The sequence below is a fragment of the Hemicordylus capensis genome, chromosome 2 (assembly GCF_027244095.1).
Source record: "Hemicordylus capensis ecotype Gifberg chromosome 2, rHemCap1.1.pri, whole genome shotgun sequence".
Taxonomy (NCBI): Eukaryota; Metazoa; Chordata; class Lepidosauria; order Squamata; family Cordylidae; genus Hemicordylus; species Hemicordylus capensis.
This window is the reverse complement of record NC_069658.1, coordinates 328512739-328571028: the sequence shown is the minus strand read 5'-3', so window position 1 is coordinate 328571028 and position 58290 is coordinate 328512739. Positions and strand designations below refer to the sequence as shown.

Genomic DNA, 58290 nt, shown 5'->3' with positions numbered 1-58290 from the left:
AGAAATATAGCACTGCCCAAGTGCTCTTTTCTCTTTCTAAAAGTTTCCTTAGTCAGGTTTCACTATTCTTAGAATCTGGGCACCAAATTTGATCTGTGGCTATGAAGGATGTTTCATTACCCACACGTCTGTTGTGAACTGCAGCTGGCACTCACTGTTTCAAAGCTTGACAAGTGGGGCTGTCAACAAAACTGAGAATGAACTTGAATTGTGTAGGGAGCCAAAAGCTGTTGTGTTAAATGAAATCTGAGCTGCCAATAAAGGGGGGCCCACCCCCTCCATCTCTGACTCATGGAAGTCTCATTGATATTATGACAAAAACTACACATAGCCTTAAAATGATTTGAATTTTTTTTAGAGTCTAATCATGTGGTTACTTCAGGGTTGTGATTTGGAACATAAGTGTATCTTGGTTCATCATGGACCCTTAGCTTGAAGTTAACACACTACTTTCCACTTTGTTCAACAATGTTGTATGAGGGAGTATGTTAAAAGAGGGTTGCATCTAACACATACAGTGAGGGAAATAAGTATTTGATCCCCTGCTGATTTTGTCCGTTTGCCCTCTGACACAGAAATGACCAGGCTATAATTGGAATGGTAGGTTTATTGTAGCTGTGAGAGACAGAATAACAACAAACAAAACTTCAAAAGCCCAGTGCCCAAAAGTCAGAGATAGATTTGCATTGTAGTGAGGGAAATAAGTATTCGATCCCCTATCAACCAGCAAGATTTCAGGCTCCCAGGTGTCTTTTCACTATATGCAGGTAACGAGCTGAGATGAGGAACACCCTCTGTAAGGGAGTGCTCCTAATCCTAGCTTGTTACAGTACTGGTATAAAAGACACCTGTCCATAGAAGCAAGCAGTCACTCAGCTTCCAAACTCACCACCATGCCCAAGACCAAAGAGCTGTCGAAGGATGTCAGGGACAAGGTTGTAGACCTGCACAAGGCTGGACTGGGCTACAAGACTATCGCCAAGCAGCTTGGTGAGAAGGTGACTACAGTTGGCAAGATAACTCGCACATGGAAGAAACACAAAATAACTGCCAATCTCCCTCGGTCTGGGGCTCCATGCAAGATCTCACCTCGTGGAGTTGCAATGATCATGAGAACGGTGACAAAGCAGCCCAGAACTACACGGGGGGAACTTGTCAATGATCTCAGGGCAGCTGGAACCATAGTCACCAAGAAAACAATTGGTAACACACTACGCCGTGAAGGACTGAAATCTTGCAGTGCCTGCAAGGTCCCCCTGCTCAAGGCAGCACATGTACAGGCCCGTCTGCAGTTTGCCAATGCACATCTGAATGATCCAGAGGAGAACTGGGCGAAATTGTTGTGGTCAGATGAGACCAAAATCGAGCTCTTTGGCATCAACTCAACTTGCCATGTGTGGAGGAGGAGGAATGCAGCCTATGAGCCCAAGAACACCATCCCTACCGTCAAACATGGAGGTGGACACATTATGCTTTGGGGGTGTTTTTCTGCTAAGGGGCCAGGACACCTTCATCGCATCGAAGGGACGATGGACAGGACCATGTACCGTCAGATCTTGGGTGAGCACCTCCTTCCCTCAGCCAGGGCATTGAGAATGGGTCATGGATGGGTATTCCAGCATGACAATGACCCAAAACACACAGCCAAGGCAACAAAGGAGTGGCTCAAGAAGAAGCACATGAAGGTCCTGGAGTGGCCCAGCCAGTCTCCAGACCTTAATCCCATAGAAAATCTGTGGAGGGAGCTGAAGGTTCGGGTTGCCAAACATCAGCCTCGAAACCTTTCTGACTTGGAGAGGATCTGCAAAGAGGAGTGGGACAACATCCCTCCTGGGTTGTGTGCAAACCTGGTGGCCACCTACAAGAAATGTCTGACCTCTGTGATTGCCAACAAGGGTTTTGCCACCAAGTACTAAGACATCTTTTGTGAAGGGATCGAATACTTATTTCCCTCACTACAATGCAAATCCATCGCTGACTTTTGGGCACTGGGCTTTTGAGGGTTTGTTTGTTATTATTCTGTCTCTCACAGCTACAATAAACCTACCATTCCAATTATAGCCTGGTCATTTCTGTGTCAGAGGGCAAACGGACAAAATCAGCAGGGGATCAAATACTTATTTCCCTCACTGTACACCTTCAGTAATGTTTCCACTACAGCTGCAAAACAAAATGAAAACTATAATATTCATGGGAAAGATCTAAGCACATGCTTAACTCTTCTATTGAAATCAATGAGTTAGTAATGCTTCATAAACTCTAGACTCCAAGCCCTTTTGGGACAGGGAACAATTTTCTTTTTCCTTTTGCTATGTAAGCTTATCTGAGAATTTTTGTTGAAATACTATATATGTTGAAGGTAATGTGAGCTGAGTGGCTAATATTCATAGTAAAGGGACTTTGCTCATGTTCACTAAACCTCATGGAAAATGCACACTTAGCCCTGGGATGAGAATGAGGTTGTACAAAATCTCCAAGAGCTTGGGGACTGTGCATATGTTGACAGATTTCTGTATGCTACCTACTGCCCCATCAATATGCACACCTTGCAACATACTTCCCTCAGACGAGGGCCTCAGTTTGTATCTCTAATTGCTGAATGTAGGCCACTGACATTCTGTGTAAGTTTATTTCTGTTTTGTACACTGGGGCTTTCTGTATGTAGTACAGGTGGGCTTTGATTGGCAGCTCTTCCACCTGTCCATTTACATCCAGAGGCGTGCTCTGTCTGCATGTACAGAAGCTCCCTTTGGAATAAGGCAACTGGCTATGTGCATAGAAAGCAACTGATGTCAGACAACATGAATTCATTATGCAATCAATATGAGAACACTTCTAAATGGAAAACTTACTTTTCAAATCAGGAAAAGAACTGATATATAATCACCCTTAAATCCATTAGGAAACACTTAACAAACACAGGTAAGTTACTACATGAGGACAGGAAGAGACCTGGTTGTGTTATGTTTTGCAAGAGCTCAGCTCATTTTTCCCTGCTCAATTTTGTTTTTTCTTCTAGCCAGGTTTTCTGGGTGGCAACAGTGCCTACATCCACTCTGAAATGTTGAAAACATTCTGTTGACTGGAGACAGTTCCGATCTGTGGTGTGTGCAGTGTCAGGATCTTGAGGTGATAGAATAGACCAAGTGTAAAATGTAAAGCCAGTACATCAGGGAACTCTGTCAGCATGTGCATGTTCCTTGATGCCTCTTGGAGGTGTTTTGTATTGACTGGATCATGTGCCAAATTCCATCAAAATACTACTACAGCAACTTACAGGTGAAACTTGAAAAATTAGAATATCGTGCAAAAGTTCATTAATTTCAGTAATGCAAATTAAAAGGTGAAACTGATATATGAGATAGACGCATTACATGCAAAGCAAGATAAGTCAAGCCTTAATTTGTTATAATTGTGATGATCATGGCGTACAGCTCATGAGAACTCCAAATCCACAATCCCAGAAAATTAGAATATTACATGGAACCAAGAAGACAAGGATTGAAGAATAGAACAGTATCGGACCTCTGAAAAGTATAAGCATGCATATGTATTCAGTACTTGGTTTGGGCCCCTTTTGCAGCAATTACTGCCTCAATGCGGCGTGGCATGGATGCTATCAGCCTGTGGCACTGCTGAGGTGTTATGGAAGACCAGGATGCTTCAATAGCAGCCTTCAGCTCTTCTGCATTGTTTGGTCTCATGTGTCTCATCCTTCTCTTGGCAATGCCCCATAGATTCTCTATGGGGTTCAGGTCAGGCGAGTTTGCTGGCCAATCAAGCACAGTAATTCCATGGTCATTGAACCAGGTTTTGGTACTTTTGGCAGTGTGGGCAGGTGCCAAGTCCTGCTGGAAAATGAAGTCAGCATCCCCATACAGCTCGTCTGCGGAAGGAAGCATGAAGTGCTCCAAAATCTCCTGATAGATGGCTGCGTTGACCCTGGACTTAATGAAGCACAGTGGACCAACACCAGCAGATGACATGGCTCCCCAAATCAACACAGACTGTAGAAACTTCACACTGGACTTCAAGCATCTTGCACTGTGTGCCTCTCCATTCTTTCTCCAGACTCTGGGTCCTTGGTTTCCAAATGAGATGCAAAAGTTGCTCTCATCAGAAAAGAGGTCTTTGGACCACTGAGCAACAGACCAGTTCTTTTTTTCTTGAGCCCAGGTAAGACGCTTCTGACGTTTGTTGTTCAGGAGCGGCTTGACAAGAGGAATACGACATTTGAAGCACATGTCCAGGATCCGTCTGTGTGTGGTGGCTCTTGATGCACTAACTGCAGCCTTAGTCCACTCCTTGTGAGTCCCCAACACTTTTGAATGGCCTTTTCCTGACAATTCTCTCCAGGCTGCGGTCATCCCTGCTGCTTGTGCACCTTTTTCTTCCACACTTTCCCCTTCCACATAACTTTCTATTAATGTGCTTTGGTACAGTACTTTCGGAACATCCAACTTCTTTTGCAATTACCTTTTGAGGCTTTCCCTCCTTATGAGTACCCAGAATGTTGGGGGGCAATATGCTAAATCATTGTAAACCGCTTAGAGAGCTCCGGCTATAGAGCGGTATATAAATGTAAGTGCTATTGCTATTGCTATTGCTATTATGGAGGGTGTCAATGATGGTTTTCTGCACAACTGTCAAGTCAGCAGTCTTTCCCATGATTGTGATTCCTAATGAACCAGACTGAGAGACCATTTAAAGGCTCAGGATCCCTTTGCAGGTGTTATGGATTGATTAGCTGATTGGAGTGGGACACCTGGAGCCTAGACTGTTGAACCTTTTCACAATATTCAAATTTTCTGGGATTGTGGATTTGGGGTTCTCATGAGCTGTACGCCATGATCATCACAATTATAACAAATTAAGGCTTGACTTATCTCGCTTTGCATGTAATGCGTCTATCTCATATATCAGTTTCACCTTTTAATTTGCATTACTGAAATTAATGAACTTTTGCACGATATTCTAATTTTTCAAGTTTCACCTGTATATACTGCTTTTCAACAAAAGTTTCCGAAGTAGTTTATACAGAGTGTGCATCATGACCAGGGAATGTATACAATTTCTTTTCATGCGAGGATTGTGTACATACTCTTTGCAAGACTTGGTGAAAATGCACACATGCAGTTATCCATTTTAGCTGTTCAACCACATTACCCTTGGCATATCCATATTAATAACAATATCCCTGCTACCCCTGCTAACTTGGCAAAGAGGCACCTTTTAATGTGGTGATTCTCTTTATTTAGCAGGGGGAGAGTAACAGGCCCCATTCACCCACAGCATAGTATCTCCAGTGACTGTTGCTGGTGTCTATCTTATGTTTCTCTTTAGATTGTGAGCCCTTTGGGGACAGGGAGCCATCTTATTTATTTGTTATTTCTCTGTGTAAACCGCCCTGAGCCATTTTTGGAAGGGCGGTATAGAAATCGAATGAATAAATGAATGAATAAATATTGCCATTAAGGCGAGCATTAAAATTTCCACTCATGGTACGTAGCATTGGGAACAGGCCTGACAATTACTAGAAATGGAGTACAAGGAGTGGACAACTGTATAACACAGAAGTTAATGTATGCCAATGTAACCTTCCAGTTTAGTAGCCTACTGGATTAGGCAGCACTTGCCCTTCATTCTGTGTATTAAAGAAATGAACACAAAACAAGGTGAGTTCTGTCCATATATGGGCTCAACTTGCAGACAATTAGATAAAGCAAAAATTAAGTCATTTTCATGCCCAGTGTAGAATCATCATTTTCTATGGGCAATACTAAAGAATACCCAGGGAGGATTGAAAGCTTCAGATGTGAACGTAGGACCCTGGGATGCCCCACTAATGAGGCAAGGTGAGGCATCTAGATCAGGGATTCTCAACCTTGGGTCCCTATGTTATTGGACTTCAACTCCCATAATCCCTAGGCCCAATAGTATTTGGTTGGGGATTATGGGACTTCAACTCCCATAATCAATAGCTGGGGACCCAAGGTTGAGAACCTCTGTCCTAGAGTAACAGATTGGTAATGGTAGATTAGCAGTCTCTAGCTCCCTCACCCTGACTGGACCTGCCACTGCCCCCATCCAACATTTTTATTTTCATTTTTTTTGGTGGAGAACCAGTTGTCACCCTTCCTCCTTCTTTCCATGTCCTGATTTCTGCCTGTTCAAAAAATTGAGTGCAGGCAAGTTTGAGGGACATTGATGAAATACTTCCAATTGGTCCAGCTTCCCTACTTTCTTCTTTTTGAACAGGTAGAGAACAAGATGTGGCCAGAAAGAGGAGCAGGAGTGGTGGTTCTTGCCCCTCTGGAAAGGGGGCTGCTAATCTTTTCATAGATTTGCAAGGGCTCTTTGTAAGAAGGGGAGTTGCTGTCAACTTTCCCTCCTTGGGTTTGGACTGGGAACTCCTGTTCCAACCCTTGCAAAGCTTTAAGGAAAAAAGGCAGCTTAGTGACTGCTTCATGTTGTCATGCTCCCCTTGCAAAATGTGGCTAAGGTAGAGAGAAGAGGCTGTCTATAAAGAGCCTCCTATCTTCAAACCCCACCCCCTTTTAAAAATGCTTCAGGGCAAAAAGGCTGCATTTTTTGTCTTAGGTGCCCAAATATCTTGAGCTGCTTCTGCCTAAATTTGTGGCTTTCCTTATATTTATGAAACATATACATTATATATGCCAAAATACACCAAATAAAGATTTCTAGTATAGGAGCCTACTGGATTAGGTTGCACTTTTAGGCTATTCCAAAGCCATATCCTGAGGTGTGTGTCACTGTTCTCTCTAAGATGTGCACGCTCTCACAAGTTTTCTGATGTCTGCTCAGTTAATTTTAGATCCCGCTCAGGTTGAATTAGGAAGGCCCCACTCTGAATGCATGTGCACTCACAGTGCCTTGATACTGCCATCCAGAACAAAACTCATTCTGCATAGAGATGAAAAAAATTAGAGGGACCACTGGTGTACATGTGTATAAACACCCCCCCCCCTCACCCATTTAATCCCCATGAACTCTTTATTAAAGTAAAGTACTGTTGAGTTGGTGTCGACTCCTGGTGACCTCAGAGCCCTGTGCTTTTCTTTGGTAGAATACATGAGGGATTTTCCATTGCCATCTCCCGTGCAGTATGAGATGATGCCTTTCAGCATCTTCCTATATCACTGCTACTTTATATAGGCGTTTCTCATAGTGTGGGAAACTTAACCAGTGGAGATTTGAACCAGCAACCTTTTGCTTGTTAGTCACGCATTTCCCCACTGTGCCATTAGGTGAATTCTTTATAAAGGTAAAGTGTGACTCCTGGTGCCCAGAGCCCTGTGGTTTTCTTTGGTGGAACACAGAAGGGGTTTACCATTGCCTCCTTCCACACAGTATGAGATGATGCCTTTCAGCATCTTCCTATATCTCTGCTGCCTGATATAGTGCCAGTGGGGATTTGAACTGGCAACCTTCTGCTTGTTAGTCATACAGTTCCCTGCTGTGCCAGTAGTTATTTCCTAGGTAGACCACTGGGTGGCACTAACACCTCAATTTAAAAGGCCATGTATAATTCCATTTCCACTTTTCCTAGATTTTGTACTTCATTGAACTAGCTAAGTTTCATGTGTCTCCCAACTGGATGATGAAGAGAAAGCCGAGCTTTTCCTGATTTAGGACCTTATTATAACTCTTTCATGGAACCTTGGAGAACCCCTCCTCATGAGACTGTGGTTTAGTCCATAGTGGGCATAAAATGAAAAAGAATAAACAGTGAATGCTATTCTAGATCTATAAACAGAGACTCAAAACTATTATACAGATTAAAATATGGACTCTACAAGCAAGAGGTGTATGGAAAATTGGTGCCAAAAAGTATTTGGAGGTTGGCCCTAGGAAAACATCAACTCTGGGCACAAGCAGTGAGAAGTAAATTTAGTGAGAGAATTATAGAAGGGATTGAAAATAAAATTAGGGCCATAGTTCCTTTATGTTAGCTACATTCAGAATTCTGTGTATAATTCTAGTAGTTTAATCTCAAAAAGGGTATTAGAACTGGAAAAGGCAGCCAATGGTAATGTTGCTTGCAGAAGTCCCAATGGCTGTTTTCTTCTTCCCAGGAATATTCATCTCAAGCAGATTGGCTTCATGATTATTCTATGTGATGCATCATGAAGTCAGAGTGTAGTAAACAAAATGGTGACTGCCAGGACATCCAGCTGTGCTATTGCTGCAGGCTTTGCGCCCCCCCCCCCATAAAATTGTGGGGAGGGAAGAGAGAATCTTGTACATTGCCCTCTATAAACGCACGCACGCACGCACGCACGCTAGTGGTGTGTCAGAGGTACTGAAGCCTGCATACCTAGCCAGTGGAGGACAGGTAACTGTAGGGAATTCTTAGGCACTTCATCACCAGAAACCAAAGCTGTTTTATTGCTGTCTCCCTCTGAACTTTCCAGTAGTACTTTTCCCAACCAGGCCAGTGAAGTTGTTCAAGAGATATTGTGTCTCACTCATAGGATACACACAGCACTATAAAGACAGATAAATTCTAAGGCACTCTGTTTTGGAAACCAATTTGTGTCAGAATACTTGACAGTATTGAGTACAAAGTAGCTTGAAGCAAAGCAATGCATCAGCTTGGCCTTTATATTTAAACTTGGCTTTCATATTTACTTTAACTACTAAAAGCCACATGAAGTACTTATTGTGTAATTTATCCAGTTTTGATAAGGGTATTCCCTTATCAAAACTGGATAAATTACACATTAAGTACTTCATGCGGCTTTTAGTAGTTAGAGTAAATATGAAAGCCAAGTTTAAATATCAGTTTCATCTCTTTGACCTCCCTATAGTCACAATGATCCAGTTCCAAACACTGCAGGCAAGTGCCTGTGTAAACAATATTCATGCTTTCCTCTCCCAAACTATGATTTTTCTCAGCTCTGTAAAAATTGGTTTTTGCAATATCTTAAGCTTTGAGGCCAAATGGAAGTTGACAGATTCCCCTTAGGAGAGATGAGTCAATACCAAGAAAAACATGCAAGTTGGGGGGAAAACAGTAATGAAGTTTTATTGGAAGTGAAAACTGGGCCTGCTCTTGACTCAGTAATTTCATTGCAATAGAAAATGCCCCTGGTCATTGACTTGAGAAACAGCAGCATATCTTGAGTATCCCATTTTGCTCATGATAATTTTATCTCAATTCACCTTTATGCTACAATGCCTCCTTATTGCCAAACAGCATTGGAAAAAAGTGGATGTGTTCAGAACAGAAGCAACATACACAGATTTATTTATTTGTGGTGTTCAAATTTGTATACCACCTCCAACTTCCATCTCTGGGCAGATTTTTCTCCCCAATATTCTTGTTTTAAGTACCAGACCCTATTGAGATGGACATGCATGAGCAACAAGGTGAGGATAAGGCCCTTTGCCAAAGCAACCTTTTGACTGCAGCCATGAGCTATAGGAGGAAGTTTCCTACAGCTATCCTTGAGCAAACATTCCAAACTGTCAAGTGTTGTTCTACAAATTAAATGGCTTTAGCACTAAAAATAAAACAAGTCTCAAGATGTCAGCTTTTTTAATGTTACCACAAGTATCAAGTATTTCTCTTTGAATATGTGTAAACGTGCACACTTCAAGGCAGTACAATGCCTTTTGGAAGCATTGAGCGCATCCCTGCTCTGCTCAGACCCCATGTCTCAGGACTGGCCCACCTGTTGGAGCAGTGTTCTAATTTTTTCCGTGTGTGTGTGTGTAATGAATTTTGTTCTGGGTGGCAGCATTTAGGCAGTGCGCGCACACATGCATTCAGAGTGGGGGCATTCCTGATTCAACTTGAGCAGGAACTCAAATTAACTGAGTGGATATCCAAAAATGTGTCTGTGCACACCTTAGAGGGAACACTGCACTCCACCTCCCCTGCTTATAGGAGATCCAAGGTAATGGAAAGGAAAGAGTTCTGTCCTGTTTATTATCCCTCTACTCTACTGAAGAGGATTGGGAACATGAGGACAATGATGTACAAGCTGGAGCTTAACCTGTATTTATTTCACAAAAGTGATCAGCTGGGTTCTTTGCCTTCAAAGAATATATTAACTGCAGATGAAGCTGGACTAGATGTCCATGTTCGTTATCTTGTTTCCAACTCCCCTCCACACAAATAATAAAATGGTGACCAGGTCATCCTATTTCAGACACAGCCTTTTAATTAGTTGCCTGCCTACCTAGCTTTCAGTCTGGCTATCCAGCTGGATCTCGATTTGCAATGTACAAGCCACTCCATTTAGAACTCAAAAAAGGATAACTGAAGCCTTCTGTTTAGAGCTCTCTGCAAGACGCCTAAGCCAGGGTCTCACTGTGAGCTTCAAAAGGGAACCCATCTTGTTCATGCCTACTTGGCAGGTGTGGGGAGAGGAGACACAGAGTTTGGTGCCCCTAGTTTTCTAGCACCACCTACTGTTCCATGTTGGGAAAGAGAGCTGGTCTTGTGGAAGCAAGCATGACCTGTCCCCTTTGCTAAGCAGGGTCTATCCTGGTTGGATATGAATGGGAGACTACATGTGTGAGCACTTTTAAGACATTCCCCTCGGGATGGAGCTGCTTTGGGAAGAGCACCTGAGGCTCCAAGTTCCCTCCTTGGGACCAATGGTTTGACTCAGCATATGGTAGCTTCCTATGACTATAGTTTCTTCTCTTCTCTGAGACCTAAGTCCTACAATTTTTGTGCTTATTTAGTGCCTGGTCATGGTTGGGGGCTTGCATCTGAGCTAATGGAAGCTTCAACAATACTCAGCAGCAGGGCCTAGTAACTGGGAAGAAACTGCTCTAATAGCATTCAGTATTTCCTAATCCCCAGGATATAGCAGTGAGGATGATGCTTGTTTCATCACTGCACTGGGAATATTTTCCTGGAGAGAATGGTACAGCCTTGCCTCTTGGATTATACATTATCTGTATAATCTCTTAACAAAGGAGAATGGTTTAAAGGTCTTAACTATGTGGAACTGTAGGCTGGACAATTCCCAAGCAACATGGCAAGCAAGGCAGAGGCAACTTGCTCCCTCCTCATGTTAGTCTATTGCGAATTAGACTGATGTGACCAGGGGAGTGGGTCAGTCTCTTCCCTCACATGGAACAGAGGGCAATCTGGCTCCTAAATGTTTGGGTTGGCTCCTAGAGCCTAAGGAAATTTGTCAAGGGCTGGTGTAACTTCAGTTTAATCATATGATGCCCATTTTATACATTTAAAGTATACAAAATAAAGTGCACATGTTCAGTTAGTTCTAAGCACAAGTTCTGTTCATTAATCTGGTAAGACTGTACCTTGCTTTCCATTTCATTATAGAACATTCATTATAGTAGCACTCTAAAATTGAAAAATGCTGAGCAAAAGCTTTTTTACAACATTTCTTTGAAAACTGGGCTTTCTCTAAGCCAGAAGGTGCATTCTGCCAGAACCACTTAAGGCAAATAATGATTTTTTATCTAGAAAAAAACTTCCCATGGTATGAAGAGAATGTTCTCACTTTATTTTTAAAAATGTGTTTTTGCCCCATACCTTAAAGCAGAGACACACGGTACCAGCTACTATCCTGGACAAATATATATATATATACAAGTTTTCTTGTTTCCTAAAGAGTTCCAAGACCAACTCTGGATTAAGTATATCCCATAAGCCCTTAGAGGCAGATATTCTGGGATGAACATCACCACACAGCTACCCTGTTTTAGGTAGTGGTCAGAATGTCCCGGACAAGAATCCAATGAGAAATACAGGCTAAGAGAGCAAGATATAGCAATCTAATCAAGTTTTCTTCAGAAGCAGTTCTCTGTTCATAGCTCTTCATTAACTCGAGGAAAAATACTATCACTGAATTTAAGTGTCAGATATTTGAACTAGAATGTTTTGCTTTTTTAAACTCAAGCCTGCTACAGCCCTTAATCTCCAAATTTTAGCACACAAGATATTTCTGAACAGGGAGAGCAAGTAATGATGACGTCTTCTACCTGCAAGCTTAGGGGGTAAGGCTGTCGCTTCTCCTTGATTATAGTCCACACCACTATAAATAGACACAATGGAATCTGTTATTTAGAGACAGGAAATTCTTTGTGACAGGAGTATATACACATTGCTTTAAAAAAAGGGTTACTTGACTCTAAAGAGGGCTGGTACCTCAAACCAAAAAGGAAGGCAAAAACTACGCCATTAACTATCAAACACTGCCACTAATGATGAGGATCAACAGTGAATAGATCTAGGAAAGGTTTCTGACAAAGGCATGACCTTATGCTGATAACATCAGAAGAAGCTACATAAGTTCTTTTCTTGAGCAGATGGTTGTTCAGCTGCAGAATGGATCTTCAAAACTTGACAGATGCAAACAGAATTCTCTCCTTGTACAAAGCTTATGAAGTATGAAGATGTCTGGCACAGATGCCAACAACTGCAGGTGCTTCTTCGTGAAGGGGCACTTCCAAAATATTCATGTCTACAATAGTGTGCTTTAGTTTCACAAGTGACTCCCCTCCCAAGATGACGCCCCATCAAAGTTCCACAAGCTAAGGTTCTTATAGTTCACCAGGACTAGAATATATAACAACCACCTCATAAGATACCAACTGCCTAAGTTATTCTGGAGCTGCAGCTTTTCAGTCCGTCCATCAGGGTTGGCAGCACAGCACAGTAAAACCAGTCTTTCATGCGCAAGCCAAAAAAAAGTGTCAAAATGAACCCCAAGCGAGGATAAGTGCAGTACTCCACATCCTGCCCCCTTTCCCCATTGTGCACGTGTCCTAGCTCACAGGGGTCACCAAGTCATCTGTCAGCTATATAAGATGATTTGAGGCCTCAAATTATTAATATCAAATCCACAGAAAGATCCATAGTCAAGGAAGAAGGAAGTTGTCTAGTTTAGTCTGACTGATGCCAGAAACAGAAGCTGTTGCCACTGTTCGCTTGGGCGCATTTCTTTTTTTGGTTTTCACAGGCAGGGGCCGAATCTCTGCTGGTGTACTCTGAAATGCAATTAATTGATCAAGGAAAAGGATGGCCAAGGAGAAGGTGATAGAGAAAAGGAATCAGATACCTTCAAAGATATTTAAAATGCACAAACCATGGTCTATACTGGGGCACAGACTACGTCACCTTAGTCAAGGTAAGAGCATTCAAGCCTCCCAATTCTATGTGCAGAAGAGAGATTAAGCTTCAACTGCTCATACAATCAAGTATTCTTCATTCCTATTGTCCAGTCAGAGGCTCTCAGAAACACCAGTGGGCTGGTCCTCCTTCTAGCATAATTTCTAATAGCCTGGGGTACTGCACCAAGTGGTAGTGAAGGAGCAACCCTCTCAGGGCCTACGGCAGGCAGTTTGTTGAGGGCCTTCTGAAATCTGGAACTGACTCTGTTAGAAGTAACCCTGTCTACACTCATGGTAACCTTTGAAACATTTAGCATTTGCATCCAGTTACTGCAACTGTAGTGAGGAAATGGAACCAGTTTGTGCAGCTTTTCCAGCATGTAGGGAACACAATGTAAATATTCACATAATCAAAAAGAACACCTTTCTATGAAATCCACCGTCTCAGTAAACTGATGAGGGAGACCTAAAAGAATTGTGATCCTGATTTCATGGAACTGCATCCTCTCTTAATAACTTCAAAGCCTTGCAGCAAGACAGAATACTAGAACATTTTGAAGTACGGTAGTCAATAAGGATAATTTCTCTGTCAAATCAATTCAGTTTATTCAGCCACTTCTCATTTCGAATTAATAGTACACCAAACAACTCTACTCTGCACATTGTTTTAAGCCAATGCCACAATTTTTCCTTGCTCTATTGTCTCATTGATGAGAAATATTATACTTCCTAGATTCAACTCCAGTAAAAGTGTCAATTAAAGAACAGCTCAGTTTCTGCAAACCAGTCTTTAATGGAAGGATACAGGTTGTATGAATCTGGTTCTGCCTCCTAGGCCATCAAACCCAGTTCTCACCTAGAAGGGATAAATTCAGTAACTATAGGTTAAAAAAAAAAAAATCTCTCATGAAGGAAGTGATTATCATCATGAAATAGAACAAGAATGACAATGGTTGAGTGGCTGATGTGGGCACACATATTGCTGTATTAGAGAATCTGGCAACCAAAATGTACTACAAGATCAGGTTTCTAACTTGGTCCTCTAGTAGTAAAAGCACAGAACTTATCAAGTGGCTTATTAAAGTTCTGACTATGCAACCAAACACTGACAAAACCTCTCAAGGATATATTATATCTTCATTTAAGTCAGAATACATGAAATTGAGAACTGGTTGTATTTCAGCTTTTTCAAAGCAGCTGAGGGGAAAAAACATACACACACACCCTCCTGTTGCCATGGTCACTAGAGAGACACTTTAATCAGAGGTCAGCTGAGAAGCTTCACAGTAAATGGTGCCACAGTAAGAGAAAAGTGATGATAATCTGCATTTTCCTTGCAGATTATCTTCCTTGGAGGCCTTCAGGAGAGTCTTAAAGACCCATCTCTTTAGCTGGGATTTTAATGATAGAGACAAACCTCACCATTTGCGAACCTGACATCCATGGTTCCGCATATCCACAGTCAGGTAATTGACACCTGACCTTGGCATACTTGGGGGGAAAGGGGTTAGAAGGGATTCATTTCCACATATCCACCCTTTGGGGATGGCTGGAAATGACCCCTCAGATCAACTCCGACCACCATTTTAAGGAAAGGAGCCGCTTTTGGGGGGCACTGCAGGACAGGTGCAGACACGCGAAGCATGGTAGGGTACTTTCTTTCTGCCCTTTTGCCTTTGTTGCTTTTTTTGAGCCTCCGGGAGCCTAACCACCACCATTCCCATTGATTTAATGCTGTTATCCGTACTTCAGTTATCCACAGTTGAAGTGGAGAATGAAACCTCTGTGGTTATCTAGTTTTAATTTTAATGAGTTTTAATCTGTTTTACATTTTTATTTTTATTGGTTTTATTCTGTGTTTTTTATTTTAATTTAAACCACCCTCAGCCACTTTAGGAAGGGTGGTATATAAATTGAATGAATGAATGAATGAATGAAGTGGAGGGATTAGTTTTTTTCATCTAAGGAGGGCACAAGTATCTATACCCAATTCCATCTAGCTTGAGTGTCGAAGCAGACAGGGCTGCTGGCTATGATCAGACCCTTTTATACTTACCATTCCTGTGTTCGTCTGTGGCATCAGCATTCTATTCATAGGTGTCCTCTTGGACAGAACAGAGTTTCTGATGAAAGCAGGAAGAAGATCTTCTAGAAGCTCATCATCTGTGTCACATGAGCAGTTCTAAATCATTTTTTAAATAAAAGAAATAGGAGAGTTAGACTTACCAATCTCATACTTCCACACACACACAAGCAACACTAAAATAGACTAAGCCAGCCAGTCTATTGTGCAAAAGGAAGTGGCAGGTTCTATGAATGCAGCTCTCTGGATATTCCTAGGAGGGAGCAGAGACAGTTTTAAAGTCTTTCAAGCTGGCTTAGTACTAGCAAGTGGATCAGTGAAGAACAGCAAGGAAACGCCCTGAGGAATTCTGATAGCAGTGGGAAAGTGGGCTCCCAACATATCCTCACAGGACTTCATTGTAGTATTAACATTTTCTAGGCAATGAAACCCAACACAATGTATTAAGGTAAATATAGGCTTTGGTTAAGATTGCCTCGAGAAAACCCATCTGTTTCAGCATAGCCTCAAAAGACAGTGGACTGAGGAACAAAGGGACTCGGAGAAGCTGCAAATATTACTCATATCAATTGCTATACCTCTGCAGTTTCTTTCAGAGCTCTTGATAGATTTGTCACAGGTGCCCTGGAGGGAAGAAAAAATAAAGACACCTCCCATAAATTAGTAATTCACTCCATTTGTCATTCATTCATAAGATTTAATATACTGCCCAATCCTACTCAGGGCGGTGTACAAAACAAGAACAGCATCCAAGAATTATTATTTTTAAAGATTTAAAGGGTAAATGCCTGGCGGAAAAGAAATGTCTTCAATAAGGTTTTAAAGGTTGAAAGAAGGAGGCAAACCAAATTGGGGGTGGGTAGGTGGGTGGGAAATTCCAAAGTGAAGGGGTGGCAACAGAGAAAGCTCTTCCATGGGCCTTAGTACTATGGACCTCTCTGAGACCAGGGACTGAAAGGAAGGCAACCTGAGAAGTAATTAGTAAGTCACTCCGTTTGTCCTTTGGAGATGGAGATGCCATATTTTGTGGAAATCTAGGTATGAGCTCAATGTGGTCCAGATTCTAAGCTTTCACTTGTGGAGAAACCATGAAAGGTAGAGTTGCTTAGGACTCGGTAAGCAAATAATGCACCTTCTATTTCCTCCCCACTTGCTTTTCTGGCCAGTGATTAAAAAAAGCCTCTAATCTGATTGAGAAGCAAAGGTGTCAGTAAAGAGCTCTAATTTCTTTTGCCCTAGTGCTTAAGTCCTGCTCCCAACCATAACAGAAGCAGGAAAAAGCCTTCCCTCACTGCCTCTGGTACTTGTCTGTAACAAAGATAAAGCACTTCTTAGAAATAATACAAATGAGGTATGCTTACTGAGCATATCAAGCTTTAGTTTGCTTAACATGCAGATTATGCAGCTTGGATTTGTGCCTCCCCTTCCTATTGTCAACCAATTTAGTTTGTAAGATGACAGGCTGAAAATTGTCTTTTTAGAGTTTATTCAATATCACCTAGTAATTTTGGATGCTTTTTAAATTAAATATTTTAAGGATGATGAGTGCTGATAAAATAGGTCAACTCTGTTTGATGGTGAAGTTTAGCTGTTCTCACAGCAGACAGGACATGTGGTAACCTCTTCGTTGCAACCTTCTTTGCAGTGATTAAGCTAAATGAGACTTCTCAGTTTAAAGCAGTATAAAATAGCTGAGGATTGCTTGTCACACATGTGGAAAGAGTGTATGACAGGCAAACAACATTGAAGGAACAGGACTCACAACTTTTTATCCAGTTTGATTTTTTTGGCAGGAGCAGGAACTGTCTTATGAGGTTGATGCTTTGGGGTCTCCACATCAAAAGTGGCATTCAGGTCGATGTCATCACTGTGAGCTGGCCGGTGGAGCTTTGGATTCAGCAGTTCTACAGGAGTAGGGCTACAAGGCCAAGTTACACAATATTATATGATCAGTTGGACAGTTAGAGGGTGCATGCATCTCAGATTCTGGACCACTCTATATGCTGTACACCCTGCATCTTGGCTCCATATTGGCATGGATGTCTGATGGTAGAAAGAGATAGTTCTACTGTATCTGTTTAAGGCTAAGTTCAGAAAGTAAACTTCCTTCCATTAACTAGCAGTATGTGTGAATTAAGTTACTGAAACTGCCATCATGGATTTTATATACTCCACTCTTAATATTCTGGCAAAATTGGCCTGCTATATGACATCTAACAGTTAAATAGAAAAGGTATTCTTACGAAAAACTTGTAGAAGAAATAATTCTAATTTTGATATGATAATAGTATGAGGAAAAACCACTTGCAAGACAATTTTATTGGACTAATATGGATGGTACTAAACTAAATCACAGTCAATCTGTGAAACATGCTTTCAAGCAAGCAGCTCTTAGCTGGCGCCAGTAATCAAATTTAGATTGAAGATATGCAATTTGCATCTTAAGTGGATACAGATATATATAATATTGAATATTTTGTTTTTGGACAACTAAAGAAGGTGTATTCAACATTCTCCTACTGTCTGCTTACATTGCTTACAGTCTTTAATGCTGTATATTTATTGTTACCAATTTTCAACAAATGCCTCTACTACACTAACCTCTCAGAGACAAGCCGGCTGAGTGCTTCATTGGTTAATGACGGCACTTTTATGGTATCTTGCAGGACTCGAATCTTTTTTTTCAAACTCTTTAGTAAGAAAGAAAGAAATGGAAACAGGTTAAAGAATCTATATCAACGCCAATATTTTTACCTTCCTCCTCACTATGATACGCTTCAATTTAGGAAGAGGGTTTATCCACTGCCCCTTCCCCCAAGAGAGAGATAAGAAAAGAGTCTGGACTGGAAGCTAGGAAGGCAAAACAGCATGGCTCTAGGGCAAGGCTGCTCAACTTCAACCCTCCTGCAGATGTTGGCCTGATTGATTGATTAAGTGCTATCAAGTTGGTGTAGACTCTTAGCGATCACATAGATTCTCTCCAGGATGATCTGTCTTCAACTTGACCTTTAAGGTCTTGCAGTGCTGCATTCCTCCACCTTGCTGCTGGTCATCCTCTTCTTCTCTTCAACTTTCCCCAGCATTATGGACTTCTCAAGGGAGTTGAGTTTTCACATAATGAGTTTGGAGTATGATAGTTTGCGCCTGGTCATTTGTGCCTCGAGTGAAAATTCTGGATTGATTTGTTTGTTCTATGATCCATTTGTTTGTTTTCCTGGCTGTCCATGGTATCCTCAAAAGTCTTCTCCAGCACCACAGTTCAAACGCGTCAATGCTTTCTCTATCTTGCTTTTTCAAAGTCCAGCTTTCGCATCCATAGAGTTTCATGGGAAAAACCATTGTCTGAAAAATTCTAATCTTTGTAGGTGTTGGCCTTTGTAGATGTTGGCCTACAACTCCCATAATTCCTGGCTACTGGCCATTTTGGCTGGGGATTATGGGAATTCTAGTCCAAAAACAGCTGGGGGCCCTAAGTTGAGCAGGCCTGCTCTAGGGTCACAAACACTGAACACTGACTGTAGGCTAGAGGAAGGTTCTCACCGCAATCTCCTTATCTGCATTCCTCAGATCTGTTTGAGTGCTTTTCAATTCTTCTTTTGTTTTCTCCAAATCCAGAACAGTTTTCTGTAGCTAAAGATTAAGAACTATGCATTAGAAATCTAGTACATGATATGTACCAACCCTATACGATATTTTTAACTGGCCAGTCATTTACAGTAGGTATGTTTAACAAAGGTATATTCTTTCCAGTAATCTTTTCTAGACTTCAGTGTTTAAAAATTTAGCACACAGGAACAGACAGGAGCATTCCCAGATGGGACTTTTAGCTCGCTTCTCCACTGGAATGGAGGGTCTGCGTTCACACATTGGCTGTATTTGCACCGAACTCCATGCAAGATATTGGAAAGCAATTCACACACAATTCAGGTTTTTCATTGCAGCCTAGCCAGCAAAAAAGTGGGTAAAAAATACACTTTTGGGGTCAGGTTTTTTGGGCAAATTTGAACTTGCATTAAAGCCTTGCAGTAAACCTGCGATGTAGTTTGCTGTCTGGGAAAGCTCCAGCGGAAATTGCCATCCTATGGAGGAATAGCATCTTTGCTAAATAGCTACAGCTCTTGTTCTTTGAAGCAACCTGCAGAGGGAGCTCCAAGGTGGCTCATCTCTTTAGATTTCTGAAGAGATGAAACCAAAAGGCTGCTAAGGAGTGCTGCTGCAATGCTAACTTCACCAGAATAATTCAGTTCCCTAGTAAGCAGAGTTAGAAATGTAAAATAAAAAGGTACAAGGATGTTAAACTCTTGACATTCCCAATACATTCTTGGAAGAAGGAGAATAAAGATCCTCTCTCACCCTTCCTTCCTACTCCGTAAAATGTCCTGTGTTCACAGTACAAGTTAAAACTTCCCCAATATTAATACAAAATAATACATTCAAGAAGACAGACATGCATTTTAATTTAAGACAGTAACTTGTCTGTGTACAATTCTATTTGTATACTATCACACCATTAAAATTGGTTTTGATTTTTTATCATGGAGGAAGACTAAGACTAAGTCAGAATAGGGACAGGGCTATGTAGACAGATAGATACATATATTGAATACATACTGAGCAACCAAAAAGAAGCTGCAGCTGAACCCAGTGTACCTATCAACATCACTAATGTAACCAAGCAAGAGTTGTATTAAAATAAGATCTCTGCTACTTTAGGAAGCTGCCATAAACCAAGTCAGACCATTGGTTCATCTAGCTCAGTACTGTCTACACTTGACTGGCAGGGGCTTCTCCAAGGGTCCAAGCAAGAGTCTTTCCCAGCCCTACCTGGAGATGCCAGGATTGAACCCAAGTTCTTCTGCATGCAATGCACATGCTCTAGCACTGAGGTCCTATCCCCATACTTTAGGGGATTTATTTATGTATTTATCAAATTTATACCCTGCCCAAACTTTCATCTCTGGGCGGTTAGCTGCTGCTGAGGAACAGTTGTACACACATGACTCTGCAACATATTTACAGCATATCCACTCCTTTTACCTTGTGATTTGCAGAAAACAGCTCCTTTCTCAGCTTCTCCACTGCATCATTTGATGCTTTCAGAGACTCTTTCAGATTCTCATATTCCCTGGAAAGGGCCCAAATTAGTCAGTCAATCTGTGAAACATGCTTTCAAGCAAGCAGCTTTAAGCTGGAGCCAGTAATCAAATTTAGATTGAAGACATGCATTTTGCATCTTAAGAGGTTGCAGAAGGTTCTGATATATACACAAGCACTTTCAGGGAGAAAAACAGTGCTGAACATGCCAACACTGATTTGTACAGTGTTAAAACACAGACACACTACAGAGCAAGTGAGAAAATGTGCTTTCAGGGTAATGGTGCTCTGCTCATATTGGGGCAGGCACTAAAACAGCAGAAGTGTGTGTACCATGTCAAAATGCAAAGGGTGTTTAACAGTCTTTAGCCACATACAATATCTTGCGGCTTCCTTGCAGAAGTGATGTACGATACTTGCGTTTTAAAAGATGAAGGCTCTGAATGCATTTTAATGTTGTTATAAAACAGTGCTGGTTACTGATTACAATGCAGGTTATTTCATCCTGTAGCTCATTATTAAAAGTCGTGATTACCCATTTGCTATCTGATGTTGCCTGAACAATCTGTGAATTATACAAAGTATAAATAGAAAGGCCTCTAGCACACGGTGGGGACCAGCAACTACATCATAGTTATTGCCACAGATACATAAAGCACTTTGCTCTGCACAAAGGGAGATATTCAGGGGCCACACCACCTTCTCAGAGTCATGACAATCATTTGTCCCTTCAGTTCCCATCAAACAATCACCTCCTAAGCACTCTGGTAAATCTCTGAAGGCCGTTTCCATAGCAATGGATGTGTCACTAATGCAACAATAGTAGACTTGCTTTGTTGAAATCTTCTGTCTATGCCACCTTGATTATATTCAGCAAATCGTAGTGTCATAATCAGCATTCTGCCAGAGCATCTACACATTTATCTTTTCCTATTGTTTCCACACACACCCCTAAGACAAACACCATAAGTAGGTGTTTAGACCTACTTTTTTAGTGAGATGCAATACATGGCAAGCTGTTCTACTGCTGCCTGCCCCGCTCCCATTTCACGGATCATCTCCTCAACTTCAGGACGTTGGTTCTGTAGCAACATTTCAATTCTGGAAGAAAGGTAGATTAGGAGTTTTATGACACAGCACCACTCAGGCATTTTATAACAATACTGGAATAGTTCATCCTGGAGGAGACATATCCCATACTAGGGATGTGCAAACCAGCTCAATCTCGAGCCGGATCACCATCAAACTGGCCTGGGCCAGCTAGAGGTTTTGTTTTTAGATGGTGGACCTACCGCCTCCTAGGCCTTGGGGGTCCTGTTGTGGCCATGGGGTGTATGTGCCTGGCGGTTCCTCCCCCTCACCAGCCCTCTCTGAGCTCATGGTGGCCATTTTGGAGGCCGCTGCACATGCGCATGGGCCATTTGCGTGGCCGGATTACTGGCCACACAAATGGCCCATGAGCATGCGCAGCAACCTCCAAAATGGCCATCATGAGCCCAGAGACGGCCGAAATGGCCAATGGGAGGCTGGCCGGGGGGGGAGGGAGGAGAACAGCCAAAGACCCCCCCGCAGCTGCAGCAGCCCCCCAGGCTTTGGAGGTCGTAAGTCCACCATTAAAAAAAAAACCAAACCCTGGGGTGGGGGACACATCCCTGGCACCCCCAAACTGGGCCTGAACTGGCTCAAATTCAAGCTGAGCCAGACCCCTCATTCAGGGTGTCAAAGCCAAACATGCCCGGTTCGGTTCAAGTCCAGTTCAGACTTGAACCGGGCAAACTGGTTTTGTGCACATCCATATCCCATAATATAGACTGGCAAAAAAAAGTTCCCATCTGGACTGAGACACACAGTGATATGCTTTAGCTATACAGGAATCGAATTGGTATTGAATAAGTTCTCCACAGAAAACAGATGTTGAATACATTCTTCACAGCAAACAAATTCAAATATAAGGCTATTGGTAAGAGAGTTTAGTAGTAGTGACTGCTTTGTTTAAGAATAATGAGCAACTAATGCAACTAGTCCATCAACTTCTTCATACAGAAGTGGTCGAGATAGCCTGAAGTCTGCACAGAATGCCTGAGGACATGATATAGAGGACCCCATCTCTACTTATCTATTTATCCCCATCAGTTATTATCATGAATAGAAATGGGTGCTTGGAGGGATGTATGTGACTGACTCAGGGAAACAAAAGTCTAATGTATTATCACAATGGTCTGAATTTATAGGCACACCAGGCAGAAACATCCATTATCTAACCACCTGGCTGCAATATAAAACCTTTAGTTTATTAAGCGTTTATCCTGTATTTCCACTTAAAGTAACACTAAGGCAGCTTATTTTTAAAGAGTAAAAATAAATATAAAAGCAGCAGCCTAAAAAGCAATGAACTCATTGGAGCAACCCTAATACCAAAAGGTGTCAGAAGCATGGGTAAACAGAATGGACTTCACCTGGCACCTAGAAAACAATAGCAATGGTGCCATGCCAAGGGCATTCCACAGCTGGGAATCTTTCTGGTCACCACCTGCCTAACTACTGAAGATAGAGCCTTCCTCTGAGGATCTTCATCGATGGGCAGATCCATATGGGAGAAGATAGTCTTTCAGACCCCCCAGACCCAAACCGTTTATGGGTTTATAATCAAAAGCAGCACCTTAAATTGTGCTCTGAAACAAACTGGCAGCCAGTATGGATTCTTAAGTACTTGCAAGACATCAACAGTATAGAGAATCCTGGCCAATAACTGCAGTGCCAGTTCAAGACTCTTGACACTTTTCAGAGGAAGCCCCACACACAATGCAATGTAATAATCTAGCCTGGATGTTATCAATGAATGGATGACTGTGCCCAGATAGTCTCTTTCTAGAAGAGGATACAGCTGGCAAACCATCCAAAGTTAGTTTAAAAGGTGTTCAATGCTGCAGATGTTACTTGTGTATCCAGCAGCAAACCTAGGCCTAGAAGCATCCACAGGCTTCAGAGCAAACCATGCATAAGATACTTGAGAACGGAGCGTTGGTTTCACTTACCGTGAAAGCTTCTTGTTGCTGGGACCGAGGACACCTCTGGGTTATCCTTCCCGTAAGCTCCAAGGCAGGACAGTTGATTGGATAGAAATAGAAAGCTATGCCTACTTGAAGCTGAGAGGGATAATCCAGCCCAGTTCTTTCGGTCCGAGGTGCGAAAGGCACAAATGTAACGTTAACTTTAACATACCATACAGAAGAGTAACAGATCATAACAAGGCAGAATTATACAGAGTAAGATAAAATACAGACCCGGGCTTAATCCCCATGAAAACACTAATACCAGGAACTCAGATGGTCAACCAGGAACAGGCAAGGACCTCAAGAGCGTGGGTCCAAGTGTCCTTGGTCCCAGCAACAAGAAGCAGTCTTCACGGTAAGGCCCTCTCTGGGCTCATGGTGGCCATTTTGGAGGTTGCTGCACATGCCCATGGGCCATTTGTGTGGCCAGTAATCCGGCCATGCAAATGGCCCATGCGCATGTGCAGCCAAAATGGCCACCATGAGCTCAGAGAGGGCTGGTGGGGGGGAGGAACCGCCAGGCACACACACCCCATGGCCACAACAGGAAACCAACGCTCTGTTCTCTGTTGCTGGGACCGAGGACACCTCTGAGAAATACCACAGCGAAGACCCATCTAGGGAGGGACGTCCTTGTCTATTCCTGGGGAAGCACCTTCCGGAAAACACACCTTCCACAGGCTGCTTGAGAAGATGCATGTAGGTCAATTTTATAATGTCTAATAAAAGTGGAAGGCGATTTCCAGTTAGCTGCCCTACAAATCTCGTGGACAGGAGCATTTGTAGAAAATGCTGCTGAGGTGGCCGCTGCTTGGGATGAGTGAGAACTTGCGTAGGCAGCCGCAGATGTTGGACCTCGTAAGCCAACGTTATACAAGCTCTAATCCAATGTGCGATGGTCAGAGCTGACACAGCCGACCTCATGGTACTGGGATGAAAGGATACAAATAAGGCATTTGTGGTCCTAAAATCCGTCATCCATTTAATATATTTTTTGAGACAGCGGCGAACGTCCAAATTATGCCATTGTTTTCCCCTGGGATGAACTGGATGAGGACAAAAAGGCAGCAGAAAACTGTCTTGTGACTGGTGAAATGGTGTAGCCACTTTGGGCCGAAAGGAATGGTCTGGAATCATCTGAGTCTTCCTGGAAGATGCAGAGAGATTTAGAAATGGAGAGTGCCCTTAACTCTGAGACACATCTAGTGGAGGTTGTTGCCACCAGGAAAGCCAATTTGAATGACAATAACTTTAAAGATATGTCTGCCAGTGGTTCAAATGGAGAAGGTTGCAATGGTTTTAGTACAGTATGTAGGTCCCATGATGGAAACCTATGAACGATCGGGGGAGATAACAGGGTTGTCCCTCGAAGAAAATGTAGGAGGTGTGTATGGTTTTGGCATGCCGTGCCCAAAATGCTGGAAATGAGCCCTGCTAGCGAATCTGCTTGTCTCTTCAAAGTGTTTGGACATAGGCCCTTGTCCATCTCTTCCTGTAAGAATTGGAGGAGATGGTTCAAGGAGACATCGGTTGGGTATGGAATGTCTGGTTAACCAGCGCAAGAAGAACCACCAGGTGCATTGATATATCCTGTTTATTGAGGATTGGTAGGATGCTAGCATTGTTTGAAGAACCTGTTTGGTATCTCCCTGATGACCTAAGATTCTCCGCTGTTTCCAAGCGGCTGTGGTTGTGGTGCTGCACTGGACCCTGAGTAAGAAGATCTTCGGACACGGAGAGAATTCACGGTTCTTCTGTAGCCAGATGAAGAAGTTCTGGGAACCATGGACGTCTCGGCCAGAAGAGTGCCACCATAATGACTGTTGCCTGCATCATGCTGATTCTCCGCAACACTCTGGCCAGAAGAGGCATTGGCGGGAACGCATACAGCAATCCCCGTAGCCAGGGACTGGATAGGGCATCCACCGCTTCCGCTTCCTGGCAGGGAAAACAGGACATGAACCGTGGAGTTTTGGTATTCTTTGTTGTTGCAAACAGATCCATGACCAGTATTCCCATGCACGCTGTGATCCTGGTGAACACATGTGTTGAGAGTGTCCATTCCCCCGGTAACAGGTCTTCTCAGCTCAGCTAATTGGCCGTGAGGTTGTCTTCTCCCTTTATGTGATGTGCTGTCAGAGAGCCCAGGTGGCCCTCCGCCCAGGTGATCAGACGGGAGGCCTCCTGATGTAGTGACTTGGAATGCGTGCTGCCTTGCCAATTTACATGGGTCTTTGCGGTGGTATTGTCTGTTTGCACTAAGATATGAGCGCCCCAGAGGCGGTGTTGAAATGCCAATAGAGCCAGACAAATTGCTCACAGCTCTTTCCAATTGATGCTGCAGCTCCTTTACTAGACAGACCATGTCCCTTATGAAGTTAGATTGAGACAGTGAGCTCCCCAGCCCCTGTTGCTCGCCTCTGGTTAGAATCACCTTTGGTGGGTCCAGAAATTGTTTTCCCCATAGAAGGTTTTGCAGAAGCAGCCACCACCTGAGGGCTAGGCGCACAGATTCTGGGAGGTGTAACTGTACTATCCGTTTCACAGCTATGGCTCACTGATACGGCAGGAGGAACCACTGGAGTGCACGGAAGTGAAACCTCAATGAAGGTTGTGACCATGAGCCCTAGGAGCCTCGCCAAGGTGGACACTAACATCATAGGTCTCTGAAGAGCCTGCCTGATTTCCGAGGTGAGCAGTAAGAATTGATCATGTGGAAGAACAAGACGGTCAATTTGTGTGTCTATAAGGACACCCAGGTGTTGCAGATAGCAGGTCGGTGAGAGCTGACTCTTTGATAGGTTTATGCAGAAGCCGTGATTCTGGAGGGTGCACAGAGAGGTGTTTAAATCTGGATGTGCCGTTTGTACCAATTTGGATAGGAGAAGTAGATCATCCAAGTACACTAGAATACGGATCCCCTGAAGCCAGAGATGTGCCACCACTGGAGCCAGCACCTTGGTAAAGACTCACGGAGCTGACGACAGGCCAAACGGAAGTGCCACATATTGCCAATGTCGACCCGCATAGTGGAACCTGAGCAAGGACCGACTGTGATTGCGGATGGGAACGTGCAGATAAGCCTTTTTCAAATCTATGGATGTCATGATGTCTTGATGATGAAGCTCCTCTGCAACCGATCTTAAGCTTTCTATTCTGAACCGTTCCCTTTTCACCCACCTGTTTAGCAATTTTAAATTCAAAACAGTTCTTTTTGTTCCATCCTTTTTGGGTATGGTGAACAAAATAGAATAGACGCCCTCCCCTCATTGCATAGGTGGAACAGGTTCCACTGTGCGGATTTCCTCTGGATGATAAATTGCTCGAAGAGGCTCGGAGTGCCTGATAATAGAGCGCAGATGTGGGATTGTGAGGAATCTGTGAGGAGGGGGAGCTACTAAATCTATTTTGTACCCGTCCCGTATCACCTTTACAGTCCAATTGTCTGCAATGGATGCTTCCCAGGCGTGGAGGTGCTCTATCAGATGACCGCCCAATTTTTGGAGTGGCAAGTCATTGTTGGCCTTTAGCCTGTTTATGCTGGAAGAAGGGCTGCTTATTAGAACCAGTGTTCCTATAGGAACCGCGCTGTCTGTTCCAGTTGAACCTCTGGGTTCTAAAGTCTTGACCCCAGCTCCTATAGGACCGGAATCCACGAAAGGGCTGAAAGGTGGACTGAGTTTGTTGATAGGGTCTTTTGAAAAATGGCGTATCAGATTTTCTTGGGGCTGTTGGCATGGCCCTTTTTTTGTCTTTGGATTCTACTAGCACATCCTTAAGTGCGCACTCTCCAAATAACTTGGTGCCATCGTACACCACAGTGGTCAGATTATTTTTTAGAAGTGACACTGACCTGCCAATGTTTAAGCCAGAAGTGGCGGCGCCCTACAACCGCAGCAGCAGATGCCCATGAGACAAACCTGATTGACTCTAAAGTGGCATCAGCCATAAAGGCCCGAGTCTTTTGGATTTTAAGCAGTTGCTGCCTCAGCTTTGTTGGATCCATGGGTGTGTCATTCAAAAAGGTCATCCACCCACAGCAGAGAAGCCCTGGCCACCACTGACGCTGCAGCCTGCGTCGTCAGGGATGTATTATCATGGACCTTGTGAAAACAATAGTTCCGCCTTTTTGTCAGCGGGATCCTTGAGTGTGACCTCGTCATCCTTTGGCACTAAGGAGGCACTGACCAACTGGGCTATCGGAGCATCGGTATTGGGAGTCTTTAAGAGATCCACATGTTCCTTTTGGTAAGAATAGAATCTAGTGGCAGCCAAAAGGGTTTTTCTACTAGCTGACGGTGATGCCCACTCCTGCTTTATAACTTCAGAAAATAAATCCAGTAAAGGCAGAAGCATTTCTCTTGGCACCGCTCTAGGAAATACTAAATCTCCATTTCCAGACTGAGTAAGGTCAGGTCCTGAATTAGCTTTCAGGCCAATAGCCTTGAGGACCCTTGACATCAGGGGAGAAAAATCATCTGCAATAAAGAGGCGTTGGGAAATATTACAAGGTTCCACACCCTCACTCCCAGACCACTCGCCCTCTTCCTTAGGTAGGGAGTCTGGACCCTGAATGTCTCCCTCCAAATTGCCCACATCATCCTTGAGGTCAGTGTCACCAATACCAATGGGCACTGTCCCTGAGGTTAGCTTGTTTTGAACCAAGGGCCTCAGGTGAAGGGGGTCTGGATCCCCAGAGTCTTGGCTGGTAATTTCAGAAGAATGGTAGTCCTTGGTGGCAGAAGCCCTATCCTTGGACTTTTTATGTTTTTTAAGATGTTTGGTTTTGGCCTTCGACTTGCGGAGAGAGGGACATGGAGAGCTAGAAGAAGCTGAACTTTCTAAAGAAGTTGCCCGCCTCTTGCACTTTCTGGATCCCCTTTGTTTCTTAGCAGGTCTGATCTAGTAAATAGTGTCAATTATGGCATTTTAAAACCATGCCTGCCACTCAGGGGGAACAGACCTGGGCAAATTAGATTGTGGGACAGAGGGAGATGGTTGACTGGTAGATTGGGAGGATTCTTGCCCGTTCTCTCTATTTCCTGCCAAATTTGCTGAGGTACCCTGTGCCATTTTATAAGTGCCCCCTGCCGCCATCTTAGGTGTAGCCGCTCCTTTAAAAACACCCAGTGCCCTGATCTCAGCCGAGGAGGGTGGTGGATTAGCTACTGGGTGCCTTTTACCTAGGAAAAGCCACTGCCCAGGGGATTCACGATTTCCCACAGTTTGTTCGTAAAGCTGGTGCTGGGCCCCTGAGGAGCGAGTGAGGCGTGGTCTCAGCGGGCGGCCTGATTCCTGTGCCTCCTGAATTGCAGGTGCTTGCGAAGGGGGTGGAGACGCAGCCAGTACGAGTGGCTTGCAGGCAGCCGTATCTGGCACTGAGGAACTCTCCATGTCTGGGGTTGGGTACATGAACGGCCCGGAGGCGGCTGCGGCTGACTGGGAAAAATGCGGCGAAGTCGGGGGCACGCAAGGCCCGAAGGTGATCGTGGCCGACAACTGTGCTTTCACTGAACATGGCCCTCCTGGAAAGTCAGCGTAGGGGCCTCTCCCCTTCGGAAGGTGATGCAGCGGGGGAGGGGAGTAAGGGAAAAAGAGGGACCAACAGAAGAAAGATGAAAGTAGGTGTTGTTTTTTTAAAGTTATAACATATTCACGGGACAAAGAAAGAGAAGAGAAGAGAATCAGAAAGGAGCAATCAGTAAGCAACAATCAAAATTATTTGCTGGTCAATGACCGAATAAACTTATAACTAACCAACCAATCAAAATTAGCAAAGATATGACAGAAGGAAAAAATTGCTGCCTGGAGCTTTCGAGGACAGAAAAGAACTGGGCGGGGTTATCCCCCTCAGCTTCAAGTAGACGTAGCTTTCTATTTCTATCCAATCAACTGTCCTGCCTTGGAGCTTACAGGAAGGATAACCCAGAGGTGTCCTTGGTCCCAGCAACAGAGAATACCTAAGTATGGGAGGATACTTTAATACACACACAAAACCCTCACAGCATTATCATAAGAAAGTTCAAGATGATACACTAAAGTGGTCTAACGTATGTACCAGATTGTAGCCTAACCTTGTGCTAGGGCTTTTCTAGGTTGTTATCATCATCCTTTAGCCATAACACGATCAGTTTGACTCTTGAATCCAATTTACTGACATGGAAAGTTCAAACGTCAGTGTCAGAATAGTTTTGGATAATAGAATGCAGACATGGAAGGGTCTCTAGACCAATCCCCTGCTCAGTACAAGAAAGTGCTACACCACCCTTGACTGATGGCTGTCCAGCTTGTTTGGAATGTTCCAGTGAAGCAGAGCCTACCACTCCACAGCCTGTTCCACTACTGAATGATTCTTAGTACTGCAATGCTTATATTCTAACCTCTCCATAGATTTCAGTTTATTTCGCAGTCTTCGGGCCTCCTCTTTTGCACTCTTTGTATCCTCTTGCTGCTGCTCCAGATATTTCATTTGTTTCTGAGAAGGAGAAGCACCATCATCAGTGCACAGAAGACACCCCCATAGATGCAAAGCTTAGCTTTGTTTTGTTTTATTTATTGTTAATTTTTTATACCGCCTTTCATTAAAATAATCTCAAGGCACTTTACAAAACATTTAACACAATATAAAACCATTCAAACAACACAATAAGAATTAAAATGAAATATAAATACACAAATCTAATTAAAAGTTTAAAACGTATGTACAATATAACCATAAGATACAAAGCAGCAGCAAACAAAACACTCATTCAAAAGCTTGGGTAAAAAGCTAAGATTTGACTTGCTTTCTAAAAACTATGATGGAGACTGGGGAGCAGAGGCCCACCAGGAGAGCATTCCAAAGTCTGGGGGCAAGGACTGAGAAGACCCTGTCCCGCATGCATGACAGGCTAGCCTCCCTCATTGTTGGCACACAGAGCAGGGCCCCGCCATCAGGACCTCGTCAAGCGGACAGAAACCCTTGGGAGCAGGCGGTACTTCAGGTATCCAGGGCCCAAACCTTTTAGGACTTTACCTTGAATTGGACCTGGAAACAGATTGGCAGCCACTGTAGCTCTTTCAAAATGGGGGTAGTATGGTCCCAGTGGCATTTTGCATTAGCTGTAGTTCCTCAATATTCTTTGAGGGTAGCCCCACGTACAGCGCATTACAGTAATCCAGCCATGATGCGACTAAGACGCAGCTGGCACACTAACCAAAGCTTTGCAAAAGGCACCCCTAGCCACTGCGTCCACCTGAGCTTCCAAAAGCAGAGCCAGCTCCAGCAGTACCCCCAAGATGAGCACTTGCTCTTTCAAGGGGCGTACAACCCCATCTAGAACTGGTAGAATCTCTGCATCCCCATTAATATCAAACCATCTCTAATGATCTTTCTCTCTTAATAGCCCGCAATCTAGGTTTTGGAAGTTGTGGTTCATGCTCACCAAATAGCTCTAATCACAATAGTTGCTCATTTGAGTCATTGTTCAGAAGTAAGACAAGCATTTAATTCTAGGAGAAAGCCTGCCTGACCAGGCCCGTCACCCCACAATACAGCATCTTCCCATCTAAATACTGTTGGTTCTTATTTTCACAATTCTAATACAGTGTTTTTAAAAAAATCGAGGCCTTACCACTTGAAAACTTTCAGTCAACTCACATATAACCTGCAAATATTGCTCATGCAAGGAGCTCAATCATGCAAGTAGTGCAGCATGTCAGGAAAGGAACTTGTGCAGTATTGTGGCTCCTCAATATTTTGCACAAGTTCCTTCCTTCCACTTTACACTGCCCTCTTTCTCCACCATTCTATAGCAGCTTCCAGACTTGCATTAAACACACAGTTTCCTTGAATATAAAGTGACCTGCACAGGATCAATGCAATGTGTGTTTAGGGAGCTTACTCAACAGATTTAAAGGAAAAACACAACCTTCTTCAATACACTTGCGATTTCTAGGCTTCGATTGGGCTGGTCAGCTTAGCACAAACTTCAAAGGCTCCTGTCTACTTTCCCTCTACACTGAAAACTAGAAAAGGAGTAATGCTGTTTGATCAGACTTCAGAGAAAAGACTAGAATATCTGCAAGAGGATACTAAGTTCTGCTCTGTACAGAAGGTGGAGGATTCTAGACCATCTCACATAATTACAAAACTGAATGTCTACACCACAGTTTCTCAACCACCGGTCCCTGGACCACTGCCGGTCCGCGAAGGGTGGAGTGCCGGTCCGTGACTGGGAGTCAATCCCACCCCCAAACAACTACAATCAAGGCACTCACTTCCTCAATTTTGCACATGGCACGGAAGAGGAGGAGTATCACAGAGGTGCAGAACCCTGCTTCCGCCTTGCCTCCACGTGCTGCTGAGATCTTCCTACAGCTATCTTATTCCCTATCTTTACAGTTTCAAACTGTATGCGGTGCGGGGGCATTGAGGAAAAGGTATGGCAGTGGGCACCACTTGAAGGGCTGCTGTTCTTCCATGCACACTGTTTGCAGCCAAAGGTTGGTTGATTGAAACCCAGCTGCCTGTTGTGGCCAAGGCGCCTTGAGCAGGAAAGCTGTTTCCCTCTTGCATCGGTGGGGCGTTGTGGTTCCTCGGCCCCCTGTAACCCCCTGGTCTGCACCACCGGTGGAAGACGGCGGTCCCCTTTGTGACCTCGCCAGGGGGTGGAACCTCTGGCCGGGATCATGCCATGGTGAGGGCTAAGCAGTGGAGGGAGGGAGGAGGGCCGCCTTGGCTCGGGCTTTGCAGTAAGGGAGTGCAGGTGGACCTTCCTCAGGGGAGGGGGAACAAGCACGTGTACCAAGGAGGGCAAAGTGGCGGAGGGAGGTGGCGTGGTGCGGGGGAGAGGCAAGATACCATTTGTGCATTCATGCAAAAGGGTCATTGGATGAATAGCACTGGAATGAAGTGATCCTGGGGATTTGATGCCCAGCGCAGTTCGTGTCCGATCCCAACCGATTTAAAACCAGCTGCCTGTTGCAGCCAAGGCACCTTGAGAGGGAATGCCGTTTCCCTCTTGCATTGGTGGGGCATTGTGGTCCCTCGGCCCCCTATAACCCCCCGGTCTGTACCGCTGGTGGAAGACGGAGGTCCCCTTTATGACCTTGCCGAGTGGGAGGGGCAACCTCTTGCCGGGATCATGCCGTAGTGAGGGCTGAGGGAGGGTGGGAGGGGGCTGCCTTGGCTCACCTCACTGCGACGCGTGGGCAGCATGTGGGACCACATGAGCTGTGTGGCCCCCAAGGCAGGCTGGTGTGATTGGCACATGCTGAGAGTTGAGAGGGGGGCGCAGAAGTGTGTGCTGTGAAAGAGGATGGGGGGGAACACCTGCTACACTCTGGTGAGCAATCACAACAGTGGCAGCTCTTGGACCCAGGCAACCCCCCGAGCGCGGTCCAGTGCACCATTGCCTCTCCCACCCTGAACAGTGCCTTATCTCCCCAGCGAGGAAGATGAAGCATCCACCACTACAACACCCCGCGCCCCTCGCCATCTCAGAATCACCCCCTTCCCTTTAATGCCAGGTCCCCACCACTCTTCTTCACATTTTCTTTCACCATTAAAAAAACCAAAACCATTCCCAGCACCTGCCACGTAACTGGTTTTAAGGAGTTTTGGAGGAGCTGCACGGGTTTCATTAGGTCCGCCTCACAAAGTGCACATCTAAGAGCAGGATCCAGATCAAGCCAGGTGATCATGACTACGCAGCATTGACACAAATGAGAGATGACTAAATTAATGTCAGTGGGTGGTCCTGACTAACATCATCTAGATCCAGCTCTGCGACTACACAACTCCTGCTAAAACTCCACCTCCCTCAAGAGAGGGTTAAACTGTAGACTTCGGGCTCTACTGACAACTTGCCCAGCTCTCCTCTCCTCACCACCTTTTTGCTTTGCTTGACATCCAGCCTGATGAAGAGTTTCGGGGAATTCAAAAGCTTGCTTGTGTGTTGTTTTCATTGGCCCCATGTAGCTTCTGAATTTTTCTAATGGCCCAACATCCCCTCTCCACTGAGTAGTCACAAGCACCCCCATCCCGCACATACTGAATACATACTGGAGACATATTTGTTCACCCAGGCCTCTAGATTCAGGGGTTCTCAACCTTGAGTCCCCAGATGTTGGTGGACTTCAACTTCCATAATCCCCAGCCATAATGGCCAAATGCCATTGTGGTTGGGGGTTATGGGAATTTAAGTCCACCAACATCTAAACCCCTAATATTCCATGTTTGCAAAGATTCCAAATTTAATGATTTTAATGCTTATATTATTTTAATTGTAAACTGCCCAGAAATGCAAGTTTTGGGCAGTATAGAAGTCTGATAGATAGATAGATAGACGGACAAACTTAAACCCCCTTTACTAACTGCTGGTCCAGGAAACTGTGCATGAAGAATGTAGCGGTCCTTGAAACTCTGCATGAAGAATTTATGGGTCCTTGACTCCAAAAAGGTTGAGAAACACTGCCATTATGATGAGGGTTCATTTTGCCTGGCATAGGTTGTACCCCTTCTGTACTCACCCCTCCCCCAGCTTCTACAGTGTTTTCTAAGTTTCCTTTTTTATCACTTGAATAAACCCAACTGGCAGCTACAATCTGGCTGTAGGTGTGTCCTTAGCACACATGATGCTAGACCAGGAAGGACATCGTGGATTTAGCTCCTGCTGTTGCGAGACAGGCTTGTTAGAGGGCATTAAGGAACAGGCAAAGTGCATCAGTTGGTACCTGCATCAAAGTGAAAGCAGGTTAGGAGACGCTTTGGTTACACTTCTACTATTCATATGTAGGACAGAATTCTAAGCTCAGGACAGAGAATGAATACAAAGCTTGGAAGCTTTCTGGAAACTAAGCAGGCTGGGAAGTGTTTGTCTCAAAATAATTAATAGGCCTCACACCAGTGTTTTAGAGCAGCTGCAGTGTTTGCTTGATCAGTTAAAACACCAAATTTCATTTTTCACAGCAGCATTCAAAATACTAAAAGATTAAGTTATGGAAAAAACAACGAAAAGAGAGCATGGGTGAGCCCTCTGAATGTTAAAAACACAGCTTAAAATGCTGCATCCTTTAAGCACCAACACACACAAAAATTGATTGCCAACTCACAAAACATCATTCACACAGACAGACCTAAAGGTAGAAACAAGTAGTATAACCAATCTAATTCAAATTATTTCCAAAAGAGGAAGCTGGATGTGGCAGTTCTCCCTTAAATGTCTTCAACTGTCACATCATCAAATTATATTTTCAGCTCAGCCTCTTTCCCCCTCAAATCACAGAACTTGATCCATGAACATACCAGTAATCTGTCTAGACTGAGGTTCATTATGTCACCATATCGGAGTTGTTGTGAAATTCAATTTAGGCATTTCAGTTAATATTTTGGGGTGGGATGGAGAAAAATATGATTAGTATTTACCAGTTAATAGAATAAATCCAATCCAAGTATTAAAAAACAACAACACCACATGTAATGGAGGAATTTCAGTTCTGGTCTTCAACAGGTACCAGGATAATACTTCAAAGTAACAGAGGATATTGGTATGTATTGTCAAAAAACCAGATCAAACTCACTATAGTATCAGCTAATTATTTTAGCATGTTATCTAGAATACTGGTGAAGCATATGCTCTATGAGTCCCAAATAACCAGCACTGAGAAAAGGACTTAAAAAAAAGAGAGAGATAACGAGAGTCTTCAGATCTTAAAAACCAGGAAGATGATACAGCCCACATTCTGGATTTGTCCAATTAGGGTAAAGGGAAACAGGACAAGAGTTTCAGTATTTTGAAATCATCCAATATCTTAAAATGAAAGTCTCATTAGCCTGTTTTCTGTGGTTTTATTCTTTGACTAGATTGCCAGCCAAACCAGGAGGCATTTTACCTCAAAATGCTGGATGTTGTGTGTTGAAACTTGTAAGTTATATCATGAGATCTATCCAAAATACAAATGACTGCACCATCTCTCACTTCTTCAGTTTTAGAGATAGGGAAGTCACAGGTCCTTTGAAGTGCTATATCAAATTTTTCTATTGTTTGTAGAAGGGAGAAGCCCAGACCATTTTGAAGTTATAAGAAAAAGCCATACCTTGAGAGTAGAGCACAGCATTTCCATATCAGATGCAGCCTTCTGAAGTGATTCAATGGTGGCATTACGTACATCTAGAGTTTCCCTCAGTGAGTCCACAATACATTGGCAATCCCGTTTCTCTTTTTCTAAAAGAAAACACTCTGTGAACTCAGTACTGTGTGAGTTCTGCAAACCTCTGGACTAAGGGCAGAAATGTGACCTGAACAAGCAAAGCAGATAGAAATTTCAAAGAAAGAAATTGTTTGGAAAGCCACTGGATAGTCACCACTGAATTTGATGCATTAGGAATATGCATCAAGTAATTCTTGTTACAAACGCTAGTAAGTTTTCTTCAATACAAGAACAATGTGCTCTCTTCAGAGCTGATTCAGTTGCCAACACCAACATTTTCGCTCCCCTGCCCCACTCTGAAGATCAAAACAATGGAAGTGCTGGGCAGGGAGTTGGAATAATGCATAAACTAAACATTTACAGAAGCACAAAATTTTGATGCCTGACTTTGGAAACTGTTGTATTCTGTTCTCTCAGTGTGAATCCTTCTGTGCTGGGAACATACTTAGATAAGACTGTCAGATACTGCTGTGAACAGTGAGATAGTGCTGACACGCAGAACAATTACACTGCTGCTAGGCTTCTATTTTTGTCACTCACTTTCATCACAGATTGTTCTGATGGCCTAAAGATTCAAATACTCTTGGTTTGGTTTCTGAATAAAAACCCACTGACCCAGTGTGTGTATTTGGTTTTTTTTAAAAAAATCACAGTACCAGGAAAAATTGATATCAGACAAGACAGATATGTAAAACTGACTATACAAGGACCACCTAAAAATATCAGAGATTTAACGATCAATTTAGTAGACCAAGATGCTACAGATTACCACTCAAATCTGAAACTTTACTTTATCTGTTACTTATACTCACAGTATAAGAACAGTGAGGCAAATTGTTCAAACCTATACCTGTTTTAGGGGGGAAATCTAGCTTATTTTTGGCTAGTTAATTTGCACATGTAGGGGAAGAGGGCTGCTTAAAAACAGAAGTACCCATCCTAGTTGCTCCCTTCAAACCTTTTTATTTACTGCACTCACATGTTCTAGGATTACTGCCATTCATACTGAGTGACATTTTCCTTTCATTGCTTATGACTCACATTTCGAGACAGGCTGCCTACAGACAATGCTTTAAAGCCATCGACAAAGTCCCCAGGGTTTTCATTTACGTGTCTCCATAATACATTCTAAACTTAAAGTTTGCATGGTCTCTAAAGCAATGGGGAAATGGGAATGAATGCATGAGCAGTCATCATGTGGACCATCATTTGAGCAGCAGACTAAATCCACCACTTCCCTACTTTTATTTGGTTTCCAAAGCTTCATGCAATAGGTATGAATTCTTAGAAATAAGCATTAACTCTAAACACCTGAATATTCTCCTTCCCATGTTCTTCACCAACTAAAGTTGTGCCATGTAAAATCTTTGGGGCTGAGCATAACCTTTTGACTCTGGTAAGCAAGTGGTCCAAAGTGTTTCAGATGCTTCCTTTCTCATGAAAGGTTTGTGGACAGAGGCAGCTTTGTCCATTTAGGGCCCAGAGTAAAGTCACCATGCAAATCTTGTCAGTCATATTTTCCTCATGGACCTTTCTGAAGGGCAGGCCCCTGGGCACTCCCATTTCCCAACTCACCTTTCATAGATAGCTGGGCTTTCACCTTGTCCAGTTCATTCTGAAATACAGTACACAGAACCAGTTTAGGCTGTAGCACAATGTACAAACCTTCATTACAGCTTTAAAAAATCATGTGACAAGGCAACCTTATTCTACCCCACCTAAAACACTTGGCACCAGCATTGACTGAGTTAGACTGGAACAGTTGTAATTTATAAAACTTTATTAGTCATAATATAAAATCTAGTATTAATCTTGAACTGAGGGAGTGTCTCAGAATTGGCAAGAGTTCAACAGCAAATGAGATGACAAGGGGGGGAGGGAAATCTCACAGTCTTGTCTTATCCATGTCAGTCTTGTTTCTCACACTGTCATTTTGTTTTTGTTGAACTTCAGAAGTCTCACAGGGAAAATGCTGTGGAAGAATTTCTGCACTATTTTAACTTAACAAGGCAATAAGGCAGCGATTCTGCCAGACAGAATTTGATTACCAAATATATACTTTAACTAATATTTCGAAGCAAGGGATAATGCACTAGAGTGTGCTACAAAACTAGTGCTTGGGTATGGTCCAAACAAATGGCAAATGCATCTGGACAGAGATATAAGTGAAATGCTCCAGAGCCAAACCAAACCCTTATTTAGTATGCATTCAAATGAGCTTGAATATTGATATTGACACAGAACAGCAGCTGGATGAAAGGGCAGTGATGAACTGATTGGCTCCATCTTGGGAGAAGTGCCTAGTGAGCACCCAAGGGATCGTTGTAACAGCTGGCAGTGTTTAATCCTGGAAGAGGAAGTATACAGCATACCATCAGAATTTACAGTACTTGTATTCTTCCTGGCATCAACAACTTGGTAGACAGAAATATAGGTAGGAAATGGCTGTTTATATTTTTATTTTTAAAATCCAATATATTTAGGTGAGAGAGAAAAACACAAGAGAGCTCTAGAAAGCTCTCTGATTAGAACCGGTTCACACTCAAACTGGCTTGGTTTGACCTTGAACAGAGTTCAGTCTGAGGTCAGACCAAACCTCTCGGGCTGGTTCTGGCCCAGTTTGAGGGCAAGGGGTGTTGTGTCAAATTTCTAGTTTTTAAAAAATAATTTACTGCCTGGCAAGGGCAGTGGGGCAGCGGTGGCCTTTGGGGGGGGTGCTGTGGTAGCCATGGGGGGTCTCTGGCATCTCCCCTCCCCCCACTGTCCTCCCCTTGGTCTCTCAGGAGACAGGCAGGCCGTTTCAGCCCTCTGAGTGCGCGGTGGCCATTTTTGAGGCTGCTGCACACTCACAGAGGGCTGAAATGGCCCCGAAACGTGTGGCTGGCGGAGGGAGGGGGGAGATGCTGGAGACAATCTTCTGCAACCGCTGCAGCACCCCCCGAAGGCCACTGCTGCCCTCGCTGGGTGGTAAGTCATTTTTTAAAAATTGAACACCCCCCTCCCTCGAACTGGGCCCAAACTGGTTCTAATTCAAACCAAACTGGGCCCTGTTTGAGCGATGCCAAAACCAAACATGTCTGGTCCAGTTCGGAATCGAACTGAACTAGGCAAACCGATTTTGTGCACATCCGATTTTGTGCACATATAAAGCATCGAGGCTGAATGAGGCCAGTGGGATGGTAGACAAGCTGGACATTAGCTGAAATGTAATCTGATAGCACAAGATGCCAACACTTTTTGAAGCTATTTGTGCAAAGACATCATGTCATTGAGATGATATGTTGTCATTCATTGGGAAACCTAGAATATTGTGTGGCTTTCTGGCATCTTACTGCTGAAATACTGATATGCAGTGAGAAATCAAAATGTATTCATAATCAATAAAGAATACAAACTTGGCAAAGTAATAAGGAGAATTGAAATATGATTGTGTAGACACAGTTACATTGTATATAAAATTGGGAGAAAGCCATAATTCTTATTTTAATAAATTTGTATTCCGCCCACTACCAAAGTCTCTAGGTGGTTTACAGCATAAAACAAACCAAGAATTTGTTAAAACATAAAAATCAGATTAAAATGTCCATAAAACACACACCAAGTAACTAAAAAGCTTGGCTGAAGAGATGTGTCTTTAGTTGTTTCCTATAAGCCAACAGGGATGGAACAGCTTTAATCTTAGCAAGACGTTCATTCCACTGTCCTTGGGCAATTACAGAGAAAGCACACCTTTGAGTCACAACCAGATGAGCTGGCGGCAGCCTCAAAGGTATCTCCCCAGAAGTTTATAATAGGCGGTGGGGTTCACAAATGAAGAGGGCATTCTCTTAAATACTGTGGGCCGAAGCCATAAAGAACTTTATAGGTAATAACCAGCACTTTGTATTTTGCCCAGAAACCTATTGGTAGCCAGTGTAGATCTTTTAGAACTGGAGTAATATGGTCTCTACAGAACGTCCCGGAGACCAATCTGGCAGCAGCATTCTGCACTAATTGCACTACATACAAGGACAACCCCACGTACACTGCATTGCAGTAGTCAAGCCTGAAGGTTACCAGCATATCTACCACTGTCGGAAAATCATTCACTTCCAGGAAAGGGAGCAGTTGGCGAACTAGTTGAAACAGATAAAGAGCACTCCTGGCCACTGCCTCCACCTGAGGTATCAGAGAGAGGGTTGGGTCCAGAAGTACACCTAAACTGCGAACCTGTTCTTTCTGGAAGAGTGTAACCTCATCCAGAACAGGCAGATCTATCCCATTTCCGAAACTGCGGCTTCCTACCATGAGCACGTCTGTCTTGTTTGGATTCAGTCTCAGTTTGTTATCTCTCATCTAGCCAATTACTGCCTCAAGGCAGGCATTTAGGGAAGTTATGCCATTGCCTGATGAAGCTGATATGGAGAAGTAGATTTGGGTGTCATCAGTGTACTGATAACACCCTGTACCAAATCCCCTGATTATCTTTCCAAATGGTTTCATGTAGATATTAAAAAGCATTGGAGACAAAATGGAGCCCTGAGGGACACCATACAAAAATTCTTGCTTTGTAGAGCAGTCTCCAAGTAACACCTTCTGAAATCTGCCTGAGAAGTATGAGCAGAACCACTGCAAAGCCTACACCCAGTCTCTGTAGGCGATCCAGAAGGATATCATGGTTGTTGGTATCGGAAGCCGTCAAGAGATCCAAAAGGACCAAAAGAGTCACACTCCCTCTGTCAATACCCCTTTGGAGATCATCCATCAGGCTGACCAAAGCAGTCTCCACCCCATAACCTGCCTGAAAGCCAGTTTGAAATGGGCCTATAATTGCCTGAGGGATCCAGTATAGGCTTCTTTAAAAGAGATCTAATAATTGCCTCCTTTAGACAAAGAGGCAACCTACCTTCCCCCAGAGAAGCATTTATGATAACAACCAGGCCCTCTCCAACAATCTCCCTTCTTGATAATATAAGCCTCCAACAATCTCCCTGCTTGATAATATAATATGTAATATAATATAATAATATTGGACTCTGTGCATGCATTGGGGCTTTTCAGCTCCCCTTATCAAATCTAACTGCAATACTAAGCTTACACCTAGCAGGGTTTCCTCACCCATCCACTGAAGGGAGGTAATAAGGAAATATGGTTTATTAGAAGGCCAAGAATGCAGTTCAGGCTACTGTCTAAAATGTTTATGGTAAGGAAAGTTCAGAAGAGAGGTGAAGAGGGCTCACATTTTTCTCCATTTGTGTGCCTGTGACAAGGTGGGAGGATTAGAGGAATTGATACTAAAATAAAAAATGGACATAGAAAAGCAATGTTGAGTATAGAATTATAGCAGAGAAGGAATGAGATCTCTGCCAGGTCAATCTGATCCAGAAACTGTAGCAACAGAGGCAGTCCAGAGTTCATTTGGGGTTCAGGAAGCACAATAAGAAAGTCCCTGTATGGAAATTGAAAAATTAAGAGGAAACCTGGTGTTGAGGAAGAGGGAGCACAGAGTTGTTCAGGTCTACTAGAAGCAGCCTATGTTTTGGGGGCACTTGCCAACTACTAATTTAGAAAACTGTATGAATAATTTTGCATTGGGGAGAAACTGAAAAATGAAAAGGATGTTTATGTCCACTTATTCTTGTCACTAACAGTACTGGAGCAAGACACAGGGTATTTATCAATCTACCCCACTCCTTCCTTGCTTGGCTGTAGTCATCACAACGTAAAACCAATGTAGTGCTATATATAAAGCTATTACTAGCTGCTGGCAGATAGGCAAGAATATTACTGCTTAACATATTCTGTACACAGAAGCACATAAAGTGAGGTTCTTCCCAGCATATCTTCATGCCATCATATTTAGAAAAACTTAGCTTTCAACATTTAGCAAGTTAAAGCAGCTCCTGGCAGTCCGTGACCTCTTTGTTCAGTGCCCATTAATGGAGAGTATGGCTCCCTAGAGATATTGGCATAAACCATTCATTTGTGAAGTGTTTCAACACTTCCCCTGCTAATAGCTGCAACCTTTAGCCAAGGCTTGCAAGAGCATGTTTTTGCTGCAGTGGGCATGAACTTAACATTCAACCATCCTTATGTGTAACAGTTTTCCACTGCTGAATGGCTCACCTACTGGAACAGAATGTTTAAATAAACAATTTCAAATGCAAAGGTAGCTTTTATATGCATCAAACTATTCTTGAAACACAACAGCCATGATTATTTATCACACAGAGCAGAATGCTTTCAGTTTTTTCTGCATGAACATTGCTACTTTTTTGTGATGGAACTGTTACCTACTTCAGATGAATTAGATTTTCATACTATATACACGCATTGTCATAGCAATGCTAATTATGACAGCCACTGCACATGCTAATTTTAAACACAAGAGGGTAGAAAAACCCCATTATACAAAGGTCAATGGAAGATTTCCTCTTTTCTTTTAATGGCTTGGATATAAAAGAAATAGCATTTTTCTAAGATTAAATTATTGTCAAGAGCAGTACAATATTTTTCATTACCACCACATTATAGAACACTAACAGATAAAACTTCAGCTAGGTGTGTACCTGATTATAACAAGTTGTTAAACTAAGAACTAACCAACCTACTTTCCTTTCACTGTCTCTACAAATGGACTAAATTTGGTTCAAATCAAGGTCCACAAGTTAGTTCCCTTGCACTTCAAATGTGCATGCATCTACCATCTTGGATTCGGGTGGATTACATCATTACAAACTACACCACTGAGGTGTCCTTGTGTGTCACTCACTACAACTGTATCAAATTTGATTCAAATCAGTTAGACAGTCCACAAATTAGCCCACTTGTGCCTCAGATGTTCACACGGCCGCCATCTTGAACTGGAGTGGATGACATCACCACACACCATGCCATTTGGGCATCCCTACGTGTCCCTATAGTTGTAGCAAATTTGGTTCAAATCAGTTAAGCGGTTCACAAGTTAGCTCACTTGCACCTCCAAAGTTTACACGTGCGCCATCTTGAATTGGTGTGGCTTACATCATCACAAACTACGCCATTGAGGTGTCCCTGTGTGTCACTCACTGGTCTGGAGTGGGGGCGGCAATATCACAGGTAGCGGGCAGAGGGAGGTATGGCGGTGGGAGTTGGGCGGGCCGTTACTGGGGAAATCGGTCCAGGCAATTGAGGCCTGTTCCTTTTTCCGGCCCCTCTCCCAACCCTCTGACCCTAGGGAGCTCTGAGAACACTCCTTCGAGGATTAGGGTGCTGCTGCTCAATGCCAGGTCAGTTAACGCAAAAACATCTCTCATCCACGATCTGATTGTGGATGAGCGTGCTGACCTGGTATGCGTGACGGAGACCTGGTTGGATGCGCTGGGCGGGGTTGGTCTCTCTCAGCTTTGTCCTCCAGGTTTCCAGATCGTGCAGCAGCCCCGCCTCGAGTGCCAGGGAGGAGGCGTTGCAGTCATCTTTCGAGAGACCCTCCCCATTTCCAGGTGCCCGGTCAGGCAATCTCAGAATTTCGAGTGTTTGTCCTTGAGGGTGGGCCTCCGAGATAGGCTGGGGATTCTGTTGGTGTACTGACCACCCCGCTGCACTTCAGTCTCCCTACCTGAGCTGGCGGGGGTGGTCTCGGAGGTGGCTTTGGGTTCCCCCAGGCTTATTGTTTTGGGGGATTTCAATGTCCACGCCGAGGCCCCCCTAGTGGGTGCGGCTCAGGATTTCATGGCCTCCATGGCAACCATGGGCCTGTCTCAATTGGTATCGGGCCCTACCCACGTGGCGGGACACACTCTGGATCTGGTTTTTGCCGACCGGGAAATAAATGATCTGGAGGTGGGGGAATTTGAGATCACTCCCTTGTCATGGACAGATCATCACCTGGTGGGGTTTAGTTTGACTGCTCCGTCTGCCCTCTGCAGGGGTGGTGGGCCGATTAAGATGGTCCGCCCCCGGAGGCTTATGGATCCGCTTGGATTTCAGACGGCCCTTGGGGAGTTTCCAGTGTCCAGAGCTGGTGACCCTGTCGAGGCCTTGGTTGATCTCTGGAATGGAGAGATGGCCCGGGCTGTTGACACGGTTGCCCCCAAGCGCCCTCTCCGGCTTGGTGGAGCCCGTTCTGCTCCTTGGTTTTCCTCGGAGCTTAGGGCAATGAAGCAACTCGGATGACGGCTGGAGCAACGCTGGAGGAAGAGTCGTCACGAATCCAATCGAACACGGGCTAGAACCCATTTTAGGGACTACGCCGTGGTGGTGGGGGCGGCGAAGAAATGTTTTTTCTCCGCCTCCATTGCGTCTGCTCAGTGCAGGCAAACAGAGCTGTTTCGTGTGGTGAAAACATTGCTCCACACATCCCCTCGGACAATGAGGGAGGAGTCATCTACAGCTCTTTGTGATCGGTTTGCCTGTCGCTTTGCAGATAAAGTCGCTTGCATCCGTGCTGACCTGGACTCCAGAGTTTTGGCAGTTCCGGCAGACGTGCCTCTGGTACCATCTGGTCCCGTTGTTTTGGATTCTTTTCAGTTGGTGCAGCCTGAGGATGTGGACAAGATCCTGGGCAGTGTGCGGGCGACTTCGTGCGCTCTTGACCCTTGCCCTTCATGGCTAATAAAAGCTGCCAGGGAGGGGACAGGCAGATGGCTGGAGGTGATCGTTAATGCTTCGTTAAGGGAGGGCAGGATGCCATCGTGCCTTAAGCAGGCGGTGGTAAGACCTCTATTAAAAAAGCCCTCCCTTGATCCCTCCAACCTGGACAATTATAGACCTGTGTCTAACCTTCCCTTCTTGGGCAAGGTGATGGAGCATGTGGTGGCGTCCCAGCTGCAGAGGGTCTTGGATGATACGGATTATCTGGACCCTTTTCAATCTGGCTTCCGCCCCGGGTATGGGACTGAGACTGCCTTGGTTGCTCTAGTGGATGACCTACGCCGGGAACTAGACAGGGGGAGTGCGTCCCTGTTGGTTCTGCTGGACCTCTCGGCGGCGTTCGATACCATCGACCATGGTATCCTTCTGGGCCGCCTCTCGAGTATGGGAATCGGAGGCACTGCGTTGCAGTGGTTCCGGTCCTTTCTTGAGGGGAGGGTCCAGAAGGTGGTGCTGGGGGACTACTGCTCGGCCCCGTGGCCGTTGGCCTGTGGAGTCCCGCAGGGATCGGTCTTGTCCCCCATGCTGTTTAACATCTACATGAAGCCGCTGGGAGAGGTCATCCGGGGATTTGGACTGAGTTGTCAGCAATATGCGGATGACACTCAGCTCTATCTCTCCTTGTCATCTGATCCTAGGGAGGCGGTGGATGCCTCTCGAGTATGGGAATCGGAGGCACTGCGTTGCAGTGGTTCTGGTCCTTTCTTGAGGGGAGGGTCCAGAAGGTGGTGCTGGGGGACTACTGCTCGGCCCTGTGGCCATTGGCCTGTGGAGTCCCGCAGGGATCGGTCTTGTCCCCCATGCTGTTTAACATCTACATGAAACCGCTGGGAGAGGTCATCCGGGGATTTGGACTGAGTTGTCAGCAATATGCGGATGACACTCAGCTCTATCTCTCCTTGTCATCTGATCCTAGGGAGGCGGTGGATGTCCTGAATCGGGGGCTGGGGGCCGTGATGGGGTGGATGTGGGCTAACAAACTGAAATTGAATCCGGATAAGACGGAGGTACTGTTGGTCAGTAGGAGAGCCAATCGGGATGAGGAGATTTTACCGGTTCTGGATGGGGTTGCACTCCCCTTGAAGGAGCAAGTACGCAGCTTGGGGGTACTACTGGACCCGGCTCTGCTTTTGGAAGCTCAGGTGGAGGCGGTGGCTAGGGGTGCCTTTGCACGGCTTCGGCTGGTGCGCCAGTTGCGTCCCTTTCTCGAGAAGGCAGATCTGGCCACGGTTACCCATGCCTTAGTCACGTCGCGGCTGGATTACTGTAACGCGCTCTACGTGGGGCTACCCTTGAAGAATATCCGGAAACTACAGCTAGTGCAAAACGCGGCAGCGAGGGTTCTATCTGGAGCTGCCCGTTGGGAATATATCACCCCCATTTTGAAAGAGCTGCACTGGCTGCCGGTTTGTTTCCGGGTCCAATTCAAGGTGCTGGTTTTGACCTTTAAAGCCCTAAACGGTTTGGGCCCGGGGTATTTGAGGGACCGCCTGCTCCCAAGGGTTGCTGCCCGCTTGACTAGGACATCTGGGGGGGCCCTGCTCCGGGTGCCGACAATGAGGGAGGCCCGGCTGTCGTGCACTCGGAATGCTCTCCCGGTGGCCATTCGTTCCTCGCACTCCATCACAGCTTTTAGAAAGCTTTTAAAGACTTGGCTTTTTACCCAGGCTTTTACATAATCGTCTTTTACTGCTGTTCTTGTGTGTTTTTATCTGTTGTCTTGTTTTTATGCCTGTTTTTAGCTTGATGTTTTTACTGTATGTTTTTAATTTTTGTAAACCGCCTTGGGGTTTTCTTTTAACGAAAGGCGGTATAAAAATGTAAAAATAAATAAATAAATAAATAAACTTTACCAATTTGGTTCAAATGGGTTAGACAATCCACAAATTAGCCCGCCTGCACCTCAGATGTTCACGTGGCCGCCATTTTGAATTGGAATGTCATCACACACCATGTTATTTCAGCACTGCTGTGTGTCCTTGCAGTTGTAGCAAATTTGGTTCAAATTGGTTAAGCAGTTCACAAGTTAGCCTACTTGTGCCCCAAAGATTTACGTGTCTGCCATCTTGGATCAGGGTGGATGACATCATCACAAACTACACTATTGAGGTGTCCCTACAACTTTACCTGATTTGGTTCATATTGGTCCAGGCGTTGCGAAGTTGATAGGAGGAGGGACACACGGACACACACAGAATGCCGGGTGATCTCAAAAGCCTACTGGGAAGTAGGCTAAAAAAATCTCTTTAACCTTGATAGTTTTAAGGTACATATTTGTTTGCTGTATAGTCTTGGGAATATGTGTGCATATAAAACAGGAGGCTATATAGAGATAGAAATATATCCTGTTTTTACACACACTTCAAAATCTTATTTTGTTATTTCATTTAAATGTCTCTTTTTTCCTCTTGTGAAGCAAAAGGCTCACAGTGGAAGCTGAATGATTATACAGAGTAACAGGAGAAATGTAACAATGTGCCAAAAGATGTCAAGTGAAGAGTATAATCTGACAGCATTCCTTTAACAGCTTCCTCCCAATGAGCATTGCAAAGATAGCAAACTACCCTCTCATTGCTCATGTCTTCAGACTAACTTTAATAGCAGAATATTCTTCCAAACTGACAGACTTCAATATAGCTTAGTTACCATGATCTGTGCAACATTTGAGGGCATTAGAGAAAAAATGCTCACAAAAACGGTAACTGAAAAGGAAATTCCAGTGCTGTATGGAACAAATCTTAGAACAACAGTAAGTCAGAGAAAATGGAGGTACACACATGGACAAATGTGTTGGTACCCTTATAGCTAATTGAAAAAGTGTTTTATGCTTCCTGAAAAGCGATTAAATGAAAAGCAATTGTCCCATATATACCTGCATGCCTTTGATATGTCATCAAGTGTGAAAAGAGATAAAGTATCACTTATTCTACAAAGATATTCTAAAGTGACCTGGACACATTTGTTGGTACCCCTAGAAAAGATCATAAATAATTGGATTAGAGTGATTTTTCAAATGAGCTGTTTTCTTTCTTTATCACACCTCTCTAATTGTGCAATCAGTCATTCAGCCTATTGAAATGGAGAAGAGTGGTCACTCTGCTGTTTGGTATCATCGTGTGTCCCACAAAGAACATGGACCAGAGAAAGCAAAGGAGAGAGTTGTCCGAGGAGATCAGAAAGAAAATTATAGACAAGCATGTTAAAGGCAAAGGCTATAAGACCATCTCCAAGCAGTTTGATGTTCCTGCGACAACAGTTGCAAATATTATTAAGAAGTTCAAGGTCCATGGGACTGTATGCAACCTCCCTGGACACAGCCGCAAGAGGAAAATCGATCCCAGAATGGGCAGAAGGATAGTGAGAATGGTAGACAAAAAGCCAAGGACAACTTCCAAAGAGATACAAGCTGAACTCCAAGGTCAAGGTCCATCAGTGTCTGATCGCACCATCTGTCGCTTTTTGAGTGACAGTGCGCTCAATGGAAGAAGACCGAGGAGGACTCCACTGTTGAAAGAAAAACATAAAAAAGCCAGACTGGAATTTGCTAAAATGCATATTGACAAGCCACAATGCTTTTGAGAGAATGTCCTTTGGACAGATGAGACAAAACTGGAACTTTTTGGCAAGTCACATCAGCTCTATGTCCACAGACAAAAAAACCGAAGCTTTCAAAGAAAAGAACACCATACCGCCTGTGAAACATGGAGGAGGCTTGGTTATGTTTTGGGGCTGCTTTGCTGCGTCTGGCACGGGGTGCCTTGAGTCTGTGCAGGGAACAATAAAATCTCAAGACTTATCAAGACATTCTGGAGCGAAAGGTACTGCCCAGTGTCAGAAAGTTCTGTCTCAGTCGCAGGTCATGGATCCTCCAACAGGATAATGACCCAAAACACACAGCCAAAAGCACCCAAGAATGGCTAAGGACAAAACATTGGACTATTCTGAAGTGGCCTTCTATGAGCCCTGATTTGAATCCTATTGAACATCTATGGAAAGAACTGAAACATGCAGTCTGGAGAAGGCACCCTTCAAACCTGACACAGCTGGAGCAGTATGCTCAGGAAGAGTGGGCAAAACTACCTGTTGACAGGTGTAGAAGTCTCATTGAGAGCTACAGGAATTGCTTGTTTGCACTGATTGCCTCTAAAGGTTGTGTAACAAAATATTAGGTTAAGGGTCCCATCATTTTTGTCCATGCAATTTTCATTTGTGTTATTATTTGAAATATTCTGTTGCATCTCTTTTGCATAAACTCTAAAGCAAAGTCTGATTTTTGTTAAATTCGGAATAAACAATGATGGGTGCCAATTACTTATGTCAGTTTCAAGTTATTTCAGAGACAATTGTGGGTTCTTCTTTTTTCGTGGAGGGGTACCAACACATTTGTCCACGTGTATAGCCCATTTCTGTATGACTTAAGATGGAAGCTTTTTAAAGCTGAAGATACTGAGTAGATCATGTTAAATCCAACAGATATATGTTTGCTTCTGTGAGTTCATAAGCACAGAAACAGAACACACCAGTATGCATCTTTGATCCTACAGTGAAAACAATTCTCTACCACAGAGGCTATTTCATTAACTCATGTGATAGGTACAAGCTGCTGCACATAAATATAAATTGCATACCTGTAGAGTTTCTGCATCCACTGCTGTCTGTTCCTCCAGGGCAACATCAAAGAACAATTTGTTAATGATGTGTCTTTTACCAACCTACATATAACATGGGAAACAACAAGGACGTTGTGTATTAAGCAAATATCAAATTAATAAAGCAAATAAATATGGAACACAGTATTTGCCATCTAGCTTCTAGACAATAAAAATACCAACACTGCAGAAGATACAAGGTCAAAACTAGGGCCTTCAGAACAGAATTGCTTTAATTAAATTGAAATTAAATGAATGAATGAATGAATGAATGAATATTAACTAGTCAGCCAGATTCTATAGTGGATGGCTTTGCAGAAACACTTGGGGGACCAGGCACAGAAGGTGGAATCAATGTGCCCTGTCTAGTGCATTGAAGAGACACAGGATAGAAGATGACACACTTCCCATAGTTACTGTCACTAAGAAATTATCTGGCTCATCATTTTAGTAACAGACTTTCCAAGTTTGCAACCATCATTCCAGCATTCGATTTTGGAATTCTGACAAAAGGAAAAATCCAAGCACCTTGGAATGGAGTGCAGTTTGTTCTCTGGCAGCTTCAGTTCAGCAGCTGAGGCTGAGCTCATGGTGTGCCAAATCCAAGCAAGAGCGGCTTGCTTTATGAAAAAAAACCAAAATCACTGAAATTGAATCTTTCACCACCTCCCCCATGCAGCTACAGCTTTGTGTTTTAAGTATTATATACAGTCATGACACCACCTAATTGCATAGTTACTGCTACATAAGATGCTATTTTGCAATAACTCCATGGTAACCCAAAGATATGAGAGGTGATGAAGAATAAAGGGAATCAACAAATCAGAAGGGCAACAAGGAGCAAGACCCAGCAGGGGCTGAAAAAGACAGGAGCACAATAATGAGGCAACATGCAGCCTGGCATCTTCAAATTGATGTTTTCTTGAAATCCTAGATGGCAAATAAAACTGCAGAGACCGAAACCAACTCTGCTAATAATGACTACACTCACAGAGTGCACCACACTATGGTCACCACCGCAAGCGCTCATTATGTATAGCCAAGAGCTGGCATTATGTAGGAGGACTTCTGACATTCTGTCCTGGATTGACAGATGTCTCCCCTATGCTACATCAGTGACAGCATTGAAGCTTGCAGTTTCAAAAGCAGATGGTAGTGATGCATTGAGGGCTGCCATTCAAGAAACATAAGAGCAAAGCTGAATGAAGCTAGCTACATTCACAGCTAGCTGCACTGTTGCTTCATTTTGGTAAGGTGAGAACTCTAAACAAAATTTAGGTAATTCACGCTCTCTGCTAAGAAAAGCATAAACACTATGCTATAAACACTTCCCAATGTGTACCAATCCTTAGCACTAGAGAAGCACTGGAAAAATTCAACCCCACAATACACAGATGTTGGAGCCATTAGCTTCACACTCTTTATAAAAAGCTTTACACTTGAGGGAAATGAGGTTGATGGTTTCTGCCTCCAATGTGCTTCCCTGTCCCTTTACTCCGTCAGTCATTCCTTCCCTGTCTCCCAAAGCCGGAACAGGCCTACTGAATCATCCTCACTTCTGGATATAGTATTACTTTTCTACAAGTTAAAGTTAATTATGGTTAGAGTTCTGCAGTAGTAATGCATAAGCAAAATGCCTTACAACTATTTTGTCATTCATGCTTGTAAACAGCCCTATGAGGTACAGAACAGGCAGGCAACAGCCTCAGTTTCCCTAGGCCACACAGTGAATTCATAGTTGAAGGAATTTATAACCAGAAACAGCACTATTTGTTCAACTACTCTGGTAATACAGCAGCACTGACATAAATAAGAACTACAAAGCACTTTGTATGTTTAAAAAGTGACAGATTATTTTGTAAACAAAGTCTAAGCCATCTGTACGTACCTGAATTCTGCATTGTGGGCAAGTTCGACTTGGTGCTGTGTCAAACCACTGGATGAGGCTAGGGAAAATACAAACGGATACTTAATGGATGCCAACAAATGGATACTTAAAATGAGAAGAGCTTCTTAACATGAGTCACACCAGTAAGTACAAAGTATCAAATAGGAAAGGCAACTAAATTAATCAAGTATATCACCACACATGCTTTCCAACATACAATCACACTTTTAAATTTAACCTGGTACCTAGCTATAAAGCAAGCATCCTTAATATAATGCATAGGCTGTTATCCTATACATACTGTACTTACATTCCTTTTACTATATAAACTGCTTTGTGGTCTTCTTTGTTGAAAAGCAGTACAGTATACACATCCTCTCTAATAAAACGCTTGGTGTCCATCCATGGACGGACACCAAGCGTGTGTTCGTGCCTCCCTCTGCCGTTCTGCGCATGCGCACAGCGCATGCGCAAAACGGCCAAGTCAAAATGGACACAGGCAACAGACGGCCATGTTGGCTGCGGGGAGGTGAGAGACGGAGGCGGCGGGACTGGGGAGGCGAGAGACGGAGGCGGTGGGACCGGGCCGGCCGCAGGTAGGGGAAAGACGGTAGCGGCCGAAATGGCCCGGCCGCGAGGAGGGGGAAGATGGCGGCGGCCAGAGAACAGCAGAGAACAGCAGCTCCTCGGCAGAGCCGCCGCCTCAGCCAGAGAACCCGGAGGGAAGAAAAGCGAGCGGGCTGAGGGGGCGGCGGCGGGAGGTATGTAGCTGACAAGGTGGAGGTGGAAGGAGGTGGTGAGGGAAGCCAGCTGAGACGGCAGCGGAGCCGCCGCCTCGCCCAGAGAACCTGGAACCCGATGGGAAGAAAAGTGAGGGGGCGGGGGTGCTGCTGAGCTGCGTAGAAGGAGTGGCAGCAGCAGGTTGAGAGAGAGAGAGAGAGAGAGACCGTCGTCGAGCGGGGAAGGTGGGGCTGGAACAGACCCGAAGGAGGGGAGAGGATGGGGGCTGAGGCTTTTGACTGGGGGGCTGGGGTGATGTTTCTGGGGTGGGTGGGGGAGATGGGCAGGCAGGCTTACCTCTGGGTCTCAAGTGCTGCTGCTGGGGTCGAGCCACAGGGAAGAGCTCTAAAACAGGCTCCATACTAGCGCCCGTTATTTTAACGGGCTTCAAAACACTAGTTCTAAATAATACATCAAGTGAGTTCTATTGAAATCAATAGAACTTACTTCCGAGTAAGGATGCATAGAACTGCATTGTAAGTAAGGTTTCACTGAAATTTCAGCTTGTCAAATTTCCACACTACGATTTTGAACATCTTTATCATTATTTACACAAACATTGCCATGAGGGCAGAACTACTTTGCTAGACTGTGAGAGGTGCCAAGACACATAGCTTCCTTCTGAAACAGTTATGATTTTGATTCCAAACGAGGGGTAGGTGTCTTAAAAATAGAGCTCTTGTACAACCCAGTTTTGTCAGAAAGACAAAAGGAAAACTAGATAACTCAGCTAGCTGAGTATAGCTGTAGTCTACATGTGAAGTCACATATATTAACAAAGCACACATATATGGAGATTATTAAAGCAAGCATGAAGGCACTCTGGAAAATCAATATCAATTTTATAGATGGGAAATATGAAGGCCAAGAATTTGTAAGCAAAGGATAGTCTGAGATGCACAGTAGAAAACTCAAAACTCATGCAAAGAGTAGTTCTAACCTTCAAAATGGTATCTATGTTCATACTTTTAAAAAAGTAATAATCTAAGCCATCCTCTATAATAAAGAGCTTGAGTCTGATCCCGTGTCCCTGCCCGTGTCTTTCTCGGCCGTTCTGGGCATGCGCTGATCCCCATGTTGAGGGAGCAGTGGGCCAAGAAGGAACTACGGGGAGGGAGAAGCTGGGATCGGGGAGGGCAGAGGCGGCAGGTACGGCCGAGTGGCCGCGAGACTGGGCCCGCTGGCGGCAGTGGCCGCTGCAGGGCGACTGGGGCCAATGGCGGCGGTGGCGGGGAGAGGACTGGGCCTGGCCCGCTGGCGGCGGACTGGGCCCACTGGCCGTGGCGGCCACACTCGGACCCGCCAGAGACGGAGGGAATGGGAGGCGAAGCCGGGCAGGGGAAAGAGGACCGGCGGGGTGACGATGGGCGGCGGCGTGGGAGGAGGAAGTGGGCGGCGGGGAGAGAGGGAACCCACCACGGCCGGCCATAGAGGTCCTGGGAGCAGGCAACGGCCGGAGGAGCTAAAAGCGCGCCTGAAAGGAGGAAGCGCAGCAGGCAGACTGACGATGAAGCGGGCGGTGCCGAGAGAGAGCTACTCCCGAGCGGGATCCTCCTCCTTCTAGCGCCGACCACAGAGAGGAGAAAAACGGCGGGCGCAGAACAGACTACGGAGAAGGCAGAGACGGCAGCGAGGGGATCGGGAGGACTGAGGGAGGAAGGCAAAGACAGAGAGAGAGAGAGAGAGAGAGAGAAGTGAGGGAGGGAGGGAGGGAGACAGGACAATAGAAAGAAGGAAAGAAGGAAGGAGAGAAAAGAGAGAGAAGGGAGGGAAAAGGACGAAAGAAACAAGGAGGGAGGGAGGAAAAGAAAGAAAGAGAGAAGTAATGAAGGAAGGAAGAAGAAAGAAAAAGGAGAAAGGAGTGAGGGAGAAGGAAAAAAGAAAGAAAAAAAAACAGAAGGGAGGGAGGAGCAGCCAGCCCCAAAGAGCGAGCCCGTTAAAGAAAGAAAAGAGGAAAAGAGAAAGAAATGGGAGTGAGAAGAGGTGGAAGAAAGGAAGGAAAGGAGAGAGGGAGAGGGAGAGAGAAGAAAGTAAGGAAAGGAAAGAGTAGAAGAGGGAGAGAAAAGGAAGGAATGAAAGAGAGAGAGAAAAAGAAAAAAAAGGAAGGAAAGGAGGGCGAGAGAGAGTGAGAAGGAATAAAGGAAACAAAAAAAAAAAGGTACTAGCGCCTGTTATTTTAATGGGCTTAAAAATACTAGTTACTAATAAAAGATCAAATCAATCCAACTGAACCCAGCCAAATTAACATTGCTATTTACTCCAATAATAAAGACAAACAAGAACCAAAGTATCCTCCTTTTGAAGGCTGCAGTCTTATACATGTTAATCTGGGAATAAATCCTATTGAATTCAATTGGACATACTTTTACATAGATGTGCATATGACAGCACACAGCCCTACTTATACACACACCCCTTCTCCCTTGCCGCACAACTTGCCTGTCTTTAAACTCCACTGCATGCAGGCAGGCAGATTAGGTGGGTGCTACTGGCTGAAATGGCAGGAGGGCACCCCACCACCACACTTGTCCAAAATGCAACACAGTTGCATGGTTGCCTGCCAACCAGACCAAGATGTGGAGGGAGGTAAGTGAGCAGTGGCCCAAAATATGGCATGGGCAGGCTGGCAAAAGTGTCTTGCTCCTGTTACCTTTGCCAGGTCAAATGTAGAGTGAACAGTGCCCACACTGCTAGCAAGAAAGCCAAGGTGCATTGAAGCAAGGTCAGTGCTGTCACCTGTTGGCCAGCATTCCCAAAGTGCAGGTGGTGAGATGCCCAAAATGTGTTGTGGATGGGAAAAAAGGGAGTGCAGCTGCATTAAGGTCCAGGCCACCCACCTGTGAGTAGGAGGGCAGTGCTCTGCCCTTCCTCCTATTCTTGTATTCTATGCTGCTCTAATCTGCTGCTGCTGCCACCTCCTCCCCTTCCAAGTTCATAGGATGAAACAAAATGATGTATCAGAAGCACATGCTCAGTTTTAAACACAGAAAAGAGGAGGCAAGGAGTTCAGATGTAGCAGTGGTGGTAGGGACAGCCTGGAGATTGGATGGTTCACCCCTAGGTCTAGGAGGCCATGGCAAAATGGTGGCAGCAGCAATCCACCTAAGGTCAGATTGAATTCTACCAACAATTAGATGTGGACTCATTTAAGAAACATCTTAGAAACTACTAAAGAAATTATCCTGAGCAAATCTTCAGATGATCTGCGTGCTGGCAGATTCTGTCTGCTTCCAAAAATACATAAACCTGATAAACCAGGATGCCCCATTTACTTGTATATTAATACTCTGACTGAGAGCATATCTCAATTTGGGAACACTATTCTCAAACCATGTGCCATAACCACATTCAGATACTCAAAAGTCTGATTTCCTTAATAAACTCAAAACCATTAAAAAAATTCAGATGCAACTTCAGATGTGGAATCACTTCACGCAAATGTAATGAAGATGGATTAATGGCTATTACCATATCATTCCAGACATACCACCAACAAAAGTAACATTGTAACACTGCCATGTTTTGTGCTCATTCTCAACTATTTTGCTTTCTTGGATACATTTTACCTTCAAATCTATGATACTGAAATGGGCACATGTAGGGCCCCACAATATGCTAATTTGTTTATGGCTAATTTGTAACACATTTTAGTTATATGCTTGAAGGTTCCTGAATAATACCCAAGATTCATTAATTCTATTTTCCTTATCTGGACTCTTGGTGAAGAATCACTTAGGGAATTCCACCATAAGTATGATTCATTCCACCTCACCAGAGTATTTCTAATTCTGGCACTAGTGTTAATTTCCAAGATACCACTCTTAATCAAGGATGCTCACCTGCATTCAACTGCCTGTTTTACTGTGTTTCTCCAGCATCTGACCAAGTGGGCTGTCACCTACAAAAGCTTCTGCAACATTAAACTATCATGTGATCTTTTCAGCTCATAATTACTTCACAATATTTTACTACTCAAAGACAATTACTCTGGTTCTTCAAGGACTTTTCTTTATCAATCTCACCATTCACTTATACTCACCAGAAATAGTGAAAGGTGTGTCCACAGTGAATGGCTGCAACATCCCTCTCATTGTCAAAGAAGTCAGAGCAGATGGTACAGTGAGCACGGATAGGCATCCTCTGTAATGGAAACACCAATGAAAAGACATCAAGATTCAAGGATGGAATCCCAGCATAGTTGCCACAACAGCATATCTTCACGTTGCTTTCGTCTCCATCTTACACATTGATGAAATGAATTTGCATGCCTGATCTGCACAAGCAGTACAGCCCAGACTGATCTCTCTGTACTGCAGAACAAACTACGAGAGTCAGTAGAGATGACAGAGTCATTAATCTAGTTTTGTACACAGACTGATACACAAGGAAGTACTGACTGCAGCATACTCAATAATGTGACTGCCACGGGTCCAAAGTATCATTCATAACACACCAAGTATTCACAGTACACCAGGACAGAGTGTCTACTTCATATCTTGAGAGTCTACTTCATACCTTGACAAAAAGTATCAGAAGAAATTAGCAAGAGGAAAACAGTGTAGTGCAATGGTTAGTACGTTTGGCTTAAGTCAGGAAGGCTCAAAGAGCTAAAGGGTGGCATACATGCTGCCCCCGATACTCTCCATCTAACCTACCTCACAGGGTTGTCGAGAAACTAAACAAATGGCGGGGGGTGGGGGAACCATGCATTGCTGTCCTGAGCTCTTTGGAGAAAGTGCAGAATAGGACAGCCATAAGACGCTAAACCTGCCCCGTTAGACCCGTGTCCAAAGCAGAAAGCCCCGCCTGTTAACAAGGAAGCTGCTGGGGTTGTGGGAAAGGCAGGCAAGCAGGCAGAGAAACTCCTCACACATGGACCTTACCCAGCTTTAGCAATTTGCGGGATCGGGATGGGGGCGGAGGGTGGAAAGCGCCTCACTGCCGCGCTGACTGCAGCTTTGTTTTCGCTCCCCCACTCAAATCAGCTCTATGGCGGCTGGTTTTAGACCGACTCTCGACAAAACAATTAACCTGTTAATTTCTAGACTCAACCTCACTAGGTTACCAGATTCAATTTCAAACTTGGTTCCTTTCTCAGCTCTTTCCGGAAAGTACCGGAAATTACGTAACGGGGAAAGGCGCGAGAGGAAAAGTAACTTCCGCCCTTCGTGAAGCTAGCTGGGGCGGTGATCTCCATATCAGAGGGGCGGGACCAAGGGGCATCGTGCGCCGTCCGAAAGAACGTGACCCAAAGGAGGCTGAGGACAGGTGCAAGGGCGCCCCCCATCACGCGACCGCCTCCCCCGGGGCTGCATCAAAAGGGTGTCCTTTTAGCACTGTTATTTTTCTGTGGAAAAAGACTGATTTTGATAGTCTCAAGTGCATATTTTTAAAAGCATTCTGTGCTATAGAAATGCTTCCACCACGACCCCCTTTCCTTTTATGGGTTAGAGGGAAGGCTTTTCCCTGAAAGGCTATGCCAGAAGTCTGTAGCTTAGGAGTCAGGCTCAGTTGGAGGCCTTCAGGTTGCTTTAGGGTAGGGCTATGCTAACGCCGTTCCCTTCAATCTCAACTTCTTTCCAGGACAGCTATTTACTAAGCAGCAGGGCTGTAGACGAAGTAGACGCCTCCTCATGGAGACGTGCTAAGAAAAAAAGAGCGTCAAATTAAAACTGAGAAGAGCAGGGGCGTAACGAGGCTGGAGTAGGCCCAGAGACAATATTTTAAAATGGGCCCCTCGCTGATACACACACACTCACTTCACATGTGACTTGCCTCGGGACGTGGGGGCCCCCAGGCAGCCGCCTCCCCTTGCCTAATGGTAGTTACGCCCCTGGAGAAGAACCTGGAAAAGCATATTTTATTTTTAACATTTATATCCCAGAGCGGTGTACTGCATACTTGAGATTCTCTTTCACAACAACCCTGTGAAGTAGGTTAGTCTGAGAGGGAAGTGACTGGCCCAGAGTCACCCAGCTAGTATCATGGCTGAATAGGGATTTGAACTTGGGTCTCCCCGGTCCTAGTCCGGCACTCTAACCACTACACCACACTGGCTATAGAGGGGGGCAGCAGTCTATAATGGGGATTGAAAAGGGAACTCAAGATGTTGATTGTAAGGGAGAAGTAGGTTTGAAAGCATATTTGATTCTGGGATAGGAGGCATTATGAGTTTGATGAAGGGACCATGAGGGCAAAATTAGGAGGACTGGTTGGGAATTCATCTTAATGAAAGCTAAGGAGGCAAGGAAACACTTGTGAAGAGTGAGTCTTGTGTTTAATGTTCTGGAGAAAAACAGAATTCAGGTAGGCAATGGCGAGTTGTGCTGGAGTCCAGAACTACAGCCCCATAGGACTCATACTTAAGATAACTGGATTATCTCCCCCCATCCAGCTGCACCACTCCATGTTCTTGGAGTCAGTCAAGATAGTCTGATACCATAAGCAGAAAATCCAAATGGCACCTCTGTGACAGCAAACATATAATAATAAAATTGCTGTCAATTTGCTGCTCTATAATGGGTATCCATCAGAAGTGCTGTCCTGAAGCAGGACTGTCTCACTCTTCTTAATGGTAGGGCCAGTCAATTATTATCCTAATCAGTGTGTGGTAAAGCATAGCAATTGTTGTTATTAAGCATGAGAGTTATGGCTGTGTGAATTGTTCAAATAGTATATGAAATCTATAACTTTAAAAAATCTTGTTTATTCCTCCTTTAGTCTTTATATAGCTTAAGATTGTGAACTTCTTAGATAACAAACAGTAGAGAGTGTGTGTGTTTGGGTAATATCTATTCAGGCTCAAGTGTGAGACCTTCT

General features: G+C 44.2%; 1 protein-coding gene across 2 annotated transcripts; it reads right to left on the bottom strand.

Moving 5' to 3' along the window:
* Positions 1-9138: 9138 nt before the first annotated feature.
* On the bottom strand, positions 9139-56622 carry TRAIP (TRAF interacting protein). 2 transcript variants are annotated; one of them, XM_053302610.1, is made up of 16 exons: positions 56127-56245; positions 55511-55611; positions 50692-50749; positions 48783-48866; positions 37120-37159; positions 35431-35558; positions 29733-29827; positions 21287-21400; positions 20243-20330; positions 18746-18835; positions 17807-17895; positions 16968-17123; positions 15784-15829; positions 15179-15304; positions 13928-13978; positions 9139-12999 (listed from the first exon to the last, which is right to left on the bottom strand). In XM_053302610.1, the coding sequence occupies exons 1-16, from the start codon at positions 56175-56177 to the stop codon at positions 12871-12873; spliced, it is 1446 nt and encodes a 481-aa protein (XP_053158585.1). In that variant the 5' UTR covers positions 56178-56245; the 3' UTR covers positions 9139-12870. The 2 variants fall into 2 exon arrangements, with proteins under 2 accessions (XP_053158585.1, XP_053158586.1); XM_053302611.1 differs by lacking the exon at positions 56127-56245 and adding an exon at positions 56355-56622 and having other exon boundaries at positions 9140-12999.
* Between the last annotated feature and the right edge of the window lie 1668 nt (positions 56623-58290).

Bases quoted from the DNA above. Each gene is read 5' to 3' on its own strand.
- TRAIP (XM_053302610.1), bottom strand. From the start codon at position 56,177: ATGGTTCCCCCACCCCCCGCCATTTGTTTAGTTTCTCGACAACCCTGT. The intron at 48,867-50,691 runs GTACGTACAGAT...TGTTATATGTAG, and splicing joins GCCCACAATGCAGAATTCAG to GTTGGTAAAAGACACATCAT. The intron at 18,836-20,242 runs GTAAAAGGAGTG...CTTAATCTTTAG, and splicing joins TGTTTTCTGCAAATCACAAG to CTACAGAAAACTGTTCTGGA.